This window comes from Barbus barbus (assembly GCF_936440315.1).
Source record: "Barbus barbus genome assembly, chromosome: 3".
NCBI classification, from domain to species: domain Eukaryota; kingdom Metazoa; phylum Chordata; class Actinopteri; order Cypriniformes; family Cyprinidae; genus Barbus; species Barbus barbus.
Window position 1 is genome coordinate 4573601 of NC_136731.1, and position 72089 is coordinate 4645689.

At 41.9% G+C, this 72089-nt stretch overlaps 1 protein-coding gene across 4 annotated transcripts; it reads right to left on the reverse strand.

The window, feature by feature from the left end:
• Positions 1-2520: 2520 nt before the first annotated feature.
• Positions 2521-32339, reverse strand: LOC306854368 (NACHT, LRR and PYD domains-containing protein 12-like). 4 transcript variants are annotated; one of them, XM_079392304.1, is made up of 12 exons: positions 32146-32339; positions 31873-31929; positions 31214-31300; positions 31005-31106; positions 30645-30737; positions 28689-30458; positions 27275-27445; positions 26467-26637; positions 24327-24497; positions 15756-15926; positions 4266-4444; positions 2521-3951 (listed from the first exon to the last, which is right to left on the reverse strand). In XM_079392304.1, coding segments are annotated over exons 2-12 (2967 nt in total). In that variant the 5' UTR covers positions 31923-31929; positions 32146-32339; the 3' UTR covers positions 2521-3949. The 4 variants fall into 4 exon arrangements, with proteins under 4 accessions (XP_079248430.1, XP_079248431.1, XP_079248432.1 ...); XM_079392305.1 differs by having other exon boundaries at positions 32032-32158; XM_079392306.1 differs by lacking the exon at positions 27275-27445 and having other exon boundaries at positions 32146-32337.
• Positions 32340-72089: the final 39750 nt, after the last annotated feature.

A 72089-nucleotide genomic window follows, 5' to 3' on the forward strand; every position in this document is an offset into this window, starting at 1 on the left:
CTGAGTATTATTTAGTTTTTTAACACATTAAATTTTTTTTAAAAAGTTATGGAATTGTGAAGGGACCCAATTATTCAGTTGGTCGGTTGTATAATTGTCTTGTTTTGTTCATCTTACAGATAAGCTTAAATACACATTGCTCATGAAAAAAATCATTCATTATTTTAAAGGATGAGATTAACTTCTTACCTGTTTCTCCATCTTCTTTTCTATTGAGATGTGCACTGGAGAACCTTTTCCTTGCCGCAGAATGAAGGCATTGTTTGGTCTTGTGTTGTGAATTTCGTGGCATTGACTTTGTGTAGAATTTGAAATCTCTAACGAACTTTGTCCACTTCATCAAGCATCTGCTTTCCTGACATTACAAATCGCTAAAACGTTTTTTGTTGTTGTTGCGTTTGTTTTAGATGTCAAGTTTTCAATTTCTTAAATGGGAATTGACTGTAAGCATCAATACCAAACTTCCTTGCCTCTACTCGTAGATGTGCCATGTGATCGGTGGCCCAGATCTGCTTGGTTACAAAAATTATTGAAAATATCTTCTTTTGTGTTCAGCAGTACAAAAAAGAAAGGAAAATATGTATACAGGTTTAGGATAACTTCAGTTAATTTTCTAGTTTAATCTCAACATGAAATCCGGCCCATTGAGAAGTTCCAGTAGTGTGTGGCAACTGAATATGCTGCAGTTTGCTTTTGGAACAGGATTTTTTTTTTCTTGCTTAAAATCCTCCCAATCAGTTGATATGGGGGAAAGAATTCTTATTTTATAGCCTTTTCCATTCATTTTTATTGTGGTAATTAAAAATAAATAAATACCAAAAGTATGACAAAATGTCATGCCACTAAGATGAAGGAAAGCATGTTTTTTTTAAATAAATTCCACATCATAATGTAAACAAGTAAATTATGCCCATCAGTTATGTAATCTTATTTAGACATCCATTAAAAGTGTACTATGCATACTTTTTGTTTACTACTTTGAAGTAGTTTTTGTTAAGGTGTGTTTTGACATTGACCATTTAGTGTTTATAATATCTAATGTAGTACATCTAATGATGTTTATCAAAATGTGTATTACATGATGATTTATAATATTTACAAAATATATCAATGAATGATGCTGGTTTGTTATTTTTATAGGCTCCTATATATCCCCATTATTGAATACCGTTGAACTGAATATGCAAATCCTTTAAATGGATGAGACGGCATAGGGGCCCTTTTTACCCCCCAGTTGGGTAAAAGGCTTGTCACCTTCATGGTTCAAGGCCTTCTCCAGTACTGATACAAATTATGTTTTGTGTAATATCCAAGTTAATATATGTGCAACAGCCACTTAAAGCAAAGTCTGCACCTTTTCTGTTATTTTTATTTTGATAATTTGAATTCAATTTCTTCAATAAACAATTTCATAGAAATGTTTAGGCACAGAGGCAAAAGGAGCCAGACAAATTGTGTTTTTCTTTTACAAATAAAATTTGATAGTAAAAATAAATAAATAAACTTTTTCATCACACACATTTTTCGCCAACATGACCAGTCAATTTGAGTTATATCATTGCGTTTTTTACTTAATGGTGCAGTTGTACATCGCATAATGACATCACATAATTACATCACTCAGCACAGGGTTCATGCAAGGTGCTTAAAGTGCTTGAAGTACTTAAATTTGACTTACTGAAATTTGTGTCTTGAAAACAGCCATACTTATTAAAAAGGTACATGTAAAGAGCTTGAATTATTTTTATTTATTTATAGTATTTGAGTAAAATTATATAATATATATTGTCTATCTATAATTGTATTGTAAATTAATAAAACTAATTTAAAATTTATAATATTATCGGTTCTTGGGAAGTGATGCATTTTAAATTTTAGTATGGGGTCACTTACACAAAGATAATCATATTTGGGGATCCATGGCATCTAAATGATTGAAAACCACAGACTCGCTTTTAAAGTCAGTTCCTTGCTGCCACCTAACGGCGTAACTATGTATCACTTTGTAATTAGTTCTAATGAAATGCTTTAGATTTTACAAATTAAAATAAATATATTTTTTCCTGTTATTATATCTTTAAAAATGAATAAAAGTTCATTTGATTTGCTGTTTTATGCAATGAAAGATGATTGTTAATGTTACCACACTTAAAGTTGCCACCGCCTATACATGCTTTGCTTTTTGCTTCACTTTATGCGCCGTTTTCATTTATTTATTTTTACAAGTTTTACAAGTCCTTGAAATTTTATTTTACATTATTTGTTAAAATATTTGTAGGAATCTTGTTGGCAACTTTTAACAACAAATCGACCTAGGTGCTCATGAAGAAGCAGGAAAAATCATTTAATATAAATAATAAAAAAAAAAATTTACGTTGATATTTGGACCAAATCTGGACCGAATCAGACGGACCAAGTGAAGACCAATTTTCAACGTCATGACTTGACATAGCCCCAAAAACTGGGTGGGGTTCTTTTAGACATGCTGGTGTTTTAGGCATTCTTGAAAACTCTAGAGATAAACAGACCCACACTTTTTTTATTTTAATGGCCATATTCATAAAAGTACATTTTCAGGAAAAATTCCATGTTTTATAGCATTTAAAAATGAAGTGAAACATTACATTGAGTCCATATTGCCTTCAAAGAAACAAAAAGCTGTTTAAATTGTGCACGTTTGTTCATTCTTTAATGTATTCCTGTGATATTTTTAAATCTCCCCCGAGCATTTTAAATTATTTTGTATTTGTTGTAATTGAATTTGTATTCAATGTGTTGACATTCTGTAATAATAATAATAATAAAATAAAAAACGGTTGATTCATTCAGGAACCTTCATGTTGCTCAGAGACGCAGAACAGTGCTGTGGCTGTGTTTGGAATTATTTTTGTTGGAGAAATAGAGCAAAAGCAGGAAATATGGTGTCTAAAACACAAGTCTCTTAATATTAACTTGTTGTTTATTGAACTGTTGTATAATATCAATATCACATTTGTAATCATGCTGATTTTGATGAAGTCTCAGTGTGAAGCGTGTTTGGTTAATTCAGTAATTCAGTGTTTGACAGGCCTCTGTTCAGCAGCATCACTCCTGGAGAAGAGACTTTTATTAAGTTTGCATGTATGCTTTTGTTGCATGTCATATTTGATGCATCAGGCTTTTAAGGAAAAAATATTCCATTTGGTGCAGATGCTGATATTTGTATAATGAAATTCTGATTCTTGTAAATCAGTGAGATCTTTCTAACAGTAGAGCAGATACTGACATAAAATGATCTAAATATCAGCGATCGCTCTATATCTCCAGTAATATGTCTTCGTAAGATGAGACTGAAATGATCCAAACATATAATGCAATGCAATCCAATGCTGATTGAGAGATGAAGAAATAAACGCTCCTCAAAACATCCTAATAATTAATTGTGTAATGAGAAAATATGGGTTAAATGCATCTGTAATCAAGTCTGTTTCTGAAGTGGACAGTCACTGTTGGGAAATGAAATACAATATAAACTGCCGGTGTTTGTGTGAGGTTTGTATGGATATAATGACTCTTAAAAGTCTATACTATTTGGCAACCCTTTTGAATCAGTTTGGTGATAAAAGGCTGTGATCTCATATCACACATCTTCAGTCTGAGATCTCTAGATTACATCAGACGAGTCTTTCTGTCAACCTAAACCTGTTTCTGCTATCTGTGTAAAACAATGAATATGTCTTTTACTAATGGAGTTCAGCCAATTCATGACAATGTTTTACATTAAGCTACCCATAAACGTTACAGTGAAAAGGTTCTTAAAAATCATTTAGTAAAGGAATACAATAAATGCTTTTTTTGTGGCCCATCACGCAGTCTCTGTTGATTGTGTGACTGTGACGTCTCTGTAGCGGCTCCTTATTCACCATCAGCTGATCCTGAGGAAACTGCACTGACCGATAAATACTGAGAGTCCTACAATAAAACACACAGACAGTCAGATATGAGTCTGAGACATTACTGCTGTCACATCACATCAGCAGATCCAGCTCAGAAAACACACAGTATATTCATATTACAGCCAGAGATATGAATGAACAACTGATCAACAACTACTATCACTTAGAGACTCTGTAAGAGATTCAACTATTCATAAATCAGTCACATCACAGAATTAAACACATTTTAAAGAGACTAAAGTGGAGCTGAATTATGATCTTATATTCTCCAATCACACACACAGGAGGTCTGTTACTCAATTTAGAAACTTTAAATAAACAAAGACTCACAATAGTATAATTTCTCCAGTTTATAATGTGGATCCTTCTTCAGATCAGAGAGTAACATCCTACTAGAATCTCCTAGATTATTCCACAACAGATCCAGTTCTCTCAGGTGTGAGGGGTTTGATCTCAGAGCTGAAGCCAGAGCAGCACAACCTTCATCTGTGACGCCACAATAACTCAACCTGTAGAGAACAATGACAGAATGTGAATTGTAGTTGAAGTGTGTGTAGTTTGTTATTGGAGAGGAGATATAATGACAAGCATTGCCACATACTGCTGCTGATAGAATGAGATTTATGCATGTTGATGCTCAATGCTGCTGTTTGAAACGGTCATGTGCTTCAGGACTGAACAGACACACAGAGCTGAATGTGAGATATTGTTTCATAGTGATATAAGGACGGATCTGTCTGGAGAAACAGTCACTTGCTCCTCTAATAAACACCTACAGGAGGACATCCGCTTCACAGGAGCCACGTGTTCCCCATTACATCTCATTTATTAACTCTTGTGATCAAACACTTGATCATTGTGTCATGTTTGCTCTCATCTGGCAGCTTAAAACCGAATATAAATGTGTTGAACTCAATAGAGATTCTCAAGGTTTTAATGTATGTCATGAAAATTATGTGAAACATTATCAAACAGACAGTTTCTGTTTGTGAGAACTTTAAACCGTTCTGTTTTGACCAAGATTGTATTTAGTTTATCTTCAGTTGGATTTGTTGCTTGATGGTATTGAAGGATTATCGGACTTTAATGATGTGCAATTTCCTGATCAATCCTCTACTAACCAAACAAAACAGCCGGACAGAATAGAAATTGATTTTCACGATCTTTTAGACCAGGGATTTCAACGCTACCAGAATAAGACGGACAAGAGGAAGCAGAAGACGGAGCGTCACAAGCGGGCCAAAGAAAGAAGTGGAAGATCAAAAGATCTGTTTCAAACTAAAAGAGATTCTGAAGTTAATGAGAAAGCAAGAGTCGATGAACAAAAGAATAATGAAATTAATGAGAGAGATGATTAATCTGTATGATTTTTCAGTTGATTTATGTTAACAAATGGTTTAGGAACAATGGAACTCCAAACTTATATCACAGAAGTGTAAATGTCACAATGTTATGTTATGAGTATGTGCTGTATTTAGAGAGCACAGATATTAATTGCTTTGTAGTTATTATTGCTATGTGGTTATGTCACAGGCCGGGGCAGGCGACCGGACCTTTCTACACCGCCCCTCTGAACCGTACCACCTCAAGGAGCTAGCAGAGAACACCACCAGACCAGACAATCAGATAAAAAGATACAAAGTTCGTCTTTATTGAATTAAAAGTATTTTTAAGATAAAATGGCACTCGATCCACTCCTTCTTCTTCTTAGAATCCTATTCGAAGCCGGCCAAGAAAGCGAGAGAGAGGAATAACGCAGCCAGAGAATGGGAAGTACGTAGAACTCACAGCTTTATCAGGTTCTCCAAGCCTTAGCAGACTCTTCGCTGGACTCAGACAAAGGGATAGAGGGTTAGTATAAAATCACAGCTTTACCAAGCTCTTCGCTGGAATCAAACAGAGAATGGAGGGTTCATTTAACTCACAGCTTTAGCAGGTTCTTTGCTGGACTCAGACAAAGGATGAGGATTCGTATAACTCAACTTCACAGGCTCGTCGCTGGACTCAGGCAGAGGATAAAAGGTACGTGTAACTCTCAGCTTTAGCAGGTTCCTTGAGCTTTAGCAGGCTCTTGGTTGGACTCAGACAGAGGATAGAAGGTACGTATAACTCTCAGCTTTAGCAAGTTCTTTGCTGGACTCAGACAGAGGATAGAAGGTACGTATAACTCTCAGCTTTAGCGAGTTCTTTGCGGGACTCAGACAAAGTATGGAGGGTTAGTATAACTCACAGCTTTAGCAGGCTCTTTGCTGGGCTCAGACAGAGAATCGAGGGTATGTATAACTCACAGCTTGAGCAGGCTCTTTGCTGGACTCAGACAGAGGATAGAAGGTACGTGTAACTCTCAGCTTTAGCAGGCTCTTGGTTGGACTCAGACAGAGGATAGAGGGTATGTATAACTCACAGCTTTAGCATGCTCTTCAATGGACTCAGGCCGAGGATAAAGGATACGTATCTCCCAGCTTTAGCGGGCTCTTCACTGGACTCAGGCAGAGGATGGAGGGTACGTATAACTCACAGCTTTAGCAGGCTCTATAATGGACTCCGACAGAGGATGGAGGTTACGTATGACTCACAGCTTTAGCGGGCTCTGCAATGGACTCAGACAGACGGTAGAAGGCACGTATAACTCACGGCTTTAGCAGGCTCTTCACGGGACTCAGACAGAGGATACGGATAACTCACAGCTTTAGCAGGCTCTTCATTGGACTCAGACAGAGGATGGAGGGTACGTATAACTCACAGCTTCAGCGGGCTCTGCAATGGACTCAGACAGACGATAGAAGGCATGTATAACTCACAGCTTTAGCAGGCTCTTCATTGGACTCAGACAGAGGATGGAGGGTACGTATAACTCACAGCTTCAGCAGGCTCTTCACTGGACTCAGACAGACGATAGAAGGCATGTATAACTCACAGCTCTGAATAATACACTCCACAAGCACCGGTTAGCGAGACCCAACGCCCCTCGAGTGAGGCAATCCAACAGGTCAAAGGCACGAACAAAGGCAGACTTTACTCCCCACACTCGTGTATTAAATAAAGCACTCGAAGACTTCACACGTGCAATTGTCCATCACACACACTGCAATCCACACACTCACAGTAAACTAGGGCCTCTGCTCGTAGCTCCGACCAAACGCCTCAGTCTTCAATAGCACTTTAACCCAGGGACAATCGAGAAGATGGAGAACAGCCCACAGTACTCGCTTGGGAAGAATCAAATCAACATGACGTTTAGCTTTCAAACCCTCGTCTTCGATACCTTTGGACCCAAGATGACAAAAGATGGAAAACGGCAGGCAGGAAGACAGCGAGAGAGAGATGGACGACCACAAGCACACTGGCTTGGAGAAATTAGCACATCAGAAAACTTAGTTACTGACCAGCAATCATCTGACCATCACATCCATGGAGGAACAGAAAGCTTTATAAAGCAATATAAACGGGTAGGATGGTACTTAGCTCGTTCCAAAAGATAACATGTGCACATCCGTCCTTCAGTCTCCAAAGTCCTCCTTTGCAACATCAATTTTTCCTCTGATCAACAGCCTGCAAAGATCCGTCCCTGCCCCACGTCCTCTCCTCGCGATCTCTCACTCGCACTGGTTTCCTTTCTTTCTGTTTTTTGCTTACCCACCACCATGTCTTTTTATAATCCACATCTCAATTACATGTCTCAATCGCCGATCGCCACCCTCTCATCACACACCTGACACTCATTTCCTCATCTAATCACCCGTTTACTCACAACTCACGGGACAACCGGAACCGGCCAGGTGTTACACCGGTACAGTTCCGGCAGGGAAACATCTTCCCGCACAAAGGTTCCGCCTGCCTCTAGTCACTCCGTGACATCCTCCCCCACCAGTCCGTTCTAGTCCCTAGAACTGGGTTCCGACACCCAATCCCCATACCTCTCTGGGGGCTGTCCCCTATTATCCCGTTGGGAACGTCTCGGTGGTGAAGCGGGATCCACCCCTCTTGGCTCGATGTTCGGGCCCCTCGGAACCACTGCCCACCCCACTAAGGGTGGCCTAGGGGCCACAGGGACTGTTGGAACCTCCACTGTAGGCCTCGGATAGTTCGGACAGGGGCGGAGTAAGTTCCGATGTAAAACCCGCTCTGGGCCCGACGTTCCCTCAGGGCGGATACTGTAAACCGGCTGGTCGGGGCGCTGTTGACGTTGCACCACATAAGGCAGGGCCTCCCACCGGTCACTAAGTTTACCCTTCCCTTGGCGCCGATTGTCCCATACCAAAACTCTCTCTCCGGGCAGTAACGGAGCCTCCCGTGCCGTCCGGTCATACAACCGCTTGTTTTTGGCAGCGGCTACGTTGATTCGGTCAGTGACCTGTTCATACGCCGAGTGGAGTTGTTGATGATGTCTGCCTACCCAATCAGTCAGACTCCCAGTCTCTCCAGCCACAGCCGTTCCCAATAGTAAATCCATGGGTAGACGCACGTGTCTCCCAAACATCAGGTAAGTTGGAGCATACCCGGTGGTGCTATGCACACTATTGTTGTAGGCCTGTACCAGGGCAGGAAGACTATCAACCCAGTTACTCTGATGCTCCATGTCCAGCGTCCCCAGTAAGCCCAGCAAGGTCTGGTTAAACCGCACACACCCCCCGTTACCCTGAGGATGGTATGGCGTGGTGTGAGTCTTCCTACACCCATAAAGTCGACACAATTCCTGGACAACCTTGGATTCAAAATTTGGCCCTTGATCTGAATGCAGGGTCTCTGGGCACCCAAACGGTTGGAACACCGTCCTCCACAGAGCGTTTGCAGTCGTAATAGCTGTCTGGTCCAGAGTCGGAATGGCCCAAGCATATTTCGTGAACAGGTCAGTTACCACCAGGATATTCTGGAAGCGATCCGTCAGTCGACCCAACGTCAAAAAGTCCATAGCCACAATGTGCAAAGGGGCCTTGGGCCGCATGGGGACCAGCGGAGCTCGCACCTCCTTTCTAGCTTTAAAGAGCGTGCAACGCTGACATTTCCGAATGAACGACTTTACGGACGTCTCCATCCCTGGCCAGTAGAAATACCTCCGCAGCAGGGACACCGTCCTCTCCTGCCCTTGATGTCCCACCTGGGTGTGGTAAGCTTGTAACAAGGCCTGGATCTGACCCTCGGGTACCACCACCTGACACACAGCCTCATGCGTCACTGGGTCTTGGATGGACCGACAAACCACCCCATCTCTCAGACAGAGCCTCTCCCACTGCCCGAGGAGTTTTCTCACTACCCATGTCTGGGCCCGTCTTTCTGCCACCTCAGGCCATAACCCCTGTACCAACCAGGACCGTATCGCCCCTAGACCAACATCCTCCTCCTGCCGTTCCTTCCATCGCTGCGGGTCCCAGCCCCAACTAGCGGGGGCTTCCTCTAAATGGGAACCAGGTGCTTCCACAGCTCCTACCATGAGCTCCCCCTGGTGTCCAATAGAAGGCACCAACGGAGGACCACGGGCCTCGACCTCCGGGAGTCTGGACAGCACATCGGCATTAGTGTGTTCCCGGCCCGGTCGATACTGAAGTTGATAGTCATAATTGGCCAGTTGCGCTACCCACCGTTGTTCGACTGCCCCCAACTTGGCTGTCCGCAAGTGGACCAGGGGATTGTTATCAGTTACTACGAACACCTTGGCTCCCCACAGGTAATCCTTAAACTTTTCACACATGGCCCACTTCATGGCCAGCAGTTCGATTTTAAAGGAGCTGTAGTTAGAATCGTTTCGTTCGGCGGGGTGAAGACTTCGGCTTGCGTAAGCTATAACTCGCTCCATTCCCTGCTGCCGCTGGGCCAACACGGCTCCCAGGCCAATGTTACTGGCATCAGTATACAGGACGAAGGGCTGGGTGAAATCCGCATATGCCAGGATGGGAGCCTGTAACAGCTCTTGCTTGAGCCTCTGAAAGGCGGCATCGCAAGCGGAGTCCCAAGCGACAAGAGGAGACCCCCGGCCACGGGGACGACCTGAGCCCGCGAGGAGCTGATTTAGCGGCTTAGCGATCTTCGAAAAATTTTTAATAAACCGCCGATAATACCCCACGAAGCCCAAGAAAGATCTCACTTGTCGCACTGTTTTGGGTGGGTCCCATCCTTGAACGACCGACACCTTTTCAGGATCCACAGACACTCCAGAGGCACCTACACAGTGGCCCAGGAATTTCACTTCTTTTCGGAACAGTTGACATTTCTCTGGTTGTAACTTCAGCCCGTACTTTTCCATTGCCCGAAACACCTGTTCCAGATGCTGGAGGTGGGATTCAAAGTCTGGGGAATAAACTATGACATCATCTAGATATACTAACGTGGTGTCCACCAACTGGCCGCCCAGACACCGCTGCATCAGCCGCTGGAATGTGGCTGGAGCATTGCAAAGGCCGAACGGCATCCGGTCCCATTCAAAGAGCCCAAAGGGGGTAGTAAATGCGGTCTTTTCCCGATCCCCCTCCTCCACCTGCACCTGCCAGTACCCGCTGGCAAGATCTAATGTAGAATACCAGGCAGCTCGAGTCAGACTGGTAAGAGAGTCCTCAATCCGCGGTAGCGGGAAGGCGTCCTTCTTAGTTACTTGGTTCAATTTACGGTAGTCCACACAGAACCTCCAGGCTCCAGTCTTCTTTCGTACCAAGACGATAGGAGCTGCCCAAGGGCTACTACTCTCCCGAATAATCCCCTTCTCCAACATCCCTCGCAACAGGGTACGAACCTCAGAGTAGAGAGTTGGCGGCACCGGACGATACCGCTCCCGACTTGGTGCGGCATCACCGGTAGGAATCTGATGTTTTACAACATCAGTACGACCATAATCCTCATCGTGTGTAGAAAATACGTGCTGCCATTTCGCCAGAAAATCCTGGAGCTGTTGGGTATGACTCTCTTCCAGCCCCTCTCCTCGCAGGGATTCTCCCTGAAGATGAGCCGGCATCCCCTCTCCAGAAAGACTCATAGGCTGGTCCACTCGCCTCAGGGCCACTTCGACCACCGTAGAGCTCACTTGACAGAAGCTAACCTCCCCACCTTCTCTCACTTGTTGGGGGCTCACTGAAGTAACTCGGGCCAGTCGTTGATGGCAGTACAGGTTAACGGGATAAGGATTCACGTTCCGTACTCTCACAGACACTCGGCCCCAATGGGCCACGGCCAGTCCTCGAGCCACCTCCACGCTCTGACAATCCCAATGGGGCTCGACAAGGACCCAATCCTCCGGTCCATAGGCCCGAGCAGGCAACCGGGCCCAAATAACAGCCTCACTCCGAGCCGGGATAGACAGGGCATATCGACAAGCCACCCGGCCGGTATCCTCACGGTCTCTTTGGGAACTGGCCGTGTGGATCCGGCGACAATCAGCAACAATACGTTTCCATTCCCATTTCTCGGCTGGCGGAGCGGCTCGAGTGGGCCTAGCTTGAAACAATTCCTCCCAACAATCCATTATGACATTCATGCCCAAGAGGGCTCAATGCGCCCCCAAGCAAGGGTCTCGAACCACCACAACCCCCTTCTGCGGCACGGTGACCCCATGGATCTCAAAGTCTGTGACCAGGTATCCAATGTAGGGGATGTCCAAACCATTTGCCCCTCGCAGGGTAAGCCAAGGAGCCTCTGCCCCCTGTAACCATTGGGCACTGAACAGTTCTTTAGACAGGCTTTCGGAGAATAGAGTAACTTGGGACCCGGTGTCCACTAGACACCGGACTTTAACGCCGTTCACCTGAATCTCCACAAGGGGGCAATGCCCGACTAAACCATCTCTGAAGCCAGGAGATGAAGGGTCCATCAAGGGGGTCCCGGCCACTTGACCCACAGTAGCCGGTAACTCTAAAAACCCCCCTGTGAACCGCGGCGAGAGCCGCACTGGCGACGATAATGTCCAGATTCTCCACAACTATTACAAATCGGGCGACCCTGTTCGTCCCACTGGAATCTAGGGCCGGCAGGCTGGAATGGGCGTCTTCCTGGGTCTCGACTCCCATCCGAGTAAGAACGTTCTCGGGGTAAAGTCAGAGGAGGCCGTTCCCGGCGGAACTCCTCCAGAAGGGTCTTGGACAACTCGGTCATTTGTTCACGGACATCCTTCATAAGGTCAGCACGTAAGGTGTGCCTCCAATCGGACAGCCCCAAAGGGGAAGGGTCGCTTGTTCCACTGGCGGCCATGCAAACGGAGGAATCCGCCGTCTCCGCATGGTCCAACTCCAGAGCCAATGCTTCTCTCCGCAAATCCTCAAACGTCAGCCCGGGGTCCCGGCGGAGCTGCACCCGCAAGCTCTGACGAACAGGGCCTTCCCGGAGCCCCAGGAGAAATTGGTCCCGCAACAGAGTCTCCTCTCCTCCCAGACCATGATCACGCCTCCCCTTCAGCCTAGTAAACTGCTCCCGCAATCGTAGAGCGAAGGCCCGTAGAGGTTGCCGGGGTCCCTGTTTACAATTAAAAAACTGAGTCCGGAGGACAGCTACTGGAGTGGCATCGCCATACTGCCCGGCCAAGAAATCAAAAAGGGCTTGGGCCGTAGCTCGAATCTCTTCAGGTGCAGCCTGCACCTCTCTCTTGGCCTCGCCTTCAAGTGAATTCAGAACGAACTGTAACTTCTGTGGGGCACTTAGCCCCTGAAGTCCCGCCAGGTACTCGACCTGGGCCTTCCATTCTGATCAATTCCGAACCTGGTCCCCCATACCTCTGGGCCCAGGGGGCACCCATAAAAATAGGCGTAACTTGAGGCCGGCCCGCCGGCAAATCTTCGTCTGCCATCAGGGGGTCTCTGGTCGCTCAACTCAAGGTGGAATCCTGCTGACTACGCCAAATCTGTCACAGGCCGGGGCAGGCGACCGGACCTTTCTACACCGCCCCTCTGAACCGTACCACCTCAAGGAGCTAGCAGAGAACACCACCAGACCAGACAATCAGATAAAAAGATACAAAAACTTCACAGGCTCGTCGCTGGACTCAGGCAGAGGATAAAAGGTACGTGTAACTCTCAGCTTTAGCAGGTTCTTTGAGCTTTAGCAGGCTCTTGGTTGGACTCAGACAGAGGATAGAAGGTACGTATAACTCTCAGCTTTAGCAAGTTCTTTGCGGGACTCAGACAAAGTATGGAGGGTTAGTATAACTCACAGCTTTAGCAGGCTCTTTGCTGGGCTCAGACAGAGAATCGAGGGTATGTATAACTCACAGCTTGAGCAGGCTCTTTGCTGGACTCAGACAGAGGATAGAAGGTACGTGTAACTCTCAGCTTAGCAGGCTCTTGGTTGGACTCAGACAGAGGATAGAGGGTATGTATAACTCACAGCTTTAGCATGCTCTTCAATGGACTCAGGCCGAGGATAAAGGATACGTATCTCCCAGCTTTAGCGGGCTCTTCACTGGACTCAGGCAGAGGATGGAGGGTACGTATAACTCACAGCTTTAGCAGGCTCTATAATGGACTCCGACAGAGGATGGAGGTTACGTATGACTCACAGCTTTAGCGGGCTCTGCAATGGACTCAGACAGACGGTAGAAGGCACGTATAACTCACGGCTTTAGCAGGCACTTCACGGGACTCAGACAGAGGATACGGATAACTCACAGCTTTAGCAGGCTCTTCATTGGACTCAGACAGAGGATGGAGGGTACGTATAACTCACAGCTTCAGCGGGCTCTGCAATGGACTCAGACAGACGATAGAAGGCATGTATAACTCACAGCTAGCAGGCTCTTCATTGGACTCAGACAGAGGATGGAGGGTACGTATAACTCACAGCTTCAGCAGGCTCTTCACTGGACTCAGACAGAAGATAGAAGGTGCAGATAACTCACAGCTTTAGCGGGCTCTGCAATGGACTCAGACAGACGATAGAAGGCACGTATAACTCACAGCTTTAGCGGGCTCTGCAATGGACTCAGATAGAGGATGGAAAGTTACATATAACTCACAGCTCTGTATAATACACTCCACAAGCACCGGTTAGCGAGACCCAACGCCCCTCGAGTGAGGCAATCCAACAGGTCAAAGGCACGAACAAAGGCAGACTTTACTCCCCACACTCGTGTATTAAATAAAGCACTCAAAGACTTCACACGTGCAATTGTCCATCACACACACTGCAATCCACACACTCACAGTAAACTAGGGCCTCTGCTCGTAGCTCCGACCAAACGCCTCAGTCTTCAATAGCACTTTAACCCAGGGACAATCGAGAAGATGGATAACAGCCCACAGTACTCGCTTGGGAAGAATCAAATCAACATGACGTTTAGCTTTTAAACCCTCGTCTTCGATACCTTTGGACCCAAGATGACAAAAGATGGAAAACGGCAGGCAGGAAGACAGCGAGAGAGAGATGGACGACCACAAGCACACTGGCTTGGAGAAATTAGCACATCAGAAAACTTAGTTACTGACCAGCAATCATCTGACCATCACATCCATGGAGGAACAGAAAGCTTTATAAAGCAATATAAACGGGTAGGATGGTACTTAGCTCGTTCCAAAAGATAACATGTGCACAGCCGTCCTTCAGTCTCCAAAGTCCTCCTTTGCAACATCAATTTTTCCTCTGATCAACAGCCTGCAAAGATCCGTCCCTGCCCCACTTCCTCTCCTCGCGATCTCTCACTCGCACTGGTTTCCTTTCTTTCTGTTTTTTTGCTTACCCACCACCATGTCTTTTTATAATCCACATCTCAATTACATGTCTCAATCGCCGATCGCCACCCTCTCATCACACACCTGACACTCATTTCCTCATCTAATCACCCGTTTACTCACAACTCACGGGACAACCGGAACCGGCCAGGTGTTACACCGGTACAGTTCCGGCAGGGAAACATCTTCCCGCACAAAGGTTCCGCCTGCCTCTAGTCACGCCGTGACAGTTATTTTGCTTGCTTTGTAAAAGAACGGTTACTGACCAGAGGATGCATTTAGTATTATGGATGCAAAATGGAACTTCTAGTTAAAAACCAAAGCATAAGGTGTTGTCTGCACCTGCTAGGCGTATGAGGTGTGTGGTTTAGACACATACATCCATGAATACGCATATGATATGTAATGTGTTGTAATTGTCCTATAGTTTAAAATAGCAATAGGCAGGCTTGCTGTCTAGAGATGTAATTTTTTTATTTGAACTTTTAACTCTGCCTTGAGAAGCCTCTATGGTAAAGGTTACATTTCCTTTCTACACGAGAGGCAGGAGCAGACTCAGACCGGGGGAGAGGAAAGAAGTTGTGTATGAGATTGACACAGATGATATGCAAGGCTATAAAATGCTGGAAGAAGAGATGGACGAGGCCGACATTTCCGTGGTCAAGACTTCTCGCTTGTTATTTTGTTATTTGCTTATCAGTTATTGTTTTTATATAAAACGAAACCATTGTATTGGTGATTCGTTAAACTTTTAAATCCAGTCTCTGAGTAATTAATTATTAAATAACCAGTTATCAGAACCTGAATAAATCCTTATTTGGATCTTCAAGTGGTCTGAACTCGGCTGAACGAGCACGGACACCGGGAGGAGAGATCTGAAACTTCATTTAACATCCACTCAACTGAAAGGTAACTACGGATTGAATTGAAAAGTATTATGAATTGTGTTGGGAAATATGGATGTGAATAGTAGGTTTTAATCCCCATACCGGTATAAAAATACTACAGTATTCATGTACTTGCTTCTGTATCAAATGCAGATATAATCTACATATAGACTACAGTGAACATCAGAACCAATGACTTTTACTATGCTGTTTATTTAATACTAAACACCTGAGGCTGAACACTTCATATTTACTTTAAATGTGCTTCATGTGAGAGTCATATATGATCTTACCTCAGTTTCTCCAGTTTACAGTGAGGATCCTGTAGTACATCAGAAAGCAGCTTCACTGAATCTCCTAGTTTATTCCACGACAGATTCAGTTCTCTCAGGTGTGAGGGGTTTGATCTCAGAGCTGAAGCCAGAGCAGCACAACCTTCATCTGTGACGCCACAATATCTCAACCTGTAGAGAACAATGACACACTCTTCAGTCTCAGATCAGATCAAAAATATTAAGCAGCACAACAGTTTCAACACTGATAATAAATCAGAATATTAGAATGATTTCTGAAGGATCATGTGACACTGAAGACTAGAGTAATGATGCTGAAAGTTCAGCTTTGCTTTACAGGAATATTAAACACTATATTTTAAAATATATTAAAATAGAAAACCAATATTAGAAATTGCAATAGCCTAAGAGTTTACAATATTACAGTTTTTTTCTTCTGTATTTTGATCCCTTGATGATCATAAGTGACTCCATTAAAAACAAGGTCAATTATTTATTAGGTTTATAATATAGAGCTAATATAATATAATGTAATATAATATATTATCAACACAAGCATTTAAACTAGGGATGCACCGATACCGATACTGGTATCGGGTATCGGGTCGATACTGAGCTCATGTACTCGTACTCGTATTCATTAAAATGCCTCGATACTAAACGCAGATACCACGCATGTGATCAGTGCCATATTCAGACAAAGAAACACCAACAACAGAAAAACAGACAGCAGAATGTAGTTATTAGAGATTAAGGATGTCTAAAAATGTACATGCAATGAATAAAATGTTAAACATTCAGTATTAATGCCTGTATAGCTGATGTGAGCAAGCTGATAAGCAAAACACGCTGAGTGGATCCAGCACGCGGCGGCGCAGATGCGCGAGCTTGTCGAGTGAATATCCCTTTCTCACAGATATCACTGGAAAGTTTGTACTTCGGTCGGAAATGTCAAAAACGAGTAAGTAAAACAATGCACAAGTTACTTAACAGTAGGGAGAGATAGAGAGAGCACACGCGCACTTCTGTGGTGTGATCTTTATTGATGTTCGCTCAGCACGCATCATTTGAATTAAAACTAAATCGTAAATATATGACAACATATAGGGGCATTCATTCACTTTAAACATCATTTATTTTTAACCTTAAGCATTGAACACGAGTGAAACACAAGTGAAACTATCAGCCTGTGTGAAATGCGCTGTTCTGTAATTGTCCCTTTCATCTGCTCCGGCACACATAAGTGCGCGCGCTGTGCGTGTTTTCCTTGCTTCATGCGTGTTTCTGCAATTATATGGCTTTGAAATCTAAATGTTTCAGATGAAAAAAAAGAAAGAAAAATTCTATATCTGAAAATGATTTATTTATAACGAGTGGTTCCCTGCATAATTACAGCAAAAAGCGTGGTTACAGCACTGAGCCGCTGCAATGGAGCAGCTCTAATGCTATTTAAGATGATGTACCATAGAGAAAATAAATAAATAAAAAATTAACAGTGAAAGTAACAAAAAATTGTAAATTACATTTTAATGGGCATAATTAAGTGTGAAAAATAACCGAAGGATATACAGCCAACCCAAAAATTATTCAGAGACCAGATATAATTATTATTATTTTTTTACTAGTGGGTGCAGGACACTATAGTTAATTTAAGTAACTGAGGATAGCAAAATAAAGTAAACTGTGACAAATTATACCCAAAAATTCTTCATACAGTGGACTACCAGCTTTCATGAACCTGGTTGACAGCTTGCCCAGGAGACTACAGGCTGCCATTAAGGCTAAGGGTGGCCCCACAAAGTATTGATAGTTGTGTAAATATTGTCATACCAACAGCTGTCTGAATAATTTTGATTGATTGATAGAAAGGTATTATCAAGCTATATTTGTTCTGACACAGATTAACTTGGAGTTCTTGTAATAGTTTATTAGGATTTTCTAAACTATAGCGAATAAATTGTGAGAAATGTTGAAGGTGTCTGAATAAATTTTGGTTTGACAGTATCTATTTGATAAATGAAGTTAATCAAGTAACATTTTACATACTCATTTGTTTTCTTTACCCAATATTTAAAAAATGTAAAAATACAATAAAAATATCGGTACTAGTACTCGGTATCGGCAAGTACCCAAAATTAAAGTATCGGTATCGGGCGAGTACTGGAAAAAGTGGTATCGGTGCATCCCTAATTTAAACTGATAGAAGAGAATAGAAAACAAACTGAAGCATTTAAACTCAGATCTGTAAGTTAAATATAATAGAAAAACATGAATTCTTCTATAGCTATCTAAACATGGCTATGAAGTACAGTTTAGACAATACACCTGTGTGTGACTGTAAATGTCTTTCTCAACTCATTTTTGTGTGTGCGCGGCACATTATTTCTCTGCGGCCACGCTCAGCTTAGAGGGGACATTGGTCTGTATTTAGGTGATTGTGAAAGAGTGATTCAGTTCCACACAGAGATATAAAAATTATACATTGATTTAAAAAAAAAAAAAAAAAAACTGCACTGGTATGGGATCGGGATCTGTATCGGTCAATACTGAACCCCAGGTGTCAGAATCAGTATTGGAGGCAAAAAAAGAGCGATTGGAGCGTCGCTAGTTCATAGTGCAAGGAATGAAGTTCACAGAAATGCATTCTAGGGATGGGCATTTTTGGCAATTTCTTATTTTGATCATCGATAGGTTTCAAAAACGATTAATGGAGTACTCGGGGGCGGGGCATGTGCGGGGGGCGGGGCATGGCCGTAATAGAGATAATAAAAATATCTGAAGACTGTTATGAAAAGGAATGTTAAAAATAAAACATGTCTATGAAAACATGAACACATGATTATAACACTGTTAGATTATGATTATGATGCAGCAATGTTATTAAAAAAGAAGCATCTAAAAACGAATAGCTGCCTGAGGTGAAGCTGACTTTATGCCAATAAACTGAAACCCGTTCTATGACACTTCCTATGATATTAATCAGATAACCTAGATACATAACATAAACGTAACATTACAACTTGTATCTGCACAAAAGGATGCATATGCTTGAACTTTAAGGTATGTGCTATATGCGAGCGAGAGAGAGAGAGAGAGAGAGAGAGAGAGAGCTTTCAACAGTGCGCTGAAACACGGGCAAGAACAGGATTTACTATAGATTTCACATTTTAAATAATGTTCTCATTATAATGCTTATGTCATTAATGTTTTTGGCAGGTTTGTGCTATATTTTCATCTACATTATCAAATGATTCTTAAAATCATCTGCGTGTTTCTGAAGCCATTACGAAAACTATTTTAATTGAAGTATGCCTACTGTTGAGCAAATATGACGAAAAAATCACTGCTACATTATTATAGGATCAATATAAAAAAAAAAAAAGAAACATCTAAAAGCAATATGACCATCTCAAATAACTCAATTTCGGGCATTGCATTTGAGCATGAAACTAAACACTGGTAATATGCAGCGCATTCAGCATGTAAATAAATGTCAATATCCCAACGCATCCTATATTAGATTAATGAGATGTGTATGTAGCTAACCCAGACATCACTACGTGACTTCAAAGCCAAGCTTCTCTCTCTTCTCACGTCTATACTTTGAACCGCATGCTGTTGCAAGCTAAACAATCAGAGCTCAGGGTGCCGCCCAAAGTGATGCTATAACCAATCAGAATTATTTTTGTTTTTCCTCCACGATCATCGTTTTCATGATCGATCATCGCTGTCACGGCCGAGTACTCGATCACTGTTGCACATCCCTAATGCATACAGACAGTTTCTGTTTGTGAGAACTTGAAACCGTTCTGTTTTGACCAAGATTGTATTTTGTTTATCTTCATTTGGATTTTTCACTTGATGGCATTCATGTACTTGCTTCTGTATCAAATGCAGTATGGCAAGCCGTCTTAGCATTTAATCTATAAACCGTAATAGTATCTATTTTCATGTTACTAGTACTTATTTTTTAGATACTAGTATCTTTTCCATTAAGTACTAGTACTTATTCATTAGATACTAGTACTTATTCCAATAGTGACTAGTATTTACTTATACTCTTCTTGTTAAGACAAAATCGAACTAGTTCTTATTTTTTAGTTACTAGTAACTTTTTAGACCAGAGATATCCTGAACTTAATAGATACTAGTACTTTTAAAATGAGCATTTCTGCCCAGTATGCTAATCGTATGTTGAATATTAATGAACCAGCAACATATAGGAGAGAGATTAGACAAGAAACAGAAAGGAGATGAATGTACTTTTTTTGTGGAAACCACATAGAAAAGAAACAATTATTTGTACACAAGCACATAGAAAACCAATTTTGTCAGTTTTGTAAACTCTGTAATTACATAAACATAGTAGTCTAATGTGTTTGTTGATCATCGAGTGACCTCTAGTGGCAGGATGGAGATAAGACACCAATTTTATTATCTGTGATTTTCCTCTTTTTTCCTCCAGTAAAAACAATAAATATCACATCAGGGCTGTACCTTAATGTTTTTGCATATTAGATTAGATTCAACTTTATTGTCACCGTGCAGAGTACAAGTACAGAGCCAATGAAATGCAGTTAGCATCTAACCAGAAGTGCAAATAACAAGGTTTATAAATAGATATAAAAATGTGTATATACGTTGTTTTATGACATATAGTGCAAGTTATGAGGTAGATGGGGAGAGACTAGCTCAGTGCAAATGACTGTACATACAATTTAGGTTGCAAGGAAATATAAACAGAAGGTGCATTATAAAGAGAGGTATGTAAGTAGCATATGTTTATATATGGCAATGACCTTCACGGCATCCGGAGGTAGAAATGTGCAAGTTAATGTGCAAAATGTCAGAAAATGTGGAAAAAAGCAGGAAATAAAAGAACATTGTGAGTGAGGAGTTCAGACAGGTTGTTGAACAGTGCAGTGTTTGTGGTAAATGTCTTTGATGGAGGGTAGCACGACACCAGTGGTGTATTGGGCAGTTTTCACCACCCGCTGGAAGGCTTTCTGGTCCGAAACAGTGCAGTTGCCATACCACACTGCGATGCAGTTTGTGAGTATGCTTTCAACAGTGCAACGGTAAAAGTTCAGCAGGATGTGGGGGGACAGGTGAGCTTCCCTTAATTTCCTAAGGAAGTAAAGGCGCTGTTGTGCCTTTTTGATCAGTATGGAGGTATTGAGGGTCCAGGAGAGATCCTCAGAGAGATGGACACCAAGGAAATTGAAGCTCGCCACGCGCTCCACTTCAGCCCCATCAATGTAGATGGGAGTGTGTGTGTGGTCCTTCTTAGTCCGCCGGTGGTCTACAATCAGCTCTTTGGTCTTTTGGGTGTTGAGTGCAAGGTTGTTGTTGGCACACCACATTGCTAGATGCTGGACCTCATCACTGTAGGCCGTCTGATCATTGTCGCTGATCAGGCCTACCACCGTGGTGTCATCTGCAAACTTGATTATGGAGTTAGAGCCATATACTGGTATGCAGTCGTGGGTGAAAAGGGAGAAGAGGATTGGGCTCAGCACACAGCCCTGTGGTACCCCAGTGTTTAGGGTGAGGACGGAGGAGGTGTGGTTATTGATCCTAACAGACTGTGGTCTGTTGGTGAGAAAGTCCAGGTTCCAGTTACAGTGGTAACACTGGTGCTACAGACACTGAATGTTTTTAACATTAATGTTCTGTACAGTGCACACAAAATCCGAACCTTATGGTTTTCAGACAAACATTTTCTTTATTTGGAAAAAAAGGCCAAACATTATTAATAATAATAAAAAAAAAACAGGTTTTCTGTATGTGTAGGGCTGCACGATTTGGTCAACAAATTTGTTTTTATATAGCAATAAATAAAAACATTAAACAAAATAAGGAATATTACTTTTGTAATAACACTATTTCACTATAATATACAAAACTGAGTATTTAAGTATAAATATAATAATAAATATAGCTGCAAGAAAAGGGAAAAACAATTACACTTCTCTACACTGAAGAAAAACGTAAGGATATTGTGGAAGAAAATTAATTTTATGTTCATTTTATGCTTCTGTATTGCAAAAACCTTTTTGGTATGGCTGTGTAAAATTGGGAAAGGGTCTGGGGATTTCTAGCCTAAGATGTATGGACGACAAGGGAGGGGTCCATAGAGGGTGTTGGGGAGGAAACCAGACCCAGGGGAGATGGGCCAGATGTATGGTAATGACCTGAAAGGTTATTTGGGCCCTAAATATAAGAAGATATGCTTTTGTAGAATGATATAGTAGAATGTTGTTGTTTTTACTTCAACATATGTGGAAAATTACAGCAAAGAGATGTTTTGTAACCTTGTGACCTTGAGTGTCTAGAGTGTGGATATAAGGTGGAGGAGCACCCTCCCCGGATTGTCACACTCTGCAGCAACTGGTGTTTCTGTATGACTGTCTGACCTTCTTTGCAAAGAATTAAACCTTTTAAAAGACTAAGTGTGAGTTTGTCTCTTGCCTGATGAGGTTAAGTTAAAATTTTCCACAACAATATGTTTACCTCAAAGTTCTTAATTATTTGAGCTATTTTTACTCGTTATTTTGTGAGCAATAACGAATACTCAATTCATGTAATTTCTTCTCATTCATACTCTTCGCCAGAGGGCGACCTCACGCAGAAACTCCACTAGTGAGACTCACTTCCTGAAAATATGCATTCGCTGTTTATGTAGCCTAGTAGCTAACATGCAGATAGATGTTTTAATGATGAAGCATAAAGAAAATAAACAATGATTGTGACAATATATGGTTGTATCTGTGTTCTTCAAGCCATCTCGGGTATTTTTATAAGAATAAAGTATGTTTAAACATACGACAGCCTTTATCACGTATTGTATTACCATGTGGACTCTGATTGGACGTTTGATAGGTACTCATGTTTATGTAATGACTTGTTTGAATTAAGATATCTCCAAATACATTCTTACTAGTTCTTTATGAGGTTGAAGATATCTCCAAATGAACAGGTACTAGTAGTTATTCTGTTTTAGATATCATCTTTTGATTTCGGACTAGTAAGTATTGCAATAGTGACTAGTATCTATTCAAATATTACTAGTAAGCATTCATTAGATACTAGTACGTATGTTTTAGACACTGGTACTTATTCATTAGATACTAGTACCTATTTAATAGATACTAGTAGTTATTCATTAGGTACTAGTACTTATTTATTAGACACTAGTATCTATTGTAATAACTACTAGTAACAATTCGTATCTTACTAGTCAGATCTGCTTTTTTACTCGTCTTATGTTATGACTAGTCCAAATGGCTACAGTAGAGTTCAATTAAAAAATTTACTAGCAAAATAAAAATTCTTACTAGTAACGTTTTGAATAAGTACTAGTATCTAATAAATGTGTACTAGTATCTATTGAATAAGTACTAGTATCTAATGAATAAGTACTAGTACCTAATTAATAAGTACTAGTGTCTACTTAATTGGTACTAGTATCTAATGAATAAGTACTAGTATCTAATGAATAAGTACTAGTACCTAATGAATAACTACTAGTACATAAAAATGAAGTACTAGTCACTAGTGGAATACTTACTAGTCAAAACTGAATAGTTGATATCTCAATGACGGATCCCCATAGAAGTCAATGGCAAAAATTTAAAATTTGTTACTAGTAACAATATAATAGTTACTAGTCACTATTGAAATAAGTACTAGTATCTAATGAATAAATACTAGTATCTAATAAATAAGTACTAGTATCTAATGAATAAGTACTAGTATCTAATGAATAAGTACTAGTATCTAATGAATAAAGACTAGTATCTAATAAATAAGTACTAGTATCTAATAAATAAGTACTAGTATCTAATAAATAAGTACTAGTATCTAATGAATACGTACTAGTACCTAATAAATAAGTACTAGTATCTAATAAATAAGTACTAGTATCTAATGAATAAGTACTAGTATCTAATGAATAAGTACTAGTATCTAATGAATAAAGACTAGTATCTAATAAATAAGTACTAGTATCTAATAAATAAGTACTAGTATCTAATAAATAAGTACTAGTATCTAATAAATAAGTACTAGTATCTAATGAATACGTACTAGTACCTAATAAATAAGTACTAGTATCTAATGAATACGTACTAGTACCTAATAAATAAGTACTAGTATCTAATGAATAAGTACTAGTACCTAATAAATAAGCACTAGTATCTAATGAAAACGTACTAGTATCTACTGATTAAGCACTAGTATCTAATGAATAAGGACTAGTATCTAATGAATAAACACTAGTATCTAATGAATAAGCACTAGTAGCTAATGAATAAGTACTAGTACTTAATGGAAAAGATACTAGTATCTAAAAAATAAGTACTAGTAACATGAAAATAGATACTAGTACGGCTTATAGATTAAATGCTAAGACAGCTTGCCATAAATGCAGATATCATCTACATATAAACTACAGTGAACATCAGAACCAATGACTTTTACTATGCTGTTTATTTAATACTAAAAACCTGAGGCTGAACACTTCATATTTACTTTAAATGTGCTTCATGTGAGAGTCATATATGATCTTACCACAGTATCTCCAGTTTACAGTGAGGATCCTGTAGTACATCAGAAAACAGCTTCACTGAATCTCCTAGTTTATTCCCAAACAGATCCAGTTCTCTCAGGTGTGAGGGGTTTGATCTCAGAGCTGAAGCCAGAGCAGCACAACCTTCATCTGTGACGCCACAATCTCTCAACCTGTAGAGAACAATGACACACTCTTCACTCTCAGATCAGATCAGTTTAGCTGTGAATCCATTATTAAAGATAAAGTACAAACTTAAAGCACAAATCAGTGTTTGATGGATCATTGGACTGAGGTCTAAAACGTCACAGAACACAAAACATGATGATAAAACATCCAAAGTCTCATAAGTAAAGTCTCGGGTCACAAACACACACAAACATTCACACCTGTGGTTAATTTATAGTGTTAAACTCAAGGTTATTTTAGTTTAGAATTTTAAATTCGTTTTATTTTAATATCGTTTTCAAATTTGCTATAAAATTAAGTTTAGTTTTTATAAGTTTCATTCATATTTTTGTTAGTTTTAGTTTAGTTTTTACTTTGTGAACAGATTTTTATTTAGTTTTTATATAGTTTAGTTTCAGTTTTAGTTTCAGTTTCAAGTTGTGCTTAATGTCATATCTAACGGCGTGTTGAAATATTTAATATGAAAATAAATGTAGCCTAATTTGGTTATATTAGATGTCTTTTTTCTTATTTAATCATAATCATGATATTGTGTCGTGTCTTGCGCACACTTTTCCGTGAACAGCCGCGCATAGATCATAACTGGTCTAATGAAATTCAATAATAACAGCAATCATATTTAATTTATTTTATTTCAGTTTACCAGATTGTTTTTTCATCAATCGTTTCGGTCTTAGTTTTAGTTTTCGTTTACGATGTAAGGATTACAGAAACTCAGACACTTTGAACTCCTGAAATGGACAACACACACACAGTGCATTAACATACAGACATCTGTCTCCACATCCCACTGAGAGAGAATACAAGAAAATGCCTCTCTCACATATGCATCAGTTCCTTTTCATCCACTTTTCCCCTCACCCATCTCTCCTTTCACTCAGCTCACTCAGAATGGTCAATAGAAGAATGTAATATTCTACATTAATGCAAGCGTTATTTACAGTCATGTTTGGTATCATTTGAATTGTCTCAGGGCGACTGGTACAATGGTCTCATTCTTATAAGAAGTAAACTAAAAGGTAATACAGACCCTAAGAGTTCGGAGATATGTTGCATACTGTAGAGGGCGGATCAACACCTAGTGGTTTTCATGCAAATTACCTTCTGTCCCAAAAGGTGCCAACTCGACTTGATTAAATTGCAAATTACAAATGTTAATTCCTGTCTCCAGTTTGGGGGATGTCTATTCTGGTCTGAAGTACTTAAGGAAATTTGGCAAAAGGATCAGGGCGATTCTGTAACCAGACGCCCGTAGTGTGGTATGTCTCAATGCTCACACTATGTATTACTATAAAGTCAGGTATGCATTCTTCACTCGTAGATTTATCTTTGAGAATTCGATGCTTTGTATTGATATGATTTGATCTCTTTGAATTGCTGTGGAATTGACATAATACATACAGTATTTACCTGACTGATAATAAATTGTTACATTTGACCTTATTCTGTTTTACTCTGTAATTATTGACTCTAGTAGATTACGTTGCATCCTTGTTAAAGACATGAGCAACCGAATGAACGAGTAAATATAAAGTCAAGAGTTCACTAGAATAATCAAATATCAGAAGAATACTAATTAGAAATAGACAAGCAATCAATTTGTATTTCAAGCTAAATACGAGGTCATGATAAAATGGAGTCAGATTGGAGTTTAATTTAAATTGAAGAACTTTGCATACTGGAAAGACCGAACACGCAGAAAACCTTGATCCACCATCGGAAACCTTCCTTGGGCCGGATGGGTGGAGCCTTACAAAGAACATAACCTTGATTATACCTACCTTTCCATTTTGTCATTGTGTTTTCTGACTTGTTTTGGGTTTAGATTTGGCAATGTGTTTAATACATTTTTTTTTTTTTTCATTTTTGGATTTGTAATTTTGTTTTCAAAATTGTAATTTATTCTGCACTTCACATACAGTATACTTTACAGTGTGTCATATATGATCTTACCTCAGTTTCTCCAGTTTACAGTGAGGATCCTGTAGTACATCAGAAAGCAGCTTCACTGAATCTCCTAGTTTATTCCACGACAGATCCAGTTCTCTCAGGTGTGAGGGGTTTGATCTCAGAGCTGAAGCCAGAGCAGCACAACCTTCATCTGTGACGCCACAATCATACAACCTGTAGAGAACAATGACACACTCTTCAGTCTCAGATCAGATCAGTTTAGCTGTGAATCCATTATTAAAGATAAAGCACAAACTTAAAGCTGCAGTCTGTAACTTGTTTTGGTTAAAAATGATCTGAAATTAAAATTGGAGAAAGTACATAACCAGCCAGTGGTTAAAACTATCTCACTAAGAAGATCCGGTTAAATCAAACGATTTGTTCACTGTCTATGCTCTCCACTTACAGTATGAGACTGCTTTCTTTTGTCATTTTGTCTGATGGTCTATATGCACTACGTGTAAACAATTAATCAATTTAAAAGGTTTTTACTATTGCAAAAAAAGGGTTGAAATGAACACAGAAGTCCACACATGTACAAGAAACAAAGTTGGTCACACAATTTTTTTTTTTTTTTTTTACTCTCTGTACATCTTGATTGACAGATGTTTCGTCCAATCAGTGATAAGTATTCAATTTGCAAACAATACCTACTTTTTCCATTTTGTCTGGCTTGTCATTGTGTTTTCTGACTTGCTTTGTGTTTAGATTTGCTATTGTGTTAAAAATTTGTTGTTTTGTTTTTTGGATTTGTAATTTATTCTGCACTTCACATACAGTATACTTTACAGTGTGTCATATATGATCTTACCTCAGTTTCTCCAGTTTACAGTGAGGATCCTGTAGTACATCAGAAAACAGCTTCACTGAATCTCCTAGTTTATTCTCAGACAGATACAGTTCTCTCAGGTGTGAGGGGTTTGATCTCAGAGCTGAAGCCAGAGCAGCACAACCTTCATCTGTGACGCCACAATCTCTCAAGCTGTAGAGAACAATGACAGAATGTGAATTGTAGTTGAAGTGTGTGTAGTTTGTTATTGGAGAGGAGATATAATGACAAGCATTGCCACATACTGCTGCTGATAGAATGAGATTTATGCATGTTGATGCTCAATGCTGCTGTTTGAAACGGTCATGTGCTTCAGGACTGAACAGACACACAGAGCTGAATGTGAGATATTGTTTCATAGTGATATAAGGACGGATCTGTCTGGAGAAACAGTCACTTGCTCCTCTAATAAACACCTACAGGAGGACATCTGCTTCACAGGAGCCACGTGTTCCCCATTACATCTCATTTATTAACTCTTGTGATCAAACACTTGATCATTGTGTCATGTTTGCTCTCATCTGGCAGCTTAAAACTGAATAGAAATGTGTTGAACTCAATAGAGATTCTCAAGGTTTTAATGTACGTCATGAAAATCATGTGAAACATTATCAAACAGCTATAAAAAAAAACAATCAAACAACTTGCTGCAATGAACAACAACTTGCAATTCCAATTAAATTAATTAATTAATATTATGAGAAGAGAAAAACTGCACATGCATTGTCAAATTATCCGAGTTTCATGGGTAAATTTAAAAGAATGTTATTAAGACTGGATTTAATCAACATTTATCTATTAATAGAATAAAATTGTAATTATATGTAATTGTATCGTAATGTAATAAAAAGTAACTTAATATAATTCAACTTCTAACTGGTTTAACGTTTAAAAATCCTCCACATGCTGGACTGTGAACTGGCAGATAGTTCATGTGTTCATAAGTTTGAGTCTAGCTCGTCGTTCCAGATGCCCTTCTGTAAAATGTCAAAACTAACAAAATAACAAACAATAATAATTAACTACCTTATGTGTTTCAATTGTTGTGTTCAAAAGTGTTCAAGTATGCTGCTGTTTTGCTCCATTAGCTGATTCATCAGATTTTAGGAGTTTTGAGCTGCTTCTCCACTTGTTTGGTCTTTTATCCCAGATGATAAATATTTAAATTCCTTCTTTATTTTAATTTAAATTTTTTTTACTGGAAAACCTGAATTATTTATATGCAACTTCTCTGACTTTGTTTGCCTGAAGAAATCTTTTACAGTGTCTCTGTATTGAAAACACATCAAAATGCAGACCACTAAAATAACAGCCACATCACTGAAGATTTATGAGCTTTTGACTCTGATTTTCTTAATGTTTTAACAGTGAAGTGATTGTTCTCATTGATACTTACTGAACTGATCTGGATTCTTTAATCACAGGCAGCAGCTTCTGAAGAACTTTCATATTTTCAGTCTTATTCTTTCCTTTAACAAATTTATCAAGACGAAACTCATTCAGTTCCTCTTCTGATGTCAACAACACAAAAACTACAGCTGCCCACTGAGATGAAGAGAGTCCGGCTTCACTTAAATTTCCAGATTTCAGATACTGTTGTATTTGCTCCACTAGTGAACGATCACCCAGTTCATTCAGACAGTGGAACAGATTGATGGATTTCTCTGGAGAGTCAATGGTCCTGATCTTATTCTTGATGTACTCAACTGTTTTCTCATTGCTGCCAGAGCTGCTTTTTTTCAGCATCATTATTCGTTGTAGGAGAATCTGATGAGACTCCACTGACAAACCCAGAAGGAACCGCAGGAAAAGATCCAGATGTCCATTTTTACTCCGTAGAGCCTCATCCACAGCTCTCTGATGCAGCACAGATAATGAAACACGTTGAAAGAAGACCTTCACTTTAGACCGCATCACATCTCTGTTGTGGTTTGTCCAGGAGAGGTGCGCATATAGAGCTGCTAGATGTTCCTGAATGCTCAGATGAACAAAGCAGAAGACTTTCCCCTGATACAAGCCCAACTCCTCTCTGAAGATCTGAGTGCACAATCCTGAGTACACTGATGCTTCTGTCACATCAATGCCACACTCTCTCAGGTCTTCCTCATAGAAGATCAGGTTTCCTTTCACAAGCTGCTCAAAAGCCACTTTCCCCAGTTTGAGGATCATATCTTCATCTGTCACCTTCTTCTCATAGTCCTTCTCATGTTTGATGTTGGTCTGAAGGATCAGGAAGTGTGTGTACATTTGAGTGAGAGTCTTGGGAATCTCTCCACTCTCTGCTGGACTCAACATCTTCTCCAGAACAGCGGCTGAGATCCAGCAGAACACTGGGATGTGGCACATGATGTAGAGGCTCCTTGATGACTTCAGGTGTGAGATGATCCTGTCGGCCAGACTCTGATCACTGATTCTCTTCCTGAAGTATTCCTGCTTCTGTGGCTCATTGAAGCCTCGTACCTCTGTCACTCGATGGACACACTCAGAGGGGACGAGATCAGCTGCTGCTGGTCTGGAGGTGATCCAGATGAGAGCAGAGGGAAGCAGATTCCCCAAAATCAGGTTCATCAGCAGCACATCCACTGAGGCTGATTCAGATATATTACACAGTTTCACTTCACTCTTAAAGTCCAGAGACAGACGACACTCATCCAGACCATCAAAGATGAACAACACTTTATATTCATCACTGAATATTTCCATTTCTTTAGTTTCAGGGAAAAACACATGAAGAAGATCTGAAAGACTGAGTGTTTTGTCCTTCATCAGATTGATTTCTCTGAAAGGAAGTGGAAATATGAGCTGGACGTCCTGATTCTCTTTCCCTTCAGCCCAGTCCAGGATGAACTTCTGCACAGAGACTGTTTTTCCAATGCCAGCGACTCCCTTTGTCAGCACAGTTCTGATGGCTTTGTCTTGTCCAGGTAAAGGTGTAAAGATGTGATTGCATTTGATGGCTGTGTCCTCTGTTGCTGCTCTCCTGGATTGTGTCTCAATCTGTCTCACCTCATGCTCATTACTGATCTCTCCACTCTCACTCTCTGTGATGTAGAGCTCTGTGTAGATCTCATTCAGGAGTGTTGGGTTTCCCTGCGTCGCTGTTCCCTCATACAGACGACCAAACTTCTTCAGCAGATTTGATCTGAACGTGTTGAGGACTTCATGGCTGGAAAATTAAAATACCGCATTATTACATGAGCTACAGAGGTAAATGTACAGAGTAAAACGTCTTTCTGTTTTCTGTGTTATGAGACACTGAACATATCATAGGGTTTCTGAAATGTGTCAGTTATTAATGATGTATTTGAGTAATGTGTGATGATGCACTGCATTAATAAATCCCACAGTTTACCTCACACCAGGATACGTGTCTTGTCGTTGATTCATAGGCTGGTCATATTTCTTACAGACGGGTTTTGTTTCTGATCTGTGTTGCAGGATTGACCTTGAATCAAGAATCAAAAACTCTGACATTGGTGACATTTTTCTCATTACCTTAATAACAGTTGTGACTTTATTAAAAATGCACCTGCCATTTAAATAAATGTAAATAATTAATTATATTCTGTGCTCTATATCTGTTCGTTGTCAATACATTTACTGCATTTTCTAGCCAGACTTCTGGTCATATTTATTTATTACAGTGCTGTATAATTATGACAGTTTAATTAATCATATATTTTACAAAACAATGTAATACTTGAGGTTAAACCTTGTGTCATCACTCTTAAAATTAATTGGATGAGGCAAAGAAGCATGACTCCTCATAGACACACAGCTGGGCTCTGCTTCTGATCTCTTCTGATGAACTGAACTATAACAGAGAGTGTGTGAGCAAATGATAAAACATCAGATAAAATAATCACATGATAAAACACCATAACAAATATTTAAACTCTGTCTGTTAATGAAATATTGTACCTGAAATGTTGTGGATGATCTATAGACTCGTCACTCTTCATAAACACACAGCTGGGCTCTGCTTCTGATCTCTTCTGATCAACTGAACTATAACAAAGAACCCTTTCAATTAATTATTAATATTAACTTTTGATTAAAAAGATGTTTTCATTTTTACTATGTTGATACAGAAACCATCATTTGTTTTCATAGACTCTCTGGTATAATAAGTAATATGAATACCATATTAACATGAATATAAAACAAAAACACAATATAAATATGACACACAGCTCTGATCTCTTCTGCTGAACAGATTTAATGATGACATTCATTTTAATAAAGGACCTTTACAAATAAAACATTAAAATCACTTCATAAGGAGGCTCTATGGTCTAGAAATTTGTGTATTAAATATGATACAGTAGGCTAATATATTCATAAATAGACAAATAGACAACAAATGTTTTGAAAAATGTAGCTAAAATGTTGTAACACAGACTGCTTTCTGTTTTCAATCAGTTTATGGGGATACAAACATTAAAATAAAAAATTTAAGTTATGTTTAAAAAAAAAACACGAGTTTGTATTATTTGTGTTCTAATAAGATCCAAAGACATCAATAAATGAATTTCCTGATGTCTGTTTATTAGTGTTAATATAGTAAGTCTGTAAAGTACCTGGATCCTGGAGGAAGCTCTTGATCTCGGGGTGTTTGTGTGAGATTCATGATGAAGCTGAACACAGACACAACTCCATTAGTGAAAGAACAGAGACTGCTGCTCAAATATTACTCCATTACAAGCCAAAGATGGAAACACAGATGTTTACTAAAGTACTTAAGCTGTTTTGTTCAGATAAACACAGCTGGGGATGAGTAAAGTAAAGTAGAGATACTCAGAAAGTGTAGTTAAGGAAGCTGAAGACGGAAGAGAGAGATCTCCAACACTTACTCAAACTAATCATTCAGCTGAACACATCCTGAGAGTTCACTCAAATACACAATCTTAGTCTCATGTGAACACAAATGATGAAATCAACCACAGACAACAACATCTGATCAAAAACAAACATATCAAAGAACACACGTCCTTCAGGAGAAAATGAAAGAGGAAGTTGGTTTTATATTCACTACGCGGACTTCCGCGTTCAAGCGAGGTTTCCTCAAAACAAGGTTTCCTCCGCTCTGTATAAAATACATTGATCTAAATGCGCAGGCGTCTGAGAGACAAGTCCTAAGGGACCGTCTGCAAAGATCCAAACGCGAATTTGTTTTACTAATAAAATACTCAAGAACTTTACACTAACGCACTGTAGTGTCACCAAACTCAGTCCACACATCACTGCTCTCCTGCTGGTTATACTACAACACTCATTTGGAAAGTAATTGCTTTGGCACATTTTTTATTAATATTTATTATGACATATTGTTCATAACTTTACTGTAACACACTTTACCTTCACCAAATTCAGTCCACACATCACTGCTCTCCTGCTAGTTATACTACAACACTCATTTGGAAAGTAATTGCCTTGGCATATTTTTTATGATTTTTTTCATCTATGACTCCCTCAGATAAACATTAGAGAATACCGCTTGTCTGTTTGTGTAACGTTACACTGTTTACTAAGTGAAGTTAATCTCGCTCAACACTGCGTGTGTCCGGGAGATTTTAATGGGAGTTTTTAAAAGCTTTATCAAGTAAAGTTTAACTTTGAACCAACAGCGAAGAAAACCTGTTGTGTTTGTGTCCAGAGAAACTGGCTCGGGCTTCTGATACACCAGCACTGTTTCCCTGCAGCACCAAGCTGTTATTGAATAAAGTCTAACTCTGAACGAACAGAGAGTTTAAGCGCCACATCGCAGAACAACTAAAAGCGGTGTTGTTTATTTGTACAGTGTTGAAATGCACAGACATTTCATGTAACATGCTTAACTGTACTGCCATGCAACAATTCATGTGCTAGTCCACTAGAGTTTGTTTTGGTTTCCACAGTTACGATCGATCGTGACACGGAAGTCTTAACCTACTTCCGGAGCAACTTTGAACTGCGCAAGCGCAACACATCGATGCTAATGTAAACAAACTCATGCTGTTGCTAAGCTAAAGAAACGGTTGTTTACTGGTACAAGTCTATGCTAAAGCCAGATTATCTTTTTAAGATAAGTGCAAAAGACACTAAAAATGCTCTGTTGATTTTGGTCACACAAATAATTGTTATACATCAATTGAAACTGTTAAGTGTCTACTTTTTTTTGAGTACACTCACGATTACAACAAAACTTTGTGGTTTTGGGGAAAAAAGAAAACAAACAGGGTGCGCTCTCTGTCTCTGTCTCCGCGATCTGTTTATAGTAACGCGTCACTAAAATGAAGTGTAACTCAGCAAATACTCAACACAGAAACATGAGAGTTTTTTTTGGTTGTTTGTATTTTATTGAATCAGGTACCTGAACCACAGATGAATCCTGATGACTTTCTGCAAGATGTTTTCCTCTGAGAGCGCTGTACCAACATCAGATGGTCAACTACACTGATATTCTATGGTAAAACAAGATCCTTGACTACTGATTGTGTTTTTTTCTTCTTGAGTCCATGGAAATAAGTAAATGTCAGGTATTTGTTTCACTTGTTGAACAGAATCTGTTGCAGGAATGACTCAAAGTCTGTTCACATCTCTGTGGTTAGATCAGTGTGCACAATAATGTGTCTTTGACACTCATTATGTATGTTTTGATTATACTGTGTTGTAAATAAAATACAAATCATTTAAAAACCCCATTTTTTCAGTCTCCTCACACTCTCTGTCTTACCTGCCTCAGTCACAGTCACACTGATGGGCCATTAGCAGCTTTAGGGGAGGGCCCTTTGTCTCTCAGGTGAGAACCACTTAATATTCAAGGCTATTACCACTCCCTCGCATATACGCTTTCTATCACAAAACATGTCTTTAAAAATTTAAATCAATATATTGTTTTCTGTGAATGAGTAAGCTGAATGATTTTCACATAATTGTGAAGTAAAAATTCTAGCCTAGAAGACTGATTACACAAAAGTCTTATTCAGGACGATTTAGTGTGGCTTTTATGGCCTCATTTCAGCTACATTGTTTTCCCCAAAACTTACTAACCACGCATAATATTTTTTTTCTAACAAATGCAAACATGTACATCCATCTTGGTCACATATTATTGTAGCATAGTTTGTGCTGAATACAAAAAAAATACATGTTGGTCAATAGTATAAGTAGCTGAAATAAGCACAAATATCAGGGCATGTCAACACATCTCAAGGGCCCCAAAATTACCTCAGACCCCAGAGGGTTAAATAGTGTTTTCACTATATTTTGGATTTTAATATCCAGTGCAGAGTTTGTTATACGGCTCGTTCAGTGAATCGCCGTAACACTGATTCTGTTCAAATCCCTATAAAATCATAAATGATTCCCTTTGAGCTAAATTAAACTATTTCCTTAAATTACATATTAATATTACTTTTATTACATTACACCAAGAAGAACATACTACAAGTCTTTAACGTGCTATTATTTACTCTAGATGTCCAATTTCTACCATCACTGTATTCAATGGGGTTCTTCAATGGCACAGCATCCAATTCAATAACTTTTGAAAAGAGGGTCACACCGCTCCAAAACAAAATCCTAAATATTATACACATTGTGTAATATTCATTTTTCATTAAGTAACACACAACACTTCAGCAACATTTTACTACAGCAAACTCTAAAATGTTTAGCTCAATTGAAAGAACATACTACAACTCTTTCTTTCTTGTGCGAGTTATTGCTTTATGCTCCCAGCAGTGGTTTCTTCATTGACACCTGTAGATGCAAAGTCCTGTATTCACTTAAATGGCGATACAGCGTCAGAGAAAATGGGTTCTTACTCGTCACAAAAAACAGTCCAAAGTCTGTAAACAAATGCGAGTTTAATCAAAACATAAAATGACAAAAAAATCAGTTGGGGCTTGTGTCCTATTACACTTGTTAAACCTTTAAATTCCCTTAAACGCTTAAACACAAGTTTTATCCATAAAGACAGCAAGACGGTAAGAAAACTGCTTCTCCCTTATTTCTCTGCCCGCACCTAACAAAAAACTTGTGTATCAACACGTGCGTGGCCGTTAAAGAAACAGAACCGAAATTATACATCAGAAACATAAGATATATATCAAACAATATATATATATAACAAAACATATACGGTATATAGGAAATATCAATATGTAATAACTTAAATTTACACTTTAAGTTATTACATGCAAATCAATACTCTAAGCAACAATAATAATATACAAATTATTGACATATTGAATTGGCTCTTACAACACCATACACAGTTCAATAGGTCTGGAAAAAACAGATCAAGTCATCCAAGTAAGATTGTAAATTCTTTATTTATTCTCAAAAATCAAGCTACAATTCTTTATTGTACAAGTTTTTGGTTTATACCTATTAATGACATTTTCTATAGGTTTCTCCATTGACACATGGTCCACTTCAGTAGCTAAAGAAAAAAGGGTCGTAGTGTTCCAGAACGAGTTGGAAAATTGTTTATTTGACCCTATAGAGCATACTCTTCAGTGTACATATATTTGCCCTTTATGTTTTTCTCAATCGCACATTATCCACTTCAATAGTTTTTGAAGGGAGTGAGTGAAGGGAGTGAAATATATAGTCTATTTATAAAGACTATATATATCTTTATAAATAGTTTATAAAACAAACAACAGCCCAGGTTTTCTTGTTGTTTCATCTCTGTTTTTGTCATTTTGTGTGCTACTTTGTATGAGCTGTGATTCTTATAATGAGCTATGCAACATTGTTGAAAGGTGTTGAATTAACATGACTATATTATTATGTTTTATGTTTATCCTGTTTTCTGTATTCATCTAACATTAAACTCACTCAATATCATAATCCATGTTCACTGATCAATATTTACAGTCTTGCAGACCTGTCACTGTCCATGGTTCTAAATTTTTCATGTTATTGAAAAACATGTTTTTTTTACATTTTCCAATTTGATAAGAAGCTAAGTGCATTGCTTTTTATACATGCACTAAAAGAAACTCAGTATAGCCTACTTACCACAGCACAAAGATTTGTTAATGGAAAGACTTAATTTTTCACAGCTTTTAAGCAAGCCTTGATTATGTGATTATTCACATAATGTCAATTATTCAGCTGAATGGCTGGCATTTTTAGCCAACATGTCATTGAAGTTTTTAGATGCAAATCTGCATGCTTTGCTTACATATGAACATATGCATGTAGTGCACCAGCAGACAAGATGACTTTCCAGGGGGCCCAGTTTATGAAATGGGCCCTCTCTTAACTGCTTTAGTGGAGGATGGTTTGTTACAATTTGATTGGGTGTCAGTGGACTAACACAAACAAACGTCATAAAAGGCGATCCCAGCACCCAGGAGAGGGCATTTTAATTGGTACAAAAGATTCACCTTTTTACCCAAACCCTCCTTTTACTTTCATTCTAAGGCCTAGGCTAAGATGGCCATACATTTCTTTGACCGACAGATGTAGCATGCAATTTTGCTGGCCATGTGGTAACAATGACTAGAACAAAGGGGATCAAACTTTTCAACTTTTCACACCCCTAAAATATAATTGCTATTCCTTAGTAGTGTTTGTCATTTGCATAGTTGTTTAGTACTTTATTAACCATGGCATTTTTATTCTTTTAATTGCATGTTTATTTTTTATTTTTTTACAACTGTCTTTCTTGTGTTGGCAATCACAAGCCGAATCTCAAAACTATTTACATAAACTATCTGATTTCCTTCCTCCAATGTACATAATTTTTCTTACTGTATGATCCATTTGGATCATTTGATATTGTTAAGGTGATATTCCTTAACTGGTTCCCCCGAGGTAAGAGGACGGAGAGATCATCTGATACACACACACACACACACACACACATCTGAGATGATGTGGGACAAGACCCACCATCTCTAGTGTCTTCTGTATGGCATACCACACAATTGGCACCTATGTGAAGATATCTTTGTAACAATATAAGTAAGTTGCTGTCATCTTTTCTTAATTATAATACAAAAAAATGAATATCTGTCATTACCTTTGATGGGGTATTTATAAATTAAATCTAAAATAAATCTTTTTTAAAAGCTACTTGGAAAAAATACAAATCATGGTTTCATGATTGTGTTTCTTTAAAGAAGCAGGAAGGATATTTAAGAAAGAAACATTTTATTTAATTTAAAGCTATGAACAACTTTAGATGTTTTATCTATACATAGTTGATAAAATAATATAGCTGCTAGCAATAGCTGTCACAGAAGCAGCCGGACACAAGGGTAAGTGAAAACACAGTGACTTTTATTCAACGGTAATAGTGCTGATATCGTGAGTCAGGTAGCTGTTCTGATAATGTCCTTTTGCTTCACAGGTTAGAGGAGTGAGACTGATGAAGAGAACCGGAGCCCAGGAATGTCGACCACAACACAGGCGAGTCTGAGGACAGAGGAGACAGCGGGACGGAGAACAAGAGGTGAGTACAAGAGGTAAGTAATCAGAGGGTATACTCATCAACTTGATGATCACTGGCGTAGAGTCCATGTAGTAGCAACGAGATCAGACACGATGAGGGTGATGACGAGGTGCAGGTGCGCGTGATTAATGACTGAGGGAGACCAGGTGAGGGCGTGCATCCGGATTGGAGAAAGGGAAGGACAGGCAGACTCGTGACATTACCGCCCCCTCCCGGAAGGTGCGTCCCGCACCGTAACAGTGACATCGGGGAGGGGGGGGCGGGCGCCCTGGAGGCCGGAACAGGGCCAGGACACCCAGGAGAATCGGGAAGCCTCCAGGGTGGATCAGGAGACTCAGGGAACCATGGCGGGGCTGGAGACTTGGGAGGCCATGGCGGGTCAGGAGACTCAGGGAGCCATGGCGGGACTGGAGACTTGGAAGGCCACGGCGGATCAGGGAGCTTGGACGGCCACGGCGGATCAGGGAGCTTGGACGGCCACGGCGGATCAGGAGACACGGGAGGCCATGTCGGATCGGGGTCCTCGGGAGGCCATGATGGATCGGGGTCCTCGGGCGGCCTAGGCGGATCGGGGTCCTCGGACGGCCATGGCGGATCGGGGTCCTCGGGAGGCCATGATGGATCTGGGTCCTTTGTGGCCTTTGGCCTGGCCACACAAACTGCGGCTATATGCCCCCCCCCCAAATTTCTTTGGGAAAGTTCCCCTCTGGGGCCCACATTGGAGGAGTGGGTTCTTGGGGGATCTCTGGAGGAGCGGGCGCTGGAGGGCGCTCTGGAGGAGCGGACTCCTGGGGGCGCTCTGGAGGAGCGGGCTCTTGGGGGCGCTCTGGAGGAGCGGGCACTAGAGGGTGCTCTGGAGGAGCGGGCACTAGAGGGCGCTCTTGCAGCGCGGACACTTGTGGGCGCTCTTGCAGCGCGGACACTTGGGGGCGCTCTTGCAGCGCGGACACTTGGGGGCGCACGGGAGGCGCGAAGCTGGATAGAACCAGCGGAGACGAAGGAGAGCTGGACGGGACCAGCGGAGACGCAGGAGGGCGCTCTTGCGGTGCGGACTCATGAGGGTGCTCTTGCGGCGCGGACATTAGAGGGTGCTCTTGCGGCGCGGACATTAGAGGGTGCTCTTGCGGCGCGGACATTAGAGGGTGCTCTTGCGGCGCGGACATTAGAGGGTGCTCTTGCGGCGCGGACATTAGAGGGTGCTCTTGCGGCGCGGACATTAGAGGGTGCTCTTGCGGCGCGGACATTAGAGGGTGCTCTTGCGGCGCGGACATTAGAGGGTGCTCTTGCGGCGCGGACATTAGAGGGTGCTCTTGCGGCGCGGACATTAGAGGGCGCACGAGAGGCGCGGGGCTGGACGGGACCAGCGGGAACTCAGGTGGGCTGGACGGGACCAGCGGGAACTCAGGTGGGCTGGACGGGACCAGCGGGAACTCAGGTGGGCTGGACGGGACCAGCGGGAACTCAGGTGGGCTGGACGGGACCAGCGGGAACTCAGGTGGGCTGGACGGGACCAGCGGGAACTCAGGTGGGCTGGACGGGACCAGCGGGAACTCAGGTGGGCTGGACGGGACCAGCGGGAACTCAGGTGGGCTGGACGGGACCAGCGGGAACTCAGGTGGGCTGGACGGGACCAGCGGGAACTCAGGTGGGCTGGACGGGACCAGCGGGAACTCAGGTGGGCTGGACGGGACCAGCGGGAACTCAGGAGGGCTGGACGGGACCAGCGGGAACTCAGGAGGGCTGGACGGGACCAGCGGGAACTCAGGAGGGTTATCGCACTTCTCTGGTGGGTTTGCCTTAGCTGCGATCGGCGGCGGGTTTGAGAGACGTGGGGCTGATTTCAGCGCTGACCGGACAGATGTTAAGCCTGGGTCTGAAACTTTAGCCCCCAGGTCAGCGTTGTTGGACACCCATTTTCGGGCATGCGGGAATGCCGCGGACCGCGGCGGCTGTACCCTCTTGGTCACGATCTGGTTCGAGTGGGACTTGGAAATGGTGGTTCGCTCTACTGGGGTAGATTGGGAGATTGGAGTGGTTTCATGATCCTCGTCGACATCACCTACGGTGAAGGGAGAGTCAGCTAGCAATAGCACATGGTCTATGTATTGTGCAAGCGAGGCAGGGGTTGTGACAGCCTGTGCTCGGAAATACAGATGATCGTTTAGGCCAGTCCAGAAAATAAGCTTTAACATCCCTTCTTTCCACCGCACCTGATTCACGAGTTGGAGGAATTCCTCAACATACTCTTCTATGGGACGATCTTCTTGAGCGATGGAGAGTAGGGCTGACTCCGGATCAAATGTGGCATTCATCCTTTTAACTGTGTAAGGGTCCGATCTTCTGTCACAGAAGCAGCCGGACACAAGGGTAAGTGAAAACACAGTGACTTTTATTCAACGGTAATAGTGCTGATATCGTGAGTCAGGTAGCTGTTCTGATAATGTCCTTTTGCTTCACAGGTTAGAGGAGTGAGACTGATGAAGAGAATCGGAGCCCAGGAATGTCGACCACAACACAGGCGAGTCTGAGGACAGAGGAGACAGCGGGACGGAGAACAAGAGGTGAGTACAAGAGGTAAGAAATCAGAGGGTATACTCATCAACTTGATGATCACTGGCGTAGAGTCCATGTAGTAGCAACGAGATCGGACAGTTTCTGTGACTGGGGTGAGTGCTTATGTAGTGTCCATGATGAGGGTGATGACGAGGTGCAGGTGCACGTGATTAATGACTGAGGGAGACCAGGTGAGGGCGTGCATCCGGATTGGAGAAAGGAAAGGACAGGCAGACTCGTGACAATAGCAGCCTCCAAAATAACTTTAGGCCCATTAACAAAAATGAACTATGCATAAATCAACCAACCTAGGGTTACTAACCCATTGTTTCACTGTAAAATTGATAATTACAACATTTATTTTCCTTGTAGTCTGATGCAAAGCAAAAAGACCCCAAAACATGCTTAACTATATTAGCCTCAACCAAAACATAATAGAAGGCACCAACTCAATAATCAAAGAAGATCAACATTTATTTTATGACATTCAAACCAAATAATCATCAACATAACAAAATCATAAAAAAATTCAACTGCACAAGGCAAATAAATAAATAAACAAGAAAAAATAAAATGAATAAAGACTACCCTCTTAGGAACATAATGGTACGAACCAATTTCCTGTGACACACAGCATAAAGATGACACTGGGACACCAAATCTCCCTTTTGTTTACTGATACGTGGAGTGCAGCCACTAACCCCATGGATCAGAGCACCTTAAACCTCAGGTAATTTAAATAGTATTAAATATACAAAAAGTGTGCACCCTTGAATGAATGATGCACCCTTCTAATAAAGTCTTTAACTCCTTGGCTTGCGTATTGGTTTGGCTTTTGTGTTTGTTGTTAGAGGATGTCTGTAAAGTACAAATAACAAAATTTAAGTAAACAATTGGTGAGGCCAAATATGTGGCATTACCATAAACTCAGCCCTTAACTACTAATGAGACCACTTGCAGATCTTAGAAATCTTTATGTTGGAATTCTAAGAACGTCTGATTGGAATACCTATTGCATCACAGGTCATTTTAATCATTGTGGCCTCATGACTGGTTGGTTGGGGAGGTAGGGTTTTCTTTGCTAAAATTAATTAATTTTGATGAGTGGTCCTCAACCCAGTCCTGGAGGGACCCTTCGTACAGCATGTTTTGCATGTCCCCCTCTGGCACACCTCATTCAGCTCTTGCCGTTTTAAGGTGACAGATTAAGGAGGCATACAAAATCTGCATTGGGGTCATCCAGACATTTGTTGAGAACTACTGATTTTGAAAATAAGGCACAATCCAGACCGTTCAGTCATACCTGGTGAACAAAGTTACATTATAATGATCACAAATTCACACTTAAATAAAAAAGAGGTGGAAAAATGGGCTATATATGCTCAGTACAGTTAAAATGATGACTTCAGAATAATTGGTGTATAGTTTGTCACGTGTCACTAAAGAAATCAACACAACACAGGCCCAAATTGAACAAAGGAGGCACAAAATGTTTACAAAAAGTTTTGATGAAATTGTTTTAACTATGTCAAAGTCACTGAAGTGCCTGTCCAAATAAACATTTTAACAACAAAAATTAGCGTTATTAACAACATGATGAATTCAGCACCATGGACAGCGACAGTTCTGCTAAGCTGTAAACTCACTCAGTGCACATAGAGAATGATATTGTGTGAGTACAATATTAAATGAATACTAAATACTACAGGAAAACACAAAAGAGAGAATATTATGTCGGTTCATTCAACAACATGTTCATTAGGCTGTGTCATATTATATTGAGAACTTAATATAATATAACTTAAATTGTATGTTTAAAATCCAAACAAAGATTTAAATGGAACGAGCTTTTTATTGAGACAACTTAGCTCATTCTGCAGAATCCTTTATTGTGCTATTTTTTTTTTTTTATTATTTTTTTTTTGGTAGTGTTCACATAACATTTTGTGGTAATGTACCTCCGTGGTACTACTATCCAGTCAGGACAAATTGGAGCAATCATCTGATGAACAGCAGGTGTTAGACAAGTCAAAACTTTAAAAGGTGCAATACTGTGGGTTCTTTAGAGCAAAACAAAAAAGTAAGAACACTAAGGTCAAAACTCATCAACTCGTGGGTAGACATAAAAAAGGACAAGTAGTAAAAAGGACAGATGTATGGGCAGAAGCAGGAGGAAAGGAAGCCGTTGTGTTTCAGTTTTTGAAAGCTGATTTTTTAAACAGGGACCAGGGATATTCATCCGACATATGGTCAGATGTATCCATTGCTTTATTTGGTGAGGACACAAGAAAGAATCGGCACTGGTTATGGGTCATATGGACCAAAAACAGAAATGGTGTTAGGGACCAGCTAGCCATGAACAATCCAAGTGAGCAAACAACAGTGGAGCCAGGAGACATTATGACAAACGAAGGTAAATTATTTTGTCTGCCTCTATAATTATGTCATCCAATAGCAATTGTATATAGTGGACCCACAACATATTAAGACACTTTAACTGTGGCCCAACTTATTGTTAAACAATTATTTTTAATTGCTTTAAGAATCATACTATAAAACCAAATAGTATTCGGTCTAAATCGGGATGCAATAGAAGATTGGGTAGACACTAAATGGCAGCCTGGCACAATAGATCATACATTTCAGGACGATGGTTACAGCTGTGGTGTGTTTGTGATGCAGGTAATAAAAATAGTTGTATACTTAAGCTTTGTTTTCAGCTATTTCCACATCAGACTTTCTTTCTAATATTAATATTTGATGTTTTTTGTGTAGATGGCCAGGCAGGTTGTGGAAAACTTTCCAAAAATTCCAGAAAGCATTGACATAGATCCCAGCAAGGACTGGATGTGGAACTGCAGGAGAAATATGGCAAAAGACATTTTACTAGCATCAGGTATTTTAGCTTTTTTATGTACTTTGTGTTTTTAGCATATCCCTATCTTCACTTTAATAATTGCAGTCTCAAGGAAAGAATATTGTTCCGTCTGTGGGCAAAAACCTAACCCAAACAAGGACGAGATTTGGGTAATCAATATGTCATGATTTCACTAGTGACAAAATAGGAAGTGAATTTAAAAAATAACAAATCTAACATTTGTTTTTTAAGGATAAACAATTTTTTTTTTTGCTATTCAACTTTCGTGTATGAGTGTGTATGTGTTTTCTGTTTCAAAATTATTGATATGAAATGTCTAAAATGGCTACACTAAAAATTGCTAAATAGTACTTTATCAGACCATTTAGAGAATCTTTGTAAAAGCAGCACCATGTAGAGAGATATTTCTTCATAAAATTAGCGTAATCAAATTTAATTAGGTTGAATCATTTGAGCTCTAGTACATTCAAGAGATAGCAGCTATTTCATAATCTATCTGTTTTTACATGTATCTCCAATGGGCTATATATGGCTGCATTGGCTAAGTTTTGATTTTTGTCCAAAGTTCATTTTAGAATACAGGTACATTAACATTAAATAATGTTTATGGGCTACCTGATTATACTTATGTAACATTTTCAATGCAGGACTTTTACTTGTTTCAGAGTATTTTACAGTGTGGTATTAGGGATTTTTACTTTATTAGGTAAAGGATCTTAATACTTCATCCACGACTGCAAAAAATACTATATTACCAACTGGTAAATAGCCAAGTAACAATCAATGAGGTCAATTTTTGGGTGGCACGCCACCAGTGGTTTGGTTAAAAATAGTGAGAGTTATAATTAACTAATTATTGTTCAGTATAAAAATACTGCTAGCACGTTTTTAAATTAAATAAAATTGTTGTATAATAGAATTATCATAAAAACAACAGTACAAAATCTCATAAAAATAAAAGTATTTTTTACTATTATATATCTATTATAAAACATTTAGTAGTTGCCAGCCATCTATTTTTGTGAGCTCATCTAAAGTGAGGAATATTTACACTTTGTAAAGCATTTATAAAGGAGATATAAAGGCTCATTTATCTTCCAAACAGAAAAGTTAAACAAACACAACACAGAGGGATACAGAGCACAGAAATATTTTTTCAAGATGCAAAAAAAAAAAAATAATGAAACTACAACTGTACGCTTGATAAAAAATGAAAAATAAACCTCTGCAATTTCATAGAAAAAAATAAATCAATAAATCAAGCGTACAGTTGTACGGTTTCATTTTTTTGCATCTTGAAATAAATATTTCTGAGTTCTGTATCCCTCTGTGTTGTGTTTGTTTATTTTTTCTGTTAGGAAGATAACTGAGCCTTTAAATCTCCTTTGCAATAGATATGCTTATAAATCAAGAACAAGGCATTTATAGCTGTAGTTATAAACTGCGTACTAATGACTATTAATGTTGGGACAATGCTTTATAAAGGATGAACTGACTATTTACTAATGCTTACCTAATGATTCATAGCGTGCAGTTATTATAAAGTGTTACCCACTTCCCATATAACCCGATGTTCTTGGTACATCATAAGAATAATGGGCAAAACTTAGGATAGAGGCAAAGTTAAACGAAATTTAAATTTATGTAAAATTTATGTAAAGTAATTAGTATTTGGGGTAAAAGTCTTACATTTTCTGAATCCACAGTAAAGCAGCTTTGAAAGAATTTGTATTGTAAAAAGTGCTATATAAATAAAGGTGAACTGACTTGACTTAATGATTAAGACAAATGTTAACTAATTATAACCGTTGTGCGAGCTGGTAGGCGGCGATAGCCTCGTGGGCAGCGCGCCAATACAAAGCATTGTTTCACTTTGTGTTCCGAGTTCGAATCCCAACTAACAATATAAGTTTATCTATTATAATTGCCCGTTCACCAAAAAAAATGACAATTCTGTCATTAATTACTCACGCTCATGTTGTTCCAAACCCGCAAGAACTTTGTTCATCTTCAGAACGTAAAATTAATATATTTTTGATTAAATCTGAGAGCATTCTGAATCTACGAGAATACTTTTTGTAGACAAAGAAAACAAAAATAACAACTTTATTCAATGATTTCCTCTCTTCTGAGATGGTCTGCCTCCATAATGGAGAGTACCACACTGCATGCGTGAGGTGCTGCTGATGTAGAACACGCACGCATTGCACCTTGTATATGAGCAGAGGAACGCACATGCATGCGCCATGGTACTCTTGATAATGGCAGCAGGCAGGCTAAGCGATAATTGCCACGTTCCTATGGCACGACAGTATGCCCTCTACAACATACTGAACACGCCATTCAATTTCACTCAGGTGAATCTTTCTATTTTCTTTCTTAAAAGATTCCCACATGCCAATACCGACATTTCTATTCTTGATAACCGACATTCAAAAAGTTTAAATGAGATTAAAGCATTTAAATCATTTTAAAACTCAGTCCTGGAGGGCCAGTGTCCTGCAGAGTTTAGATCCAACTCCAATTAGACACACCTGAAGCAGCAAATCAAGCTCTTGCTAGGCATACGAGAAACTTCCCAGCAGGTGTGTTGAGGCAAGTTGGAGCTAAACTCTGCAGGACACCGGCCCTCCAGGACTGAGTCTGGTGACCCCTGACTTACATAGGCTTTGTCCAAATACCCACACTTGCGGTCTTGGCCACATGAGAGCATGTGCGCGCAACAGGAAGTAAGTGTGCAAGTCTGTCCCATGTTGTCAAAATGCCAAAGTACAGTGCCCTTAACCTGTTAACCTTTGCCAGAGCGACGTCGCACTGAACGCTCTTTGTTTGCATGTGTCATTGTTTTCTAATAGAATAAATGAAACGGGACAAAGTTAGTCTTAAACTATATATCATTCTGAAGGTCTAAGCCTCAAGCATCGACGACAGATCGCTGTTTTTCGATGGAAAGCTTATAAGGAATGTATTTGCTACATTTGCGTAAGCAGTACACATCAAAACATGCAGAATAAAGCAGTACGTACCAGATTCATTGTAATAACGAGCCACAAACGCGTCCACTGCTGAAATCCCAGTTTAGTTAGAGAGGTAAGGGTCCACAGAACAACATCCCAGCGAGCACTTTTAGTCCAGCGAAACAATAACGTTGTAATAAGGATGAATATTCCTTTGTTTACGTTTCATTTCTTCAGAGAGTTATTGTTCGCGTCCGTTATGGAATAAATTACGCTCAAAAACAGCGTCTTGGTGGTAAAAAAAACAACACGGTGTTGTAGCATACAGTTTTACAAACAGAATGAGACCGTCCACGGAAAAAAAAGTCTCAGAAAAGCGGAATATAGTTTATTTGAATTTGGCGCTCCCTCCTGAAAGCGTGACGCACGCTGTGACGCAACTGTCATCTGAGCGGGGCGTAATTTAGCGATCTGCTTTTTCCATAAAAAAACTTTCTTTTTTTTTCTTCTACATTTTTTATATGTGTGTGTGTGTGTGTATTGTGTGGGGAATGTGGCTGTATCTGCATGATTATCATCTGTATGGACGGACATCAGCGTGTTTATTACCGACTCTATGACGGCTATCATTGTGATTCATTGATCAGCTATTATTGATTATATGGCCCATCTGTATGATTATCATCTGTATGGACGTACATCAGCGTGAGATTACTGACTCTATGACCATGTCTATCAATATCACTTCATGTCTGGCAATCAGAATATATACTTCAGAATACATACCATATACAAAGCAATTTTTTTCTTTTTTATTACTCAAATAATTATTTTTGTATTTTTTAGTGCTCAAATAAATCACTTATAAGATGTCTAAAATTCTGTCTATTATTTTATAATTGAAAAACTATGCAGTAATATGTGTAGCGTCTGCTTATGATCCCTGATGGTCATTGTGGTTTTATGTCTTAGAGACCCCTTTTAACCTGTGACATTAGCTAAATAACTCACAGACCTGACCCCAAATTCTACATTTATATGGTGCGTAATTGCCAGTGGTTGTACCCCCCCCCCCCCCCCCCCCCCACTGTCAGATGCTAAGCAGAATTGACTATCTGTTCTCTCCATCGGACACATTCCGAAAAGGAGTGAATGACCCCCCCTGTGCCAGGCACCAATGGCCTGACTAGACCAGTGGTCTCCACAATTTCAAATACACATCACACACACTCACATAAAGACATTTGCTTTATTTAGGCTATAATTAAGCAGTTATAAATGTATCTGATATATGCATGTGTTGTATGTATATTCCCCTATTATATTAACCTAGTTACAACCCTTTACTTGTATTAGTTAGACTCTAAACGCCTATATATTCAAGTGTATGAATGTATCTCTGGTTTAATATGTGCTAGATGTTTCTTTCTTGATATCAAAATGATCTGCTCTTCATTTCTCAAACAATGATGTACACAGTGACCTCGTGAAATGCATCATAATATTCCTACAGTACTGTGGGAAGAAGTACACTGATCCAGCAGAAGTCATAAAACATGCAAATGAGGTGTCAAGTGAGACAAAGGAACACTCTCCCGCCGAAACTATGCGCGTTGTTACTGGTCGAACTGACCAGAAATGGGCGTTGCTGGATCCAGATAAAACTCCTTCCACACCCAAAAAGACCCTCTCTTCTCTTTTACCTTTGGTGCACTAGAGACATCATCACCGAGGAAACTTAGCGACTCCCCTTCGGGGGAGTTCGAGCTCATGGCAGCTTTGAGCTCAGTAACTTTGGCGACTTAACTTCGGACCAATCAACCTGTGGCTGGAATGACAAAGCTTTCGCTCCTAAAGGAATTCATCAAGAATTAAGAAACACATTGCAACAAACCAGTGCAAGCAACCGCTTGATAATGTTTAGACGCGCTTCTAGGCTTCGACCACAGTTTGATTAAGGTGATGTAATTCTTTGATGGTTCTAACAGGTTGTGTCAGCTTATGTACAACTCCTGCCATTATACTCTTCCTCTCCCTTGCGCACGCACGCAAGTGCTCTCTCTCTCTCCCTCTCTCTCACTCTCTAAATGCCTTCCTTGCGTTGGCATCTGTGTTTAGTTCAATGTTACATGTACCCCTGTAGTGTAGTTTAATAAACATCCATATGTATTCACACTTGGTCGTCTGTGTCTGCAGCTCACAGAACGAGGTCACTTTAACGTTCCGGTTTTGTTACACGCTCAGTGTTAAGAAGGAGATTATTCTCAGTGACCAGAGAAATAATTTTCCTTAGAGTCAATAGATGATTGAAACTGTCCGTACTGCGGACGAACAAATCATTTCATTGTACTGTTAATGCTACAGTTAATTCCTGAAGATGAATATATAATTGATAACAACCCGTTATGATAAATTATGTTCATCTCACTTTGAGCTAATTTGCTACATTTGTCACATCTATCTTTAGTTTCGTTTAATGCTAGGGGGTTACGAAATAACGTTAAGAGGAAAGCTCTATTTCTTTTCACCAAACAGTTTAGGGCAGATTTGTGTTTTGTACAAGATGCTCACTCTTCTAAAGAAGATAGAAGATTTGGATAATACCAATCTTTTTGAATCCATAGAAAATATATTTATTAGTTGGCTAAACAAGTATCCAAGTGCCATTCTATCATTTGGAGGAGATTTTAATGTTATACTGGATGGAATAATTGATAAATGGCCACCAGGTCGGCGTAAATAACAATAATCTTAAAAATTTCATGGATAAGTTCAATCTTATAGATATTTGGAGAGACAAATTTCCAAATAACAAGTCATTTACCTGGAGCAATAACATGGGGTCTAGTCAGTCCAGAATTGACTTCTGGCTATTGTCTGAGAGCTTTAACAAAGATGATGTAGTAGCTGATATTGCTTCCTCTCCACTAAGAGATCATAAAACTATATGCATAAATATTAAATTCTCTAATACAAGTTGTTTTATCAACAGATCATACTGGAAACTCAACAATTCATTGCTACTGTATGATGAGGTAAAAAAAGAGATCACTAGATTGATTCGCAGATTTTGGGATAAAGCCAATAAGGAAAATGCTTTTTTGAAATGTGAGGTTACTAAATATTTTAGGTCATTTGGCAGCTGAATGGCCAAATGCAAAAGTGCTGAAGAAACCAGCATTATTGTTGAAATGACAAAATTGGTAAATAAATGTCCAGAAAATGTATTAGAAGATGAGAAATGACTATTATCAGATCTGCAAATCAAACTAGATGAACTGTATAGAAGAAAAGATGAAGGTACGTTTGTTCGATCGAGGAGACGTTGGCTTGAAGAAGGCAAACAAAATTCACAATTAAATGTGAATGGGGTTGTAACTAAGGACTATAAACTAATTTCTAGTCACTGTTATGAATTTTATAAGAGAATATATACTTCCAATTTTTCTCAAGCTACATCTGATGCTTTTTTGAGTTCTATAGAGGTGAAAGCTATTGACAAAAATGAAAGTGAACTCTGTGATATGCCCATTTCTGTTGAGGAAGTGATAAAGGCAATTAATCATCTGAAAAACAATAAATCACCAGGTACAGACGGTTTAAAAGGAGAATTTTATAAGCAGTTTATTAATGATTTGGCCCGTTTTGCTAAAAATGTTTAATGAAAGTATAAACAATCAGTTCCTTCCTTCTACTTTGACTCAAGGATTAATTACATTAATTCCCAAACCAAAAAAGGATCTACTTTTTCTCCACAATTGGCGTCCAAGTAGTCTACTCAATAATGATTATAAAGTATATGCCCTGATATTAGCTAAAAGACTCAAAGGTGTATTAGATTCTATTATAGAAGAAACACAATCTTACAAACAATATAAGACTAGTTTTAGATATTTTGGGTTATCCTGAATTTAATGTAGATAATGGTTTTATCTTTTCCTTGATTTTTGTAAGGCCTTTGACTCCGTAGAGCATCAGTTTATTTTTGAGTCACTTATAAAATTTGGTTTTGGACATTTTTTCACTAGTGCAATTAAAACTCTTTATAAGAACAGCAACAGTTCAATAAAACTGTTGGGTGGCACTTCTACTAGATTTAATTTTTCCAGAGCGATTAGACAGGTTTGCCCTGTCTCTCCATATTTATTTTTGATAGTAAGTCAACTTCTTGCTAATCATATTAAAGCCAGTGTCATTAAAGGTATGACTATTATTAATAGAGAACTAGTTATAACACAGTTAGCAGATGATACCACTCTTTTTCTCCAAAATTAAAACCAAATCCCCACTGCAGTTAAAGTTCTGAAGCATCTGGTGTCTATTTACATGTAAAGAAGTGTGAACTCATGGCGGTCAAAGAATGCTCAGTGGCATCTTATTGTAACATTCCAGTCAAAACAGAGGTCAAATACCTAGGAATCATAATTAGTAAGAATCAACAGAATAGAAGTTCATTAAATTTTATTCCAATTATCCAAAAAACTCAGAGGAAGTTAAATCAATGGCTTTCAAGAGATTTGTTATTAAGAGGGAGAGTTTTGATTTCCAAAGCAGAGGGTATATCCCGACTAACTTATAAAGCTATCGCTCTTCAGGCTGATGATAAAATTTCAAAGGAGATTGATAAAATGTTTTTAATTTTGTTTGGAAAAATAGGATACATCATATTAGGAAAGCAGTTTTAATGAAATCATATGAAAATGGTGATCTCAATTTCCTTGACTTCTCTATACTAAACAATACTTTTAAGATCAACTGGTGTCACGAGTCTGTTCTATTTTTGCCTTGTTTTCCATTGACCCAGTTTCCCTGATTAGTTAGCTCCTCACCTGTTTCTGTTCTCCCTTAATGATGACCTGCCTTTATAAGCCTGAGTTCTCCCTGGTTCCGATGTCCGTTATTGTTTATGTTACTCCTGACGTATTGCTACAAGTAAAGTCTTTGTTTGATATACCTGCCTGCCTTGTCCTGATTCACCTCCCGCGGGGGGGAACCGTAACAGAATAACGGACCACAACAGTTTAGTTAGCGGCGTTTTTTCTATTATTTTTTGGTTTTCCACCTCTCCTGACATGGATCCTGCCATGCTACTCCTGTGCCTGGAGCAGAAGGACCGTTCGCTGGTGGAACACACCAAGGACTTCATCAACCTGGCGTGCCTTACACACTTCGAAGACCACTCGCTCTGTGTTTTCTACATCGCCAACCTGAGCGAGCAGTGTAAGGCATGCCTGTCAGCGAACGGTCCCAAGGAGAATTTCTCTGCTTGCGTGGAGTGGGTGCTGGAAAATAATAATCTGTTTATCTTCGGTGACCCTGCTGAGAACAGCTCCAGCCCCACTCCCGATCCAGAGCCCAGCCAGCCCTCACCATCTCGCTGCACGGAGGTTTCGCCAGAGCCCACCGCAGTCGCAGAGCCCGAGCCGGCCGCGCGGATAGAGCCGTCACCACGGAGAGTGACAGAGCCACTCATCGCCCCGGAGACCGAACTCGACGCGACTGACCAGGTGTGTGAGCCGGCAACATCGTGCGTCGTGGGAGTCTTAGTGGAGATTGAGGGAATGGACAAATCCCCAGCCCACACATCTACCACTGAGGGTGAGCTACCGCTGGCTTCTGGAAGGTATTTTGAGGAACTGTTGGGCATATTCGAAGAAGATCTGATTGACTGGTTTGGGGAGGCATTACCCAACCCTGTATCTCATGTGTCTCCGCTGGTTCCGTCCAGCCCTGAATCTCCTGTGCCTCCGCTGGTTCCGTCCAGCCTGGAATCTCCTGTGTCTCCGCTGGTCCCGTCCAGCTCGAATCCTCCCGTGTTCCCTCCCAGCCTCCCTCTCCCGCCTCCTCGATGCCAGTCAGCCAGCCCATCAGTCCCTCCTCAGCCACATCAGGAAGACCCCTCAGCTCACCCTCAGCACGCCATGCCCGGTGGATCGGTTGAGCTTCGGGTCTCCCTGCAATCTGCCACCTTGGGGTTGGAGGATCCCCAGTCTTCGCCTCCAGCCTGCGAGACCCGGACTCCACCTCGGCCCTCCGATCCATCGGCTCCACCTTGGCTCGTGGCTCCCTCATCTCCACCGTGGCCCCTCACTCCACCAGCTCCGCCGGGCTCCCTCGTCCCTCCGGCTCCGCCTTGGTCAGTCGTTCCCCTGCCTACTCCACGGAATTCCACTCCTCCAGCTCCGCTTCGTCCCTCCATTTCTCTGGCTCCGTCGGGTTCCTCCCTCCCTCCGGCTCCACCGTTGTCCTCTGTCACTTCGGCTCCACCGCGTCACTCGGGATCCCCGCCTCCGCCTCTCTCGCCTGAGCCGCCGGCTCCACCGTGGCAATCCGGCCCATCTGTGTCACCCTGGCTCTGCGGCTGCTCTGCTCCATCCTGGGCTCCTTCTCCACCAGCGTCATCTCCGGCAGTCGGCCCCATGGTGTCGCTGGTCCCATCCCCACCATGGCTCCTCCCGCCATCGACTCCGCCATGGGCCGCCATCCTGGCTGGCCTCTGGACTGCCATCTGGCTTCCCCTGCTCCGGGCTCCTCCTTGGCTCCTCCCACCCTCCACTCCCCCTTGGACTCATTTTTTGGACTGTTTTTGTTTTTTCCTGCTCCGTATTGCCCGGATCCCTCCTACTCCATGCCCGCCTCCTGAACCCCCACCCCCCCTCCTCTGTTGGTCTGCATTTTTCGGTGCGAGGACGCACCGTTCCGGGAGGGGGCGAACTGTCACGAGTCTGTTCTATTTTTGCCTTGTTTTCCATTGACCCAGTTTCCCCGATTAGTTAATTAGCTCCTCACCTGTTTCTGTTCTCCCTTAATGATGACCTGCCTTTATAAGCCTGAGTTCTCCCTGGTTCCGATGTCCGTTATTGTTTATGTTACTCCTGACGTATTGCTACAAGTAAAGTCTTTGTTTGATATACCTGCCTGCCTTGTCCTGATTCACCTCCCGAAGGGCGTACCGTAACAACTGGATTAGACAACTTGTTAAGTACCCAACCTCTGTTTGGAATATGATTCCCCTTCATAATTTATCTAGTCTGGGTGGCATAAAGTTTTTTCTTGTTTGCAATTTTGATATTAACAAAATACCTGTGAAACATTCTGCATTTCATCGTCAAGCTTTTCTTGCGTGGAATTTGATTTACAAACATAATTTTTCACCACACCATTACTTTATTTGGAATAAGGACATTTTATATAAACAAAAGTTTATTTGTTTTTTACAACTGGTTTCAAAATAACATTGTTTTAGTAGACCAGTTATTTAATTCAGATGGTCTTCTTTTTACATATGAGGAATTATTAGCAAAATATAAAGTTCCCATACCGCCAAAGGAATTTTTGGTGCTGTCTTTCCTAAAATATGAATGTTGTTTAAACAGCAAAAAAAGATGAAATGTTCAGCAATTCCCACAACTGTCACCCAATCACTCCCCTATAGGTAAAATATGTTTTTCCTATCATTGTAATAATTATAACAGATCAATAAGAGCCCTTTTCCAGAAGGAAAAATAATGGACAAATTTCATATTCATAAAAGTACATTTTCAAGAAAAATTCCATGTTTTATAGCATTTAAAATGAAGTGAAACATTACATTGAGTCCATATTGCCCTCAAAGAAACAAAAAGCTGTTCAAATTGTGCAAGTTTGTTCATTCTTTAATGTATTCCTGTGATATTGTTAAATCTCCCCCTAGCATTTTAAATTATTTTGTATTTGTTGTAATTGAATTTGTATTGAATGTGTTGACATTCTGTAATAATAATAATAAAATAAAATAAAAAAAACGGTTGATTGAGGAACGAAACACCTTCATGTTGCTCAGAGACACAGAACAGTGCTGTGGCTGTGTTTGGAATTATTTTTGTTGGAGAAATAGAGCAAAAGCAGGAAATATGGTGTCTAAAACACAAGTCTCTTAATATTAACTTGTTGTTTATTGAACTGTTGTATAATATCAATATCACATTTGTAATCATGCTGATTTTGATGAAGTCTCAGTGTGAAGCGTGTTTGGTTAATTCAGTAATTCAGTGTTTGACAGGCCTCTGTTCAGCAGCATCACTCCTGGAGAAGAGACTCAGAAACACTCTCTCGTGTCAAACACTGAGTGGACAGAGATACAAGCAGTCAAACCGCTTCTGTTTGTTATTGCGTCAGGTTTAGGGAATATTTCAGGGGTTCAGATATCAACAGATAAAGAGAATATAGTCAGAGCTACAGTATTACACATTATTTCTTCTGTTGCCAGGTTAATCATTCTTCTTTAACCCTGTAAAGTCTAAAGAGTCAGAAAAATATATATATTTTATATGAAACAGTTAATTGAACCTTTAGGCAAAGGTTTTTTTTTTTTATAAAGTTTGCATGTATGCTTTTGTTGCATGTCATATTTGATGCATCAGGCTTTTAAGGCTCATATAGTCTGAATATGGAGGAAAAAAACAGCTCAAACTGAGCAAAAATATGCCATTTGGTGCAGATGCTGATATTTATATAATGAAATTCTGATTCTTGTAAATCAATGAGATCTTTCTAACAGTAGAGCAGATACTGACATAAAATGATCTAAATATCAGCGGTCGCTCTATATCTCCAGTAATATGTCTTCGTAAGATGAGACTGAAATGATCCAAACATATAATGCAATGCAATCCAATGCTGATTGAGAGATGAAGAAATAAACGCTCCTCAAAACATCCTAATAATTAATTGCGTAATGAGAAAATATGGGTTAAATGCATCTGTAATCAAGTCTGTTTCTGAAGTGGACAGTCACTGTTGGGAAATGAAATACACTATAAACTGCCAGTGTTTGTGTGAGGTTTGTATGTATATAATAACTCTTAAAAGTCTCTATAATATTTGGCAACCCTTTTGAATCAGTTTGGTGATAAAAGGCTGTGATCTCATATGACACATCTTCAGTCTGAGATCTCTAGATTACATCAGACGAGTCTTTCTGTCAACCTAAACCTGTTTCTGCTATCTGTATAAAACAATGAATTTGTCTTTTACTAATGGAGTTCAGCGAATTCATGACAATGTTTTACATTAAGCTACCCATAAACGTTACAGTGAAAAGGTTCTTAAAAATCATTTAGTAAAGGAATGCAATAAAGTCATTTTTAATTCAGAACTGAGCAAAATATAAATCAGAAAATATAAGCAGGCATAAAATGATTAGTTATAAACAACAAACACCTAGAAAAAACTAATTTATTTAAAGAGAAACATACATCTCTCATTCTGCATGAATACAAATGTTTGGGTCACAAACTTATCCATTACAATTTAATTAAATCTAATTTAACATTTTAATTTGGTCAGTTAACGGTCAGTGATTGGTTAACGAGTGTTGGGAGTCGGTCAGGAAAATGTTTTTGTGGCCCGTCACGCAGTCTCTGTTGATTGTGTGACTGTGACGTCTCTGTAGCGGCTCCTTATTCACCATCACCTGATCCTGAGGAAACTGCACTGACCGATAAATACTGAGAGTCCTACAATAAAACACACAGACAGTCAGATATGAGTCTGAGACATTACTGCTGTCACATCACATCAGCAGATCCAGCTCAGAAAACACACAGTATATTCATATTACAGCCAGAGATATGAATGAACAACATGATCAACAACTACTATCACTTAGAGACTCTGTAAGAGATTCAACTATTCATAAATCAGTCACATCACAGAATTAAACACATTTTAAAGAGACTAAAGTGGAGCTGAATTATGATCTTATATTCTCCAATCACACACACAGGAGGTCTGTTACTCAATTTAGAAACTTTAAATACACAAACACTCACACTAGTATAATGTCTCCAGTTTATAATGTGGATCCTTCTTCAGATCAGAGAGTAACTTCCTACTAGAATCTCCTAGTTTATTCCACGACAGATACAGTTCTCTCAGGTGTGAGGGGTTTGATCTCAGAGCTGAAGCCAGAGCAGCACAACCTTCATCTGTGACGCCACAATCTCTCAACCTGTAGAGAACAATGACAGAATGTGAATTGTAGTTGAAGTGTGTGTAGTTTGTTATTGGAGAGGAGATATAATTGTTATGTGGTTTATAGGTACCCCATAACCTCTATAGGAGGCTCAACACAAGGATCACACAGCACGTCCATTGAACCCACGGCTTTATATATCCCCCCTCAAACAAACAACAGCAAAGGGTTCCTACCTCAGTAGTTAACCTGATACTACATCCCCCTTTCTAGACAAAGGATAATCTTTGTGCAGATGCAGGAATAAACATTAAGAGCATTTCTAAACTGTAACAGAGGCTCTTCCGATTACTTCTTATACTGCAAAATATAACCCATTCCATCATTAAGATGCGATCAAGATCAGTAACAGTAGAAACACACAATTATGGTTCTCAACTTTTGCTATACTGTTCAGCTATGAAGCACTTTGAACATGTGCGTCTGTAAACACTTAATCAACAACATAAATTTGCAGCAATCAACTTCTCCCTGCCCCCTCCCATAACTCAGGTGCCATTTCTAAGAACAAACAAAGTCTTTCAAGTAAGATGGAGGATTCCTTATTCGGGCTGGGAAACGACTCTCACACGCAGGAGTCTGCTGACTGGCTACACACTGTGCTCCTGGTGTGACAGGAGTGTGTATGGCGTCAGGAACCGTGCTCTCTGGTGCTGGCTCAGTTGAGCTGGCAGGTTTTCCAGGAGCCACAGGGGTTGGCGAAAGATGGTATCTGTTTCTTCGCAGAGTGCCCCCGGGCGTCTCAATGATGTATGACCTTGGCGTGCCGGCAGCAGACACCACAGTGCCTCTTTCCACTGTATCCTTAACCCACACGTGATCACCGGGGTGAAGGTATGGCATGTCGCGTGCTCTGTGTCTTCGGTCATAATTCTGTCGCAGTTTTTGTTTGTACCTTTGTTCTGTCCTTCTCAGGTTGTCCATGTCTGCGCACCCTGGGTTGAGCTTGGATGGAATGACAGGAACTGGCGTTCTTATTTTCCTTCCCATCAGAAGCTCAGTGGGACTGTATCCATTCGCCAGGGGAGCAGCCCGGTAGGCCATCAGGGCGAGATAAGGGTCGCTGGATTTCTTGAGGAGACTTTTGATTGTCCTCACAGCACGCTCCGCCTCCCCATTGCTCTGAGGGAAATGGGGACTGGATGTCACATGACTAAAGCCCCAATCCTGTGCGAACTGTCTGAAGATCTCGGATGCAAACTGTGGCCCGTTGTCTGAGCGGACCACTTCAGGTATACCATGACGTGCAAAAATAGACTTGAAGTGATCAATCACAGCTCCAGATGTTGTGGATGTCAGTTTGGCTACTTCAAAATACCTGGAGAAATAGTCCACAATGACTAGGTATTGTTTGTTGTCTATCTGGAACAGATCTGCTCCTACAGTGGACCATGGTCTTGTCGGGAACTCAGTAGGCATCATCGTTTCTTTGAAATTTACTCTCTCTCGGCTACACACATCACATTTCTCTATCATGTTTGTCAGCTCTCTGCTGAGCCCAGGCCACCACACTGATTGCTTAGCTCGCTCTCTGCATTTTGTTATTCCCAGATGGCCCTCGTGCAGCTTGGACAGGATGTCTGCCCTGAGTGACGTGGGGATGATTATCCTGCTGCCATACAATAGTAGACCATCTTGGATAGTGAGCTCACCTGAAAATGGCAGATATGGCTGGAACACTCTGTTAATGGAAAATTTATCTGGCCATCCTTCGACACAGAATTTCTTCAAGTGCTGGAGTGTGGGGTCGTCGTCCTGGTGTCTCTGAATTTCCCTTAACCTCTTTTCTGTAGCTGGGAGATTCGCAACAACAGAGTCAACATAGAGGTTGATTTCCTCCTCCTGCAATCCTTCTGCAGTGTGACTGACAGGAGCTCGGGACAGCACATCCGCAGTTGCGATGTCTTTGCCAGCCACATGTGATATGGTGTAGGCAAACCGCATTAGTCTCATGCGCAGACGCTGTATGCGTGGAGGAAGTTCATCTAAGCTCTTTGAGCCTAGTAGAGGAATCAGAGGCTTGTGGTCGGTTTCGATGTGAAAACTCTTTCCAATGAGGAACTCTGCGAACCTCTCGCAGGCCCATGTTGATGCTAGCGCCTCCTTCTCGATCTGGGCGTATCGCTGCTCAGTGCTGCTGAGGGCTCTCGAGGCATACGCCACAGGTTTCCACTCTGTGTCTGTTTGACGCTGGAGAAGAACAGCGCCCATCCCATATGAGGAAGAGTCAGCGGAGACAAGTGTTTCAGCGTTAGGGTCATACAATGCAAGCCCTGGGGGCGTCGTCAGTTCTTCTTTGATGTTATCAAAGGCCTGCTGTTGTTGCGGCCCCCAGGCCCACATACTGGACTTTCTCAGCAGGTCTCTGAGTGGTTGCGTTCTCTCAGCCAAGTGAGGCAGGAACTTCCCCAGGTGGTTTGTCATCCCCAGGAAGCGTCTCACCTCACTGACGTTACTGGGTGCTGGCATGGCTTTTACCGCACTCACTTTATCAGGATCAGCGCTGACGCCTGATGCCTCAATAACCTGCCCCAGGAACTTTATCCTGTTCTTAGAAAACTCACACTTGTCATTGAGCGTCACTCCCTCCTCTTGCAGTCGTGACAGTACTCTCCACAGTCTCTCATCGTGCTCCGTCTGTGTGGCTCCCCAAATGAGCACATCATCCATCTGACACAGAACACCCACCAGGCCCTCCAGAATGCGTGACATGCGTTTCTGGAAGTGTTCTGGTGCTGATGAGATCCCAAAGCACAGGCGATTGTAACAATACCGCCCGAACGGAGTTATGAAAGTGGTTAGCAGAGTTGACTCCTTGGACAGTGGAATCTGCCAAAAGCCTGCGTTGGCGTCTAGCTTTGAAAACACTTTTGCCCCAGCAAGCTGTCCTAAAGTGTGTTCAACTGAGGGGAGGGGGTGCTTCTCTCTCATAACTGATTTGTTCAGCTCTGTGAGATCGGTGCATATTCTCACCTTGCCCGTGCGTTTCGGCACCACCACCATAGGCGCACACCATTCAGTGGGCCCCTCCACCTTTGAGATAACTCCCTGCTGCTCCATACGGTCCAGTTCCTCTCTAACCTTTGGCAGGAGTGGGAGGGAGATGCGCCTGGGAGTTGAGAGGGAGAAAGGCTGAGCGCCTGGTTTCAGTACTATGTTGTACTCGCCCTCCATTTTTCCTAATCCACAGAAAAGCTTTGGGAACTCCCTTTTTACTGTCTCTTTGGAGTCCAGGCTAATGTTATTTATTCTGGCGACCAACTGCAGTGCCACTGCAGCAAGCCCACCTAGCAGTGGTGTGCACAGCCCCTCCACAACGTATATTTCCTCTTTAGTACTTTTACTGTTCTTACTGAGAGTGGCTGTGAACTTGCCCTTCACATTCAGACGAGTCCCTCCTGGCCCCAGCAGAACCCTCGTTGGCCTCTCCAGCCTGCTGAACTGGCCCTGGTTATACAGCATTTCGGGTATAGCGGTGACGTCTGCGCCAGTGTCAATTTTAAAGCGTGCATTGAGATTCTCCACATGTATGTCTGTCATCCATGGGCTGCCATTTGCGTCCGTTGACAGTGAACCCAGAAATGCAACTTCTTCACCCGTGTCCTCAACCACTGTAGCTACATGCATTTCACACATTCTTTTGGTTTTGCACACTCTGGCGTAATGTCCTTTTTTTCTGCAGTTATTGCATATTACCTCCCTAGCTGGACATTGTTGTAGGCTATGCCATCTTAAATCACCACATCTTCCACATTGTGCCTGTCTTTCCTTCTTTGTTTTATCTATTTGTTTGTTTTGCGGCTTGGGTTGCTTTGAACGTGCGCTATTGCGCTGCCGCGCGTGCATGCTGTCAAGTTGAGCGTTGGCGATATCTGCTTTAAAGTTCATTTTTAACATTTCTTGTTGCTTCTTTACCTGCTCGCTTTGTCGAGCTCTGTTAATTGCTTTCTCTAGAGTCAGTTCAGGATCGAGTTGTAGCTGTTCTGACAAGCGTTTATCTCTCAGACCCACAACAAGTCTATCTCTCACCATTTCGTCATGCAGAGCCCCGTATCCGCAGTGCTCCGCTAGGCAGTGCAGCGCTGTGTGAAAGCTGTCAGCCGACTCGCCCATTTCTTGCTGCCTCTGGTTAAACTTTGCCCTCTCGAAGATCACATTTCTGCGTGTTACAAAGTGAGCATCCAGCTTCCTCTTAACTGTGTCGTACTCACTCGCTTCCTCTGGGCTGAGGTGCAGGGAAACTAGTATATCCTCCGCCTCCTCCCCCATTGTGTAAATCAGTGCATTCACTTGATTTTCGTCCGCTTGTGTCTCCAATCCCGATGCGATGCGGAATCTGTCGAAGCGTTTAATCCACTTCGTCCAGTCTTCGGCTTTGAATGTGAACTTGTCTGGTGGAGAAACTTGAAACTGATTCATTTTGCCGTCTGTGAGCTCGCTAGCATTAGCGTTGTCCCCCTCTTTCGGTAATCGTCGAAGAGAGAGAAAAAAAAACTTGCCGGCGTCCTGTGATATCTCCTATTTGTAGACGTCCGTTAAGATGCAATTTTTTGCTTCTGACACCATGTTATGTGGTTTATAGGTACCCCATAACCTCTATAGGAGGCTCAACACAAGGATCACACAGCACGTCCATTGAACCCACGGCTTTATATATCCCCCCTCAAACAAACAACAGCAAAGGGTTCCTACCTCAGTAGTTAACCTGATACTACAATAATGACAAGCATTGCCACATACTGCTGCTGATAGAATGAGATTTATGCATGTTGATGCTCAATGCTGCTGTTTGAAACTGTCATGTGCTTCAGGACTGAACAGACACACAGAGCTGAATGTGAGATATTGTTTCATAGTGATATAAGGACGGATCTGTCTGGAGAAACAGTCACTTGCTCCTCTAATAAACACCTACAGGAGGACATCTGCTTCACAGGAGCCACGTGTTCCCCATTACATCTCATTTATTAACTCTTGTGATCAAACACTTGATCATTGTGTCATGTTTGGTCTCATCTGGCAGCTTAAAACTGAATAGAAATGTGTTGAACTCAATAGAGATTGTGAATATGTTGTGTGCTTTGCTTTAATCAGTATTGGAGGTAAACAAGACAGATTGGAGCATCACTAGTTCATAGTTCAAGGAATGAAGTTGACAGAAATGCATACAGACAGTTTCTGTTTGTGAGAACTTGAAACCGTTCTGTTTTGACCAAGATTGTATTTAGTTTATCTTCAGTTGGATTTGTTGCTTGATGGTATTGAAGGATTATCGGACTTTAATGATGTGCAATTTCCTGATCAATCCTCTACTAACCAAACAAAACGGCCAGACAGAATAGAAATGTATTTTCACGATCTTTTAGACCAGGGATTTCAACGCTACCAGAATAAGACGGACAAGAGGAAGCAGAAGACGGAGCGTCACAAGAATATGTTTTAGACCAGGGATTTCAACGCTGGTGATTCGTTAAACTTTTAAACCCAGTCTCTGAGTAATTAATTATTAAATAACCAGTTATCAGAACCTGAATAAATCCTTATTTGGAGCTTCAAGTGGTCTGAACTCGGCTGAACGAGCACGGACACCGGGAGGAGAGATCTGAAACTTCATTTAACATCCACTCAACTGAAAGGTAACTACGGATTGAATTGAAACTATTATGAATTGTTTTGGGAAATATGGATGTGAATAGTAGGTTTTAACCCCCCATACCGGTATAAAAATACTACAGTATTCATGTACTTGCTTCTGTATCAAATGCAGATATCGTCTACATATAAACTACAGTGAACATCAGAACCAATTACTTTTACTATGCTGTTTATTTAATACTAAAAACCTGAGGCTGAACACTTCATATTTACTTTAAATGTGCTTCATGTGAGAGTCATATATGATCTTACCTCAGTTTCTCCAGTTTACAGTGAGGATCCTGTAGTACATCAGAAAGCAGCTTCACTGAATCTCCTAGTTTATTCCCAGACAGATCCAGTTCTCTCAGGTGTGAGGGGTTTGATCTCAGAGCTGAAGCCAGAGCAGCACAACCTTCATCTGTGACGCCACACTTACTCAACCTGTAGAGAACAATGACACACTCTTCACTCTCAGATCAGATCAGTTTAGCTGTGAATCCATTATTAAAGATAAAGCACAAACTTAAAGCACTAATCAGTGTTTGATGGATCATTGGACTGAGGTCTAAAATGTCACAGAACACAATCATGATCATAAAACATCCAAAGTCTCCTTCAAGAAAGATTTCTTTGCTGCACTATGTCTTTATGCTAAATCTGTTTTATTAATGATAATATTCACTATATGTATCTGTACTAATATGTATGGAGGAATGATTTTGTGTGTGTGTGTGTGTGTGTGTGTGTGTGTTTACAGGTTTCTCATCCATCACTGAAGATAGTAAAATCTGAGATCACCTGCGCTGTGAGATATTATTTGTATATTGCAGTCCATTACCAAATATTATGTAATAACATTCATCCATTTTTCAATCTGCTTTATCCTCTGCAGGTTTGTGGGGGCTGGAGTCTATCTCAGAGTCTCGGGTCACAAACACACACACAAACATTCACACCTGTGGTTCATTTATAGTGTTATACCTACCTTTTCCATTTGTCTGGCTTGTCATCAGGGGCGCCATGCACTTATTATTTTTGAGGGGGCACAGGTAGGTGGGTGGGTGGGGGGGATGGGGGTTGACAGCAGTAGGCTTATGTTTTACTTAATTTTTCCTTTTTTAGGCTCTTCGAAATATTCACAGTAATTAAACTGCAAGTAAATGCATTTTTCACATTTATATATCATGTTAGTTAATCTATAACGGGCAAATTAGCCTAATGTTCTATTAGGGTCATTCTATAGAAATGTCCATTTTTCTGTCCCTAGCTTTTACAGAAATATTACACTTGAAAAACACTTTAGGGTTAAGATTTAAAATGACACAATATGTTATTTGAACAATTACACCTTCTTGAGCCATCAATGTGGCAATGTTTGTTTTTTAATTAATTATATAGAATTGCAAAAACCACAAAACTGCTCGTCCCCACAGCCATGTACAGAGAAAAAGTGCTTTATTTTGAGGTCAAAAACAGGTTTCTCTACCATTTAAAATACAATAATGTATTCATAACTATCAATTATATGATGTAAATGAGATAAACTAAATGGTGAATAAATATTATAAAATAATGAAAGTAGTGGTCCCCTGGAGTTGTATCACTGGTGTTACCGTTTAACAAAAATAGTTTATTTTGAAATAAAAATCACACTGATGACATCACTTGACTTCCTTCGTCCTATTTCCTGAAGACCTATGAAGAAAGGCCCATGATAAACCCACTGTCTCTTTTCAGTTATCAGAAATGTTCTTATTTATCTCTTGATTTCATATAAAGCTTTCGGTTGAACTTTGCTTTTAGTTGAAAGTTGCTTTATTGCTAGGGAATTGTAAACACTAGAATACAAATGGATTAAACTACTTAATTTAGTGAGTTTACAATGATTGACAACATGCGGTTTGATATCTTGCAAAAGCCATTTTGTAAAATGCATTTTTCATGAAAATTGTGTTACTGTCACTGGTGTCAGCTTCCTTATGGGTAAATAAATGCACAAAAGATAAAATATATTTATTTTTCTAACATTTAAACTTAGACCACATTATTAGATTACCTTTTGACTTCATGAATATACAAATTACAGGTTTTTTTTAAGACATCTTGCCATACCAAAAGTGGACATTTCTGTAGAATGAAGAACTTCTCATAAAATCTGACTTTTTACTTAAGTACCACATAAAATATTTTATGACTGACTTTGTATTTAACATGAATTTAATAAATGTTGTAAGTTACTAATTATATCACGTTCATTGTACAGAACACAGCAAAGGAAACTTACATTATCAAAGAACATTATCATTTCATTATCAAGACTTCAGTCTCAGAAACTCCCATTATAATCACTGAAGCTGTTTGCACTGTCAAATGGATCTCTTACTTACATCGTACGCACTTCTGCACTTTGTTGTTTCTGATAAGAGAATTCACCTGAACGAAACACCGCGTGTCAGCGATGACTCATCCGAACGCCTCTGATTGGTCACTGCATTCATAAGCTCAACAGAATCGTGTGTGATTGGTTATAAAGCAGCGCTGTAAAAACACATCTGTCTCTGGCTGGCTGGTGATTTGACGCACTGAACGATCTAATCACGCCAGTGTGACTGTATCAAATATAAAAATATGATTCGCCTATTTTTTGTCTTTTGGAAGCTGCATTCAAAATCCACTTGGCTCAAAAATCTGAGGGGGCACGTGCCCCCTTAATTTGAATGGGCATGACGCCTCTGCTTGTCATTGTGTTTTCTGACTTGTTTTGGGTTTAGATTTGGCATTGTGTTTAATTTTGGGATTTGTAATTTTGTGTTCAAAATTGTAATTTATTCTGCACTTCACATACAGTATACTTTACAGTGTGTCATATATGTTCTTACCTCAGTTTCTCCAGTTTACAGTGAGGATCCTGTAGTACATCAGAAAGCAGCTTCACTGAATCTCCTAGTTTATTCCACGACAGATCCAGTTCTCTCAGGTGTGAGGGGTTTGATCTCAGAGCTGAAGCCAGAGCAGCACAACCTTCATCTGTGACGCCACACTTACTCAACCTGTAGAGAACAATGACACACTCTTCACTCTCTCAGATCAGATCAGTTTAGCTGTGAATCCATTATTAAAGATAAAGCACAAACTTAAAGCACAAATCAGTGTTTGATGGATCATTGGACTGAGGTCTAAAACGTCACAGAACACAATCATGATGATAAAACATTTAACATACAGTATATTAAGACCCATATGGTGAAAATCTTTTAACATTTTTAATATTGTGTACAGGTCTATCTGGTGTTTTAAATATGCTTAAGAACAAATCATGAGAGAAATTCATCAATCAACACCATTGCTGAGCATTTTCTCCTTAAAACTGCAGAGTACCAAAGACAGTCTCAAAAATACGGTTTGAAACTCTTGCTGTTTCCATGAAACCAATCTTTGGTTTTAGATTTATTAATTAGTTGTGTACTCCGCTTTTAAATAGTTTTAAATGTTAAAAAAACGTCTCGGTTACTGATGTAACCCTCGTTCCCTGAAGGAGGGAACGGGAGACGTAACGTCGACGTGACGACGTAATTGGGATCACTTCAGAGAGCCCTATCCACTTCGAGTATCTACAGAACAAGCCAATGAACGTTGGCGTGCGTGAACGCGTCACGCGCCCCCCGCCCCGCCGCGCGGGTATAAACCGGAAGCGGGCGCACGCACACATTGTTTTTCGCTGAGGAGCCGAGATTGTGACGGCCATGCAGCGATGGTCAGCAACAGTGGCGACGGGACGTTACGTCTCCCGTTCCCTCCTTCAGGGAACGAGGGTTACATCAGTAACCGAGACGTTCCCTTTCAGTCGCTCACGTTCGACGTAACGTCGACGTGACGACGTAATTGGTATCCCATGGAAAACGCCACGGTTGCTGCCACATCCAGCGCCCTACGCAAGACTCTCAGCCCCCCAACTGCTGGGGCGGAAGACCTGCGTAGAGGGAGCTCAACTGCTGTTCCATTACCCCCACACAGTGAACTCTTAATAACACTGGGAAAGCGTACCCTTCCAGGGAAAAGGACGCTGCGGAGCCACATCCTGCCCGAAGGGAGGTAACATGTGGAGAATACACATATGGACTGGCCGAGGGGGCAGTGCAACATATGGAATGTCACTGGGGTGGCTCCACCCGAAGGGGGGGGAGACACACCGGACAGTGACGGCAGAGCAGACTCTGCCAAGGGAAGACACGGGCTCACCGCAGGGAGCTGGTCGTGGAGGAATACACATATGGGATCGCCGCAGGGAACGCACATATGGAACCCGGCCTAGCCCAAGTTACACAAGCATACGAGCACTAGGCCTGGCGCCGGACGTTCCGCAACGTCCGACTGCCGAAGGCGTGCGGAGGAACTCACAGGGTTCGCCAAGTGGGGAACTCGACTGGAGTAAAAAAGCGCACGTATCCATTCCTAGGAAGGGAGTGGCGCAGCAAGCCGACACTAAGCGGGAGCTTCGGTGTTACCGACTAGAAGAAGCGAGCACACAGGAAGAAACCGGCTCAACACGTAAGCTATAAAACTTAGCGAACGTGTTAGGTGTCGTCCAGCCCGCAGCTCTACAGATGTCTGTCAGAGAGGCGCCGTGTGCCAGCGCCCAGGAAGAAGCGACACCCCTAGTGGAGTGGGCTTTCAACCCAGGTGGGCAGGGCACGCCTTGGACTCCGTAAGCCAAGGCGATGGCATCCACTATCCAGTGGGCCATCCTCTGCTTGGAGACAGCCTTCCCTTTCTGCTGGCCTCCGTAACAGACGAAGAGCTGATCTGAGGTCCTGAGGCTTTGCGTTGTGTCCACGTACAGACGCAGAGCACGAACGGGACAGAGAAAAGCCAGGGCTGGATCTGCCTCCTCCGAAGGCAGCGCTTGTAGGTTCACTACCTGGTCCCGGAAGGGAGTGGTAGGAACCTTGGGCACGTATCCGGGCCGGGGTCTCAGGATGACGTGAGAGTTACCCGGGCCGAATTCTAGGCACGATTCGTCGACCGAAAATGCATGCAGGTCCCCTACCCTCTTGATAGAGGCCAATGCAACCAGGAGTACTGTCTTACAGGACAGAATTTTTAACTCAGCTGACTGCAGAGGCTCAAAGGGTGGTCTCTGAAGTGCCGAAAGGACCAGAGACAAATCCCAAGAGGGTATAGAGAGTGGGCGAGGAGGATTCAGTCTCCTCGCTCCCTTCAGGAACCTGACGATCAGGTCGTGCTTCCCAAGAGACTTACCTTCAACCGCATCGTGATGTGCAGCAATGGCGGCCACATACACTTTAAGGGTGGAGGGAGACAGCCTTCGCTCCAGCCCCTCTTGCAGGAAGGAAAGCACGGCTCTGATGGAGCAAGATCGGGGGTTCTCCTCGTGAGAGGAGCACCAGTCAACGAACAGGTTCCACTTCAACGCATAGAGGCGCCTCGTAGAGGGGGCTCTAGCGGAAGTGATGGTGTCAACTACCGCAGGGGGTAGGTCATCTAGAACCTCCGCGTCCCGTCCAGGGACCAGACATGGAGTTTCCAGAGGTCTGGGCGCGGGTGCCACAGGGTGCCCCGTCTCTGAGAGAGCAGGTCTTCTCTCAGAGGAATGGGCCAGGGAGGGGCTGTCGCGAGGAGCACTAGTTCCGGGAACCAGGTCCGGTTGGGCCAATACGGCGCAACTAGCAAGACCTGCTCCTCGTCCTCCCTGACTTTGCACAAGGCCTGTGCAAGAAGGCTCACTGGGGGGAACTTGCCTAGTAGCAGCGGTTTGAAGCGGCTCAGCGCAAGACGTACTGCTAACAACTCGAGGCAGTTGATGTGCCAATGCAGTTGAGGTCCCGTCCACAGACCTGAAGCTGCATGCCCGTCGAACGTGGCCCCCCAGCCGGTGGCAGAGGCATCCGTGGAGACCACAGAGTGCCTGGAAACTTGTTCCAGGGGAACACCTACCCGCAGGAATGAAGGGTCTGACCACAAGCTGAGAGTTTGGCGACAGTGCGGAGTCACTTGAACCCGGCACGAGCCACTCTGCCACGCCCATCTCGGGACTCGATCGTGGAGCCAGTGTTGGAGCGGCCTCATATGAAGCAATCCGAGCGGCGTAACCGCGGCTACAGATGCCATATGCCCCAGGAGCCTCTGAAAGAGTTTCAGTGGTGCCGCTGTTCTGCGTCTGAGCATGCTCACGCAGCTCAACACTGACTGGACACGGGCCTCGGTGAGGCACGCTGTCATGTTGACCGAGTCCAACTCCATACCGAGAAAAGAGATCCTCTGCCCGGGGGTGAGTTTGCTCTTTTCCCAGTTGACCCGAAGCCCTAGGTGGCTGAGGTGGCTGAGCACCATGTCCCTGTGTTCGCACAACTGCTCTCTCGACTGGGCTAGAATAAGCCAGTCGTCGAGGTAGTTGAGAACGCGAACACCCCGCTCGCACAAGGGAGCAATGGCCGCCTCCACGACTTTCGTGAAGACGCGGGGCGACAGGGCAAGCCCGAAGGGTAAGACCTTGTACTGATATGCCCGTCCCTCGAACGCAAAACAAAGAAACGGTCTGTGTCGAGGGAGAATCGAGACATGAAAGTACGCGTCCTTCAGGTCGATCGCTGCAAACCAATCCTGGGGACGGATGCATTTGAAAATGCGTTTCTGCGTAAGCATCTTGAACGGTAGCCTGTGCAGGGACCGGTTCAGGACGCGCAGGTCCAGGATTGGCCGTAACCCACCACCTTTCTTGGGTACAATGAAGTACGGGCTGTAGAAGCCGGTCTTCATATCGGCTGGAGGGACCGGCTCGATCGCGTCCTTCGCCAGTAGGACTGCGATCTCTGCCCTGAGCACAGGGGCACTGTCTGCCAGAACACGGGTGAACAGAATGCCCCTGAAAGCAGGGGGGCGCCGGGCGAACTGAATCGCATAGCCGAGTCTGATGGTACGGATGAGCCAGCGAGACGGGCTGGGAAGCGCTACCCACGCTCCCAGGGACCAAGCAAGCGGGACCAAGGGCACCACAGACGTACCCGGGGTGGGGCAGCGCGGCGGAATGCAGGGACCCGACTCGGACGGCACAGCGGCCCGAAGTGGGGTCTGAGTGTGTGGTGCAGCACATACCTGTTTCCGTCGAAGGGCAGAGAGAGTGTGCGGAGGTGTCAGTGCGTCCAGGACACGGCCACTGCTGCCCGCTGGCGATGAAAGAGGGGCTCGGGAGTGACAAGGCATGGTGGCGTCGTCGACTGCCAAGCGCGCCCTCTTGGGGCCCAGAGGTTTCAGAAATTGCTCTTTCTTTGAGAATGTGACGGAACAAAAGGAAAAGGAAACAAAAGATTCTCCACCCGGCCCTCCACCGGGGGAAGGAGTGGCGCCTTCGCCATCTCCTGAAGAGCAACTTGATCCACCTCTGGGCCGCCCGTCTCAGGGACGTTTGCACCGTCGCTTGCCCCCTGGTTTGGCAGCGGCCTGGACGGGCGGGGTCGGCTTCCTACGGCTTGCTCCGCGCTGAGGCCTGGATGGTTGCTGCTGCTGGGGCTTAGCGGGAGCGGAGGACGCCGCAGAAGGCCGACCTCGGCGACGAGTAGACGGAGGATCTGCGGCCGGCGGACGGGAGGAAGCAGCAGCGGTCCGCCGGGGCAGGATGTACCGGATGGCCTCCGTCTGCTTCTGTGCGGCCGAGAACTGTTGGGCAAAGCTCTCGACCGCGTCGCCGAACAACCCAACCTGGGAAAGAGGGGCATCCAGGAACCGATATTTATCGGCGTCCCTCATATCCGCCAGGTTGAGCCAAAGGTGGCGCTCCTGGACCACCAAGGTGGACATCGCCTGACCGACTGAACGTGCAGTTTCCTTCGTCGCCCGGAGGGCGAGGTCGGTTGCCACACGGAGCTCCCTCGTTCATGTCCATGAGCGCCTGGGCCTGGTGGACCTGCAAGAGCGCCATGGCATGGAGGGCGGAAGCAGCCTGTCCACAGGCCTTGTAAGCCCTCGCCGTTAGACCGGACGAGAACCTACAGGCCCTGGACGGGAGGCGCGGATTACCCCGCCAAGAGGAAGCGGACGCCGGACACAGTTGCATCGCGACGGCCCGCTCCACTGGAGGGATATCCACATACCCCTCAGCTGCCCCGCCGTCGAGGGTGGCGAGGGGGGAGGAGCCACTAGAACGGCTTCGGGCACTATACGGTGCCTTCCACGTCCTAGAGAGCTCCTTATGCACCTCCGGAAAGAAAGGTACTGGGGCGGCGCACTGAGAACCAGCACGGCCCGCCCCGAGAAACCAATCGTCCAACCGAGAAGGTTCGGGACGTGGTGGAGGGTTCCACACAAGCCCAACCTTCTCGGCGGCCCGGGAAAGCATAGCCGCCCATTCTGGATCCGGCTCGGACGCCACACGCCCCGAGGGGGGTAACGCAGCCGAGTCATCATCTCCAGAGGACTAAAGCTCCCCCTCCGATGCTGCGATCGACATCTGGTCGTCAGGAGGAGCCCCAAAGGAAACGGCCGGTCGTTCCGGAGAAGGACCAAGACGCTCGCTAAGGGACTCCAATGGCAGCAGCGCTTGTGAGGCATGAGGGGCCCGCGGAGGTTGACTCGACGGGGAAGCCCTCACGGTAATCCTCAGATCACCCTGGTCATGCACCGAAGTAGGTCTATACTGCGGGGCAGAATAAACACTAGATCGGGGCATAGGCGAGGGGACTGCACCTCCCTTGAGGTAAGCGAGTCTCGATCTAAGCGCTGAGATAGTCATATTCCCGCAATGGGAACACGAACTATCCACAAAAGCCGCCTCAGCGTGTTGAATGCCCAAACACGAGAGGCAACTACTGTGGCCATCTGCTGGCGCCAGGGAACGACTGCATCCAGAAACGCACAAGCGGAATGACATCTTGAAAAAGACGCAGGGTCACGCTTGTGTTGCTCTTTTAGTGAAAACAAAAAATAGAAAATAACTCTCTAGTGCTGAGGCACCCAGGGGTAGCCGCGGTGTGAATGAACACACGGGGAAACGCCCACCGGACCGACACACACACACACAGCACGATAGTGCTGTGAAAACAGCAGTTGTGAGCTGCAATGCTCGCGGCCACCGCTGATCGCGCCGTCACACCAACACCAAGGAGAGTCCTCTTCTTTAGGCAGTCTTCTGTAGAGTGAAGCAAAGCTCGGCTCCGAAGCGAAAGACAATGTGTGCGTGCGCCCGCTTCCGGTTTATACCCGCGCGGCGGGGCGGGGGCGCGTGACGCGTTCACGCACGCCAACGTTCATTGGCTTGTTCTGTAGATACTCGAAGTGGATAGGGCTCTCTGAAGTGATCCCAATTACGTCGTCACGTCGACGTTACGTCGAACGTGAGCGACTGAAAGGGAAACACATTTTGCACACTTTTAATGACTTTGATTCAAGAATATGTGGCAGTGGCAGCTCGCATCAAGTTCAAGACACTGATGCTTGCATACAGAACGACCACAGGCTCAGCACCCTCCTACTTCCACTCACTATTACGAATCTACATCCCCTCCAGAAGTCTGAGATCTGCTAGTGAGCGACGCCTTGTGGTACCATCACAGAGAGGCTCAAAATCACTCTCCAGAACATTCTCGTTCACCATTCCTGGCTGGTGGAATAATCTTCCCACCCCTATCCGGAACGCCGGATCCCTGGCAATCTTCAAGCAACAACTGAAAACTCATCTCTTTCGGCAGTACTTGACTTCGTCCTAAAAAACTCACTCTTTCCCTCTATCTTTCTCTCCCCTTAGTAGCTTGTACTTATTTGAACAATGACTGAGACTTGGTGTTACGAACACCTCTTCAAGATTAATCACTTTTTGTATTCCCCAATTGTAAGTACTTTGGATAAAAGCGTCTGCCAAATGACTAAATGTTCTTTGAGAAATAAAAAGTTAAAAAGAACAGTGTTTATTCAAAATAGAAATTTTGTGTTGCAATATACACTACTAGTCAAAAGGTTGAGGTCAGTCAGTTTTTTCTTATTGTTTTTTTACATTAATACTTTTATTCAGCAAGGATGTGTTAAATGATAAAAAGTGATAGTAAAGACTTATATTGTTAGAAAATATTTATATTTTTAATTAATGCTGTTCTTTTTAACTTTTTATTAGACTAATCAAAGAAAAAAAGAAAAAAGGTTCCAAAAATATTAAGCAGCACAACAGTTTCAACACTGATAATAAATCAGAATATTAGAATGATTTCTGAAGGATCATGTGACACTGAAGACTGGAGTAATAATGCTGAAAATTCAGCTTTGCTTTACAGGAATAAACTATATTTTAAAATATATTA

Coding starts and splice junctions, on each gene's coding strand:
- LOC306854368 (XM_079392304.1), bottom strand. CDS start 31,922: ATGAATCTCACACAAACACCCCGAGATCAAGAGCTTCCTCCAGGATCC. Junction 31,301..31,872: donor GAGCTTCCTCCAGGATCCAG/GTACTTTACAGA, acceptor TCTTTGTTATAG/TTCAGTTGATCAGAAGAGAT. Junction 26,638..27,274: donor TGTAAACTGGAGAAACTGAG/GTAAGATCATAT, acceptor TGTTCTCTACAG/GTTGTATGATTGTGGCGTCA.